The 71,365-nt window shown below is 29.3% G+C and overlaps 8 protein-coding genes and 1 pseudogene across 15 annotated transcripts in view; 5 read left to right on the forward strand and 4 right to left on the reverse strand.

Annotated features, from left to right (window-relative positions):
• LOC101514515 (vacuolar sorting protein 39-like) overlaps positions 1-3,394 on the forward strand; it is a 9,792-nt gene extending 6,398 nt beyond the window's left edge. For 2 of the 3 annotated variants that reach the window (XM_004509200.3, XM_073363990.1), the window contains 6 exons: positions 233-550; positions 1,106-1,327; positions 1,486-1,728; positions 1,890-2,333; positions 2,585-2,683; positions 2,851-3,394. In XM_004509200.3, coding sequence (XP_004509257.1) covers positions 233-550; positions 1,106-1,327; positions 1,486-1,728; positions 1,890-2,333; positions 2,585-2,683; positions 2,851-3,159 — 1,635 coding nt within the window. In that variant the 3' untranslated portion in view covers positions 3,160-3,394. The remainder of the gene's footprint in view (positions 1-232; positions 551-1,105; positions 1,328-1,485; positions 1,729-1,889; positions 2,334-2,584; positions 2,684-2,850) is intronic. The other variant, XM_004509201.4, reaches the window with a different exon arrangement.
• Positions 3,395-3,872: 478 nt separating this feature from the next.
• Positions 3,873-5,039, reverse strand: LOC101515054 (uncharacterized). The gene has a single exon (XM_004509202.4). The coding sequence runs from the start codon at positions 4,898-4,900 to the stop codon at positions 4,124-4,126; it is 777 nt and encodes a 258-aa protein (XP_004509259.1). The 5' UTR covers positions 4,901-5,039; the 3' UTR covers positions 3,873-4,123.
• A 2,670-nt stretch (positions 5,040-7,709) lies between these two features.
• LOC101515376 (AP-3 complex subunit sigma) lies at positions 7,710-12,442 on the forward strand. 3 transcript variants are annotated; one of them, XM_012718241.3, is made up of 8 exons: positions 7,710-7,883; positions 8,124-8,203; positions 8,307-8,349; positions 8,773-8,834; positions 9,347-9,443; positions 11,252-11,322; positions 11,589-11,680; positions 11,913-12,442. In XM_012718241.3, the coding sequence occupies exons 2-8, from the start codon at positions 8,135-8,137 to the stop codon at positions 11,977-11,979; spliced, it is 501 nt and encodes a 166-aa protein (XP_012573695.1). In that variant the 5' UTR covers positions 7,710-7,883; positions 8,124-8,134; the 3' UTR covers positions 11,980-12,442. The 3 variants fall into 3 exon arrangements, with proteins under 3 accessions (XP_012573695.1, XP_004509260.1, XP_073226813.1); XM_004509203.4 differs by lacking the exon at positions 7,710-7,883 and adding an exon at positions 7,890-8,046; XM_073370712.1 differs by lacking the exon at positions 7,710-7,883 and adding an exon at positions 7,894-8,037.
• A 1,579-nt stretch (positions 12,443-14,021) lies between these two features.
• On the reverse strand, positions 14,022-20,274 carry LOC101515711 (uncharacterized). The gene is made up of 15 exons (XM_004509204.4): positions 19,782-20,274; positions 19,033-19,212; positions 18,805-18,862; positions 17,981-18,031; positions 17,667-17,749; positions 17,003-17,090; positions 16,403-16,444; positions 16,241-16,315; positions 16,087-16,155; positions 15,526-15,641; positions 15,297-15,409; positions 14,930-15,009; positions 14,622-14,742; positions 14,463-14,529; positions 14,022-14,364 (listed from the first exon to the last, which is right to left on the reverse strand). Exons 1-15 carry the CDS (start codon positions 20,201-20,203, stop codon positions 14,235-14,237), a joined length of 1,695 nt encoding a protein of 564 aa, XP_004509261.1. The 5' UTR covers positions 20,204-20,274; the 3' UTR covers positions 14,022-14,234.
• Positions 20,275-23,739: 3,465 nt separating this feature from the next.
• Positions 23,740-27,112, forward strand: LOC101488471 (uncharacterized). 2 transcript variants are annotated; one of them, XR_001144385.3, is made up of 9 exons: positions 23,740-23,842; positions 23,979-24,050; positions 24,129-24,203; positions 25,100-25,183; positions 25,648-25,717; positions 25,808-25,899; positions 26,121-26,162; positions 26,277-26,415; positions 26,798-27,112. XR_001144385.3 is itself a non-coding variant. In XM_004509205.4 (9 exons), exons 1-9 carry the CDS (start codon positions 23,816-23,818, stop codon positions 26,870-26,872), a joined length of 618 nt encoding a protein of 205 aa, XP_004509262.1. In that variant the 5' UTR covers positions 23,740-23,815; the 3' UTR covers positions 26,873-27,112. The 2 variants fall into 2 exon arrangements, 1 of the variants encoding a protein (XP_004509262.1); XM_004509205.4 differs by having other exon boundaries at positions 26,335-26,415.
• A 356-nt stretch (positions 27,113-27,468) lies between these two features.
• LOC101488813 (ADP-ribosylation factor-like protein 2) lies at positions 27,469-32,326 on the reverse strand. Of its 3 annotated transcripts, none has more exons than XM_004509206.4 (6): positions 32,169-32,326; positions 29,622-29,688; positions 29,435-29,545; positions 28,829-28,991; positions 28,258-28,338; positions 27,469-27,879 (listed from the first exon to the last, which is right to left on the reverse strand). In XM_004509206.4, the coding sequence occupies exons 2-6, from the start codon at positions 29,684-29,686 to the stop codon at positions 27,742-27,744; spliced, it is 558 nt and encodes a 185-aa protein (XP_004509263.1). In that variant the 5' UTR covers positions 29,687-29,688; positions 32,169-32,326; the 3' UTR covers positions 27,469-27,741. The 3 variants fall into 3 exon arrangements, with proteins under 3 accessions (XP_004509263.1, XP_027192879.1, XP_027192878.1); XM_027337078.2 differs by lacking the exon at positions 32,169-32,326 and adding an exon at positions 31,948-32,135; XM_027337077.2 differs by lacking the exon at positions 32,169-32,326 and adding an exon at positions 31,485-31,507.
• A 12,727-nt stretch (positions 32,327-45,053) lies between these two features.
• Positions 45,054-46,293, forward strand: LOC101489351 (GATA transcription factor 18-like). The gene is made up of 2 exons (XM_004509208.4): positions 45,054-45,597; positions 45,723-46,293. Exons 1-2 carry the CDS (start codon positions 45,154-45,156, stop codon positions 45,978-45,980), a joined length of 702 nt encoding a protein of 233 aa, XP_004509265.1. The 5' UTR covers positions 45,054-45,153; the 3' UTR covers positions 45,981-46,293.
• Positions 46,294-63,143: 16,850 nt separating this feature from the next.
• Positions 63,144-67,234, forward strand: LOC101489678 (uncharacterized). The gene is made up of 4 exons (XM_004509209.4): positions 63,144-63,896; positions 66,032-66,121; positions 66,214-66,281; positions 66,795-67,234. The coding sequence occupies exons 1-4, from the start codon at positions 63,243-63,245 to the stop codon at positions 66,937-66,939; spliced, it is 957 nt and encodes a 318-aa protein (XP_004509266.1). The 5' UTR covers positions 63,144-63,242; the 3' UTR covers positions 66,940-67,234.
• Positions 67,235-69,123: 1,889 nt separating this feature from the next.
• The window catches only part of LOC101489999 (sugar transporter ERD6-like 6), a 4,084-nt pseudogene continuing 1,842 nt past the window's right edge, over positions 69,124-71,365 (reverse strand).

Genomic DNA, 71,365 nt, shown 5'->3' on the forward strand with positions numbered 1-71,365 from the left:
TTGGAGGTCAAAAAGGGAAGTATCATGCCTGCATAATAGTTTGCTGACTAAAATTTATATACATATTGAAGTACTGCAGACATCTTTAAAGAATGTCTGTAAGATTGATGCTGAAGCTGTGGGACATAAGATGCTCTTAATCCTTTTTGTAACGTTAAAGCTATGTAAAAGTAATTCTTATTTTTATCACAGTTGTTACTGAAGTTATTACTTGGAAAATTATTGGTTTCAGGGGCGTGGTAGTATACCTATTAGTTCGGGAGCTCGGGAAATGGCTTCAATATTGGATACTGCTCTACTCCAAGCATTGCTGCTAACTGGACAACCGTCTTTGGCTGAAAATATATTGAGAGGGCTTAACTACTGTGATATGAAAATATGTGAAGAGATACTTCAAGAAGGCAACTATCATGTTGCTTTGGTAGAACTTTACAAGTGCAACTCAATGCACCGGGAGGCCCTTGAACTTATTAACAAATTGGTGAAAGAGTCTAGCCAGTCTAAGATTGCACACAGATTCAAGCCTGAGGCCATCATCGAGTACCTCAAGGTAAATTTTCTATTTGGTCGATAGTTTTGCTCAAACATTTTGCTTCTATGTTTTACAAAAGCTGTAATGCCTATATATTTGTTTCCTAAATAAAATAACAGATTTAACATAGTGCTAAGGAAGCAACAGAGTCTCAATATATGACATTATATAATCTGTAATTAGATAGTAAGTGCACTGTTACTTATGGTGTATATATTATGGCTCAAACGAAGGAGTGGTTTTTTAGTTTTATTTAGTAGTGTTCATCAGATGTAATTTCGTTATCAAACATTTGTTCATCAGGAGTAATGTGGGGACAATGGACAACGGTGAGCTGTCTTAAGTTTATTGGATAATTTAGTCATTTTCCTCTTCTGACATATAGCTGGATGGGAAAATATTTGCAGTCACTTAGGGGATTAGTCAAAAATATATATTCAGTTTCCATAATGCCTGGATTGAGGTTTTCGCATGATTCCAAACTTCTTTAAAGATGTTATTTATTTCCATTATGCATTGATGATTATTGTTAATTGATGCTAATTTTCCTGATTTGGTGGGTTTCTGATGCAGCCACTTTGTGAAACAGAACCCATACTTGTACTAGACTACTCCATGCTTGTTCTTGAAAGCTGCCCAACCCAAACTATGGAGCTCTTTTTGTCTGGAAATATTCCAGCAGATATGGTCAACTTATATTTGAAGCAACATGCTCCAAACTTGCAAGCCATGTACTTGGAGCTCATGCTTGCAGCAAATGAGAATGCCATATCTGGGACTTTGCAAAATGAAATGGTGAGTTCCTCTGGCATCGGATTTAATACCTCGAACTCTAAGGACTAAAGCAGTTCTACTTTTTTTTTTTCAAATGCATGTAGCTTGGATATTTTCAGGATTGATGTGATTAATAATAGGAGAAAATCTCTTTTTACTTGTTGTACTCTGCAATGTAGGTACATATCTATCTTTCTGAAGTACTTGATTGGCATGCTGATTTAAGTTCTCAACGGAAATGGGATGAGAAAGTTTATTCCCCCAAAAGAAAAAAGTTATTGTCTGCCTTAGAGACTATGTCAGGATATAATCCAGAGACTCTGCTGAAACTTCTTCCATCGGATGCTTTATACGAAGAGCGGGCTATATTGTTGGGAAAAATGAACCAACATGAACTAGCATTAGCTTTGTATGTTCATAAGGTATATCAAGTAAACACCATCCTCCTGTCTTTATTGTGTAAACAACAGTTATAATGGTGTAATGTATTTTAAATTTAATTGTTTCGTGCACTTGTATTTTATATAAATCTTAGTTTTTTGTGAATATAATGGGAATAAGTGAACTCCCTTTTCATTTGTAGCTTCATGTTCAAGAACTGGCATTGACATATTGTGATCATCTGTATGAATCTACTCATCAGCATTCTGTAAAATCTCCCAGCAACATATACCTAATGCTTCTGCAAATCTATTTGAATCCACGGAGGACAACTGATAACTATGAAAAGAGAATTTCAAATCTATTATCCCCTCAGAATAAACCCATTAGAATGGTTAGTTCTAAATCATTATTAAGAACTAGAAGCCGAGGATCAAAGAAAATTGCTGCAATAGAGTTTGCAGAGGACACAAGAGCTGGTCTGAGTAGCGACAGTGGTAGGAGTGATGCTGACACTGATGAATTTACTGAGGAAGGAAGTACTTCTATCATGCTTGATGAGGCCCTCGATTTGTTGAGCCGCAGATGGGATAGAATCAATGGAGCCGAGGCCCTGAAACTCCTACCAAAAGAGACCAAACTGCAGGTATAATTGTGGAAAGGAAGGGATGCAATTGCCTTTATTTTATCAAAGAGAAATTTAATGCATAACTACCATACATTTGGCTTGTTGAAGGGCACATGGTTATTCTGCCCATTCTAGATAACAAGCAACATTTGTTTTTAGTGATCCAACTTATGCTCTTGGTGGAGTTTGTTCTGTTAGGAGAAGTTTCTTTAGACATTATTTTTTTCTTTATTTCATCAAGTTAGTAAACAATCGAATGTTATCTGCAGAACTTGCTTCCATTTCTTGGACCCCTTGTGAGGAAATATAGTGAAATGTATCGTAATTGCTCGGTTGTCAGGAACTTGAGACAGAGTGAGAACCTTCAGGTAAGCATGCATCAGCAATCCAGATTTTGTTTAACATTGTTAGGAGAAAATGGTAGGTTTGATCTTTAAGGCTATAATAAAATATTGTAATTGCACATTTAATTTCTTGCCTCTCAATAGATTTATTGATCACTATCCTTTAATGCTTTTCTTCTTCACTTTATAAGGTAATGCAATCTAGGAAACAGAGAGCCACATGCTCTTCATATTCAGATGCTTCTAGTTTGTTACCATGTGTACGTATCTACCACGATTCAATTTGTTGTGCACAGGTGAAAGATGAATTCTACAAAAAGAGAAAAACGGCTGTGAAGATTAGTGGTGATAACATGTGCTCCTTGTGCCATAAGAAAATAGGGACTAGTGTTTTTGCAGTCTATCCGAATGGGAAAACTCTAGTGCATTTTGTCTGTTTCAGAGATTCTCAAAGTATGAAAGCTGTTGCGAAAGGGACTCCATTGAAAAAGGCATTTTGAAATGGATATTAAAAAGTTATACAATTTGGGGGTTGTGAGCATTGCCTTATCAATGGTAGGTTGGTGAATTGTGGTGAAAGTGGCCGTGTAATATATTCTTTGTAGATCGGCTTGAAATAGTTTGTAGGCTATCACTGTGAAAGGCGTGATATGTTTCTTTCATTTTTTTTCTTGTAATAATGTAAATATTGGTTTGTTGTTTTGAGTAAATTTAAGCATTGAAAAGGTTTAGCTACTTTTCTCTCCTTTCACCCAGTTTGCTTCAGAAATGAGGTTAGTATATTCACAATTGAAATCACTCTAACCCACTATGTGGAACTTTTCCAATCCTAGCTAGTCAAGTGTGATCAACTATGAATATTTATCGATAAACTTAAAAAAATACTTCAAAAAAGAAATATCAAGAATTTTACAGTAATTATAAGTTTTTTCCAGCAATAACTTTTCATAAGTTTGAAACCAACTTCTCCATTTATTTATTTTTTTCATAAACGGACTCCTTTTAACATCACTGTGGAATGTGAACATCTAAAAACATTTTATGGGCAAGAAAAGAACCATTAATTTCCTTTAACTGAAAAGCTCAGATAAAATAGAAGCTAATCTAAACTAGACCTATATTGAGTTCATATAAGTGATCATTTAAACCCTAAAATTATAAGTTAAAAAATATCACATTCATCTTTCTCAATATCAAAATTAAGAGATTCAAATGAGTGCTAAATGTTTCAATAATATAATAGGGGAGCATGTCTGCATGGAATCTTAGAACAGATCAGATTTGACACGTAAAAACCCGACATATGAATCAAATGGCCCCTCATATTTTTTTATTGTCATTTTGTGTATAGTTTTTGGTTTAGACCCGAATTTAGCAAAGGTTGAACATGCTTAATTTGGAAAATAAACAAAACTCAATCGAGTAGACAATTAATAACTTGGGGATACAGTATTTTGAAACCTCCTAACCCTTCCCAACAAAACGGTAAACAACAACACCAACTCTAGAACCATTACAAGGAGTGTCAACATGCAAAACATCAACATCAAAATGCTTCTTAGCCTTCTTAAAAAACACAGACTCCTTTTTCCACCTCCTCATATGAGCCATCACAAACACAATCTTGTTCCCCACCAACATCAAACGCAGCGTTTCAAGCAACGGCTCATAAAGATGATCATGGTACACTACATCCGACGCTAAGATAACATCAAACTCACTACCCATCCTTTCCACGTCAGCAGCGTGGCCCCACCTCAACGGCGCACACGTAACAACCCCACCGCTGGACCCCACAACACCCGCGTTGGCCTCCGCGTTGAACTGGAGATTGGCAACCACGTGAGGGAGATCCGTGATGGTCACATTGCTTCCGAGAGTGGCGGCGGCAACGATTCCGACTATGCCGGTGCCGGAACCGAGTTCCAGGATCCTCGGAGGGTTGTTCGTTGTTGTGAGGACGGTGGAGAGAGGGCTGTTGGAAGGGTCGATACGGTGGCTGTCGAGGAGGGAGACGAGAGAGGTGGCGGCGGGCCAGAGTTGAAAGGAGAGACCCTCTGATGGGAGTTGGCGAATGATGACCGTTGATTGAATCGAACGGAGGAAATGGTTTTGAAGTAACTCTTGGTTTGGTGCTTCGTTTTGTATGGTAGTGAATGCATTTGGTTTGTCATCTTGGTTGATTAGGAGGGATGTGAAAGGGTTTATGTCTTCGTCGGAGTCATCCATTTTAACTCGCATTGACTTTGCGTTAGCGCCGTCAGAGACGACGAGGTTAGATCCTCCCGGGTTTTTATATACTATAATTTTGTACGGCTGATTTTACCTTTTTGTCCCTTCTCTTTGAATAAAAAGGTTAAGGACTTGGATCCACAACTATACGGTGCAGCTCGTTTGAGAACTATTAGATCTACATAAATAAAATTTATTTAACTAAATTTCACGAACTTTATGACTATTAAACTATGCAACTACCGTAGAAGATTAGTACATGAAAGGTGTAATGGTCATGTTAAGCAAGACACTGGTTATAATAGTCCCTTATCCACTTTTATTAACTTTTTATAACCCAACCAATTGATAGATTTTTTAAAAAACTGATTTTTTTTGGGTCTTTTTAAGATGTAAACTAATTTGGCTTACAAGACAATTAAAATCATAAAATCATAATTTAATTAAATTAAAAGCTGAAAGTAAAAGATTGAATAATTTTAATATTTTACTATATTCTATATTAAATAGAAGTGTTACATATGGTTGGACGTTGCACCACTAATAAGTCCAGATGTTATATTTTTTAGGTCAAAGAAAAAAGCATGCAAATGCATCATTATAAAAAATTGAGATCTTAATTGAGTCAATATTTTTATACCTAATTATTGTATGTAGCACACTTTTAAATTAAAAAAAACGAAAAAAATTATAATCATAGAGAGATCAAATCAAACCCATAAAAATTATTTGGACTGAAATTCACGTAAACCAAATTTATTGTAAAAGAAATATTCTCTAATAAAAGGTGATGAACCCTAAGGATAGGTTATTAATACCAAACAATGTGAGTTTGTTTGTACATTTATCACATTTTCGATAAACATGTGAATAAATGAATCTCATACATTTGATTAAAAAAAATGAAGTTATACCACTTGTTTCTTAGACACCAAGGAACCTAATCCAATGTGAACCAAGCAGGATGGCCAAATTGGTTTTTAGTAGGACAATATTTTGTCTCCTCGATAGAGGGTTGATATATGCAAACACTTTGATGTCCAAGTCAGTATATATCTAAATGAGAGTGGAGATTTTAGAATAGAAATTGTGTACCTTCAATTGTGTATGAACAATTATATTTATAATGTATAAATTAGATTCACAAGGAGTATAAAGTCTATGATCTCAGCATATTGCATCACAAATTCTATCTATTGTCGCTTTCTTGCTACTAGATCTAAGGTAGATGAGAAATGGCAAGATTTCAAAAGATGTTGGAGCATGAGATTTTGGGTCTCCGGATACTATTTTTGACGAGTTGGGTCTTGACCTAATCCCAAATATAATCAAACCAATATCCTCAAAGCCAAGATGGCAACTTAGAATATCACTATCGAACCAAAGATTGTGTCAACTACTCATTTAAGCATGAAAAGCAAAATTGATGGCAAATCCACCCAGAAAATTTAAGAATTTTTAGCCTATGAACAACATTATCAATATTGCACTTGGCCTAGCAAGGGGATAGGATAATCAAATTTACTTGCATAATGAATTAAACTTTCTTAATTTGGTGCAACTTATAAAGATTTTAATAGTATAAATTTAGAAGTATAAGAAGACAATGTCTCCTTGTTAAGATTGGTCGAAACAAAAACCTTATATATTATCATATTAATGGCCGTATGTATTTTTCCTAATTTAATTTTTTTTCCACAATCAAAACTCAAATATAACTCTTATGACAATAAATTGCTACAATATTACTATCTAAATAGTATAAATTCTATATGAATAATTGAGTGATTATCACAAAGTATATTTGTCTTTACATTGTTTTTCGATTAAATTAATTTTTTTAAATTTAAATTTGTCTGTAGACACAAACAAGGCCAATGTTTTTTGGCGTTTAAAGTGTTTCATGCAATCTACACTGGATCAAATATTCAAAATTTAAAGTGTCAAATGTTCATAGTATACTCGTACTCATAATTGAGATGATGGACCAATTGACCCTACTCCTAAAAAACAATTATTAATGCTCAAACCTTAACTAATATTTATTTGTTTTTGTTGAATCTACGATCATTGTCTCATTTTTAACAACGTAAAATACTCTAGACTTCTAGTATTTACAAATGATGATGTCGACCATCCCTATTTAAGTTTTAGAGCAATTTTAAAATATTATTCTATTATAATAAATCACATTTGATACTTCTTCGTATTGACATATGCGAATCAAATAAGATGATATAAGGAGTTATGTTTGGATAAAAATGATATGTTTAGAAGTAGAATTTTAGAAAATTAAACATATATTTTAATATATATTTAAGATTTAAAAAAATTAAAAGAACAACATAGTCTGTCATTTCAATTACACTTATTTATAATTTGTTAAATTTCTAAATAAGAATTTTAACAACAACAAAAATCTAGAAAAGCCAATATCTCAACCCTACAAAATTCCTTTGAAAACAAATCCTAGTCTACGACGAATTTGACTCATCTAAGATGAAAAATTGATAACGTGAATAAATTAATGATCGATATCATAAGATTTGAATCATTTGAGATTATAATTAAACACGAGAAAATCATCTTCGAACCATTAAAATGCATTAAAATACACAATTTTTAAAAAATATAAGTGTGACTAAATGTATTTTAATGTTAATATGATGAACATGACTAATTTCAATATATTGAAGAATCTAAATTTAATATTTTAATTATTTACGATTGATGATGTATATAATATCATCTATTAACTTAATCGTCAATATATTCCTTATTTTATTAACTTAATCGAGTTATTATTTGAAGATGCCAAATACGTCTATAACGCCTGCGTGAACTTACCAATACTATTTTCCAATTCGATGAAACGGTGCGTTTCGTAATTTCAATTATCGATTCCATCTTCACGTGCCTCTGAAAACAGAGCCTATTGGCCATCGATTCAATCGGAGACTCCACGCCGGCGCCGTTAACGGCAGCTGAACTGGTACTTCCCGTTGCTACTCCTTTGAAGTTCATATTTTCTCCCATCTCTCTTTATCAATCCCTTAATCCTTCTCGACACACTGCTCTTTCTATGATCGTTCCTATTCATCTCACGAATCGCTTCATTTTCATAATTCACGTCTTTTTCCCAATCAGTAATGCAGGTTTACGAGCTATGAAGTTGATCTTACTTACGATTACGAAACGAAGTCCTTAATTAATTGATTTGCTTGTGTTGCAGAAAGTAACAAAATGATAAGAGCTGTGTTGGTGATGAACACGCAAGGGAAACCTCGTCTCGCTAAATTCTATGAATTTCGGGTCCCTCTCTCTTTAAACCTTTCCAATTGATATTTCAATTTTTTTTTTTTTGCTATCTAAATGCAATTTTTATTCACGTTGTTTTTGTGTTGTGGTAGATCAGCCCGTGGAAAAACAGCAGGAAATTATTCGCAATGTGTTTGCAGGTTTGTCTCTCTGATCATTGACCTCGATTTTTTTGTTTGTGTGTGTGTGATGTGTATGTTTATCTTTGGTTCCACGATGATGAAAACTACTTTTGATTGAATTGATTTTGTGAATGTGTTTCTATTTAAAAGTGAATTGAATGTAAAATAATTTATGTTTGGACACATTCATGTAAAAATGCGTTGTTGATAGTTTGAGGCTACTAATTGTCAATTTTCGATGCAAAAGCTTCAAATTCTAGCTTTTTATGTTAGAATTATTCTGGAGGCAAAATCAATTTCATTTGAACACATGCGAACATGTTAAAATCAATCCACATTTGTAGAATCAATTGTACCTCACCCAAATGTGAAGCCAAACATACACTATGTTTGATATTCTTTTTAAAGTGTTTTCTTATGTGAATTTTGTTGCTTTTGCAGTCTTATGCAGTAGACCTGAACATGTTAGCAATTTTGTGGATGCTGAGTCCTTCTTTGGTCCGGTATTATGTTCTTCCATTTTCAACTTGATGTTGTTTTGATTAGCTTCATAATTTTTCTATCCTAATCAACATCAATGAGACGTTGAATTTTTTAAAAAATAATTCTTGAGATTAGGGCTTTTTTGTCGTTGTTTGTTGATACTTTTGTGTACCATCCGTAAAAAGATTTTATGTTATTGTCTTATCATGACATGTGTACATGTGGTTGAAAGAGGCAGTCAGGCAGAGCTAGTATTTAGTTACCCTGAACTTGTTTACAAACTAATGAAATTAGAACTTATATGGATTAATCTGGGGTGTGGGCTTTGTTGATATTTAATGACCTGCTTTTAATTCTACCATTGATCTCATATCTTGAATATACTAGTTTTCTTAATTCAGCAGGCAACTGGTGTTGTTATTTAATTTAATTTTCTTTTTATCAATGGTTGCTTCTTCATAGCAATAATATTAATTCGACATTGTATCTGAAGAATAGAAGTTATGAATTCATTTGTTGTATTCTTCTTCAGGATGCTCGCCTAGTCTACAAGCATTTTGCAACTCTATACTTTGTGTTCATATTTGATGGTTCTGAAAACGAGCTCGCTATGCTTGATTTGATACAAGGTAGATTCCCTAACCACTTTTGTTTTAGAAATTGTTATTACATCAACTTTTTTTTATTTTTTATTTTGCACTGCAATAAACGTCAAAATCCAAATATATGTCTTTTTACAATGATGAAAACTATTAAATATTTATTTGAATAATTTTAGATAGTAATGGGCTAATTGCAAGTTGCAACCCCTTCATGGTCTTGGGCTTCAGTCTGCTTCTGTCTTGAGAAGTTTCTCACAGAAATTAAAAACTTTTGGCTGATAACTGAAAGCCAATGTGATGCATATTTGAACTACATATGAGAGTTTTCTAATTGACTATGAATACTATGTTGTGGCGGCTAAAGATCTATTATAATAGAAGTGAATTTAAACTTGATTATATATGATATAGCTCAATGATGCAACACTAATTTTACCATTACTTACATCGATGTAATGTAGCTGAGTTTATGTAATACACAGTATCAATATCAAGTACCTCTCAAAGTACATAATATATTAGGATTGGATATACTGACATTTACCTATCCTCACAGCTACATCTTCTTTGTAAGCTGACTAGCTTAAGAAAATGTGTCATACTTACATTGAATTATAATTACAAATGACTTGAGTTAGTTTTTATGTATGTTTCAATATTCGAAGCTGCTTTATATTGGTAATAGGTTGAGGACTCAAGGTGATTGGAGTTAAAATAAAGATTGTGGTTCTAATTTGTAGAACCTTGTAGGCCTGAAGTTATAACCTATTCACACTTGGAAACTTAATAGAAGATATCATAATAAAACATGGCTGACAGGAGAGAAACTGTTCTTGGATTTCAAAACATACAATGACTATCCCAAAGTTACCGGAAATGATTAAATAAACTCCTAAAACTATTCCCTGCAAAAATTACACAAAATTAGAATTATATAATTATGATTGACACTCCCTAAAGGGGAGCCTTGGCACAATAGTTGGAGTTGTTTCATGAGACCTTTAAGTCACAGGATTGAGTTGTTGAATCAACCTTCTGCAAATGTAAGATAAGACTGCCTACTATAGACCTACACAGCGAGTCTGATCCTTTCCTAGAAACACTCATAGTAGGAGCCTTATAGTACCAGGCTTCACTTTTCATGATTAACATTGCATATCTTGAATCAAATATCCACTGTATTCAATGCAGAATATAATGAGAAAAGTAGAAAAATTTGAAAATCTGCTACATATCATCTATAACCTGTAAGTGTGGGAGGTTTGGAAGTGTCATAGCTTTGTTTAACTGACAATATTAGCATTGATCAAAATGACAAACAGTATGCTCGGGTTTACCCATGTATGTACTATGTAGTAGACCAAATGTCATGGGTTATGGCTTTATTGTTTTCTTTCACCATAAGCATGTGGAAGAACATCCCTCTGCAATCGTAATTTACATTCTAGATTTTTTTATGGAGAAGAAGTTTGTGGGTAGGTAAGTTGTTGGTTCTCATAGATACATATCTTGGAAAATGCTGTTAATTATAATGCCAAATTAGCACAATACCCCCCTTTCAGAAGAACGTGGTTTGAATTATTATTTGTGCTAAATGTTTTTATGGTCACTTTGCAATTTTCACTTTCTGGTGGATGTTAACAGCGCTAATAATCTATTTAACTTTTAATTCTGTCATTTTATTTAGTCATTTCAACTCTATTGCATATTGTTTTAAGTATCATAGTGGAATAATTATTTTCATTATACAATACCCATCATATTTTGTTACCGCCTCTTACTTGACTGTTGGTTTTATGGGATGATTTGCTTACCTTGTCCTTTTCTGCTTTCAGTCTTTGTTGAAACATTGGACAAATGCTTCAGAAATGTATGTGAGCTTGATGTTGTGTTCAACTATAGCAAGGTTATTTCCTTTGTGCCCTTGATTGTAAATTCTCAAAACAAATACTTGTCTCGAGTCTCCCGCTGCCCTTCTTTACTCAAAATTGACAATACTTTATGATTTATTTTTCACTAAATTTGGGTTGTTTCGGAAGTACCCTTCTGTTTTGGGAAATAAATTCATTTTTCGCTTAATAGCTCATTACTCAATTGTCTCAATACTTAGATCCAAACAATCTGCATCTTAAATTTCCATTATGTGATCCTTAAAACTGAGTTTGTCTGCAGATGCATACTATACTAGATGAGATTATTTTTGGAGGCCAGGTGTTAGAGACAAGTTCAACTGAGGTTATCAAGGCTGTTGAAGAAATATCAAAGTGCTCTCTCTTTCCCCTGGTTTTAACATAGCTATTCTTTTTCACATTACAGTAATAAGTGCTACCTTATTCTAGTTAAACTAGAAACTAAAGAATTTTCACTTTCAGCATAAAATTTTCTTAAATTCTGTTTACACAAATAGAAACATATAATAATTAAAATTAATTATTTTACATTTATTTTTGTTTTAATTTTGTGGGAAACGTGTGCTAATTATCATATGTGAAGCAGGCTTGAAGCAGCATCCAGTTCAATCAATCTTGTTTCCAAATCTGTTTCTAGTTGGAGGTCGCGGTAGTATAATTTCATTCACTTAAGCTTAAGGAAGGAACTGCATTCACCCATGCAAAGGGTTTCGAAGACGAAGTATCTCTGATCAGGGAAGTCAGGGTGGGTGTAATTTGTTCTTCTAATTGAAGCAAAAAGTGACACCCTTGATCAGTTGAGTTGACCAAGGTTGCTACTGATGTTTTAATGACGATTTAGTTAAAAAGCCATTGGCAAATTTTTATTTTCCATCCTTTATTGGTACAAGGAACCGTGTACAACTTTACTGGTCACTCAATGTTCCCAACAGAACCCAATTTTGGTTTATCTATTTGGCTGCATTGACTTGAAATGTTGGCCCTGTATAAATATGTTCCCATATATATTATTGTAATTTATGAAGAATATTGGATTTACTGTATCAAACAGCAACTACTGGAATCAATGCATGGGACGATTGCCTGCTTGTCTTAAAGGATTAGAGGTTTATTTAATTGCAGTTTTGATTATCTTATTTTCACTGATTTGCAAAATTAGTTTTCCTATTTTAAAATTTGATAGTTTTGATCATCTTTTAGATTTTTTAACTAAAAAATTGTGATTTTATATATTTTAAATGACATGATATACGATTTAATAATGTAGAATCATCTAAATGTATTTATTATTTGTGTACCAAATTTTTTTTTAACTCTAACTTGGCTTTGCTAAGTAAGTGGAAGCTGATGTTTTTATTTGATATAGAAGTACGGTAAAAATTATTGGAGTTTAAATATGGCTCTGTATGCTATGGTCACAAGACCAAATTACTATGTGAGTGTGCGAGATTCTTTGTTATGGTGGTGTGATCTATAATGTTTTGGAGGTTTCTTTTTTATCCCAAAACAACTTACTACAAAGAATTGAAATTAGTAATCCGATTATGTTATGGCGTGATCATTGGTGTGGTCCGACCTCTTTGGAAGGTTTGTTTTTGCGCATATTTCAGTTAGCGGAAGACAAGTACTACAGCGTCGTAAATATGGGTCGGTGGGTTGAAGATAGATGGGAATGGTTTGGAGTTGCGTCTATAAATGTTTGGATGTAGGTGTTCAAAAAAACCAAAAACTGAATCAAACTGTAGAACTGAACTGAACTGTTTTTTAACTGAACTAATTTATAAAAATTGAGAACCGAACTGTTTTCGAACTGATTTTTTAAAACTAGAACCGAACCGATTTTTCAGTTTGAAAAACTAAATCGAATCGGTTTTTAATTCGAAAAAACTGAACCGTTAGCCTATAAATATACAAAATAAATTAAACTGGTTCGGATCGGTTCAAAGTAATAAACTGATTCACCAGTTTATAAAATAATTCGGTTCGGTTTTTTGAACTGAAAACTGGTTCAGTTCAATTTTTTTAAATTGAAAACCAGTTTTGTTCAATTTTCAAACGGTTCTAATTCAAAACTGAACTTTGTCTACCCCTATTTGGATGGGAATGGTTTAGAGGTGTACGGTTCCGTCCAAAGTTCAGATTTTAGCTTGGCGGCTTCTTTGAATTAGATTACCAACTATGGCAGCACTAATCGAGGTATTATTGAGGATTCTGATGCATGGGTGTGTGTTATGGAGCTCTAATTTTGAAGATTAGGACCACTTGTTCTTTCGATGTTAATTTGCCTACACTACGTGGATTTTGATTGGTGGGTGGTTAGGCTTCCCGGGACCATTTTGTAACTTTTGAGCCTAGGATTTGGTCGGTGTTTTGAAATCTTTCACAGAAAGTAGATAAAATTTCTCTACTATGATGTTGGGTGTGTGGATTGTTTTGATATTGTAAGAATTATAGTATCTATTGTACTTTCTTTAATAATATTTTTGTTAATCTAAAATTAAATTACAAAAATAAGTAATTTTAAAAGTTAAAATTAAAGTTTAAAAAAAATTATTACAACTATTAATCCTTCAACATCATCATATCGTATGTCAAGTTGTTTCAAATATGTCACACCACTATTTTTAAGTTAAAAACTCTTGAGTGGAGACAAACTTCCAGATTTTTAAAATAGAGAAATAATTTCATGAATCAATGAAAACAAGATAACTAAAAATATAATTATTCTAAAAGTTGTTAAATAATAAAATTATATGGTAGATCAATTTTTGCGATCCTTCTATCCAATACATCACAAAAAGATATCTCCTGCATATAAATTTCACAGGAAGACATATCTTTCCAAGCCTATTTGCAGGCATCAACAACTTGGTGAGAGCTACAAATACAATTATCATATTATCATCACTCATGTTTTTCTGATATCCCGAAGAACTAAATGGGCGGCATTGCGTCCGGGTGCTCCCATAACTCCACCCCCGGGATGTGCCCCACTTCCGCATAAGTATAAACCTTTAAGTGGAGTCTTATAGTTTGACCTAAAGTCCCAAATCAATAAAAACAACCAAGTAATTATCAGCAGTATTTCAAAAAACTGAAACCAGATTCTATCACAAGCATTTTCAATTTATTTTACCATCCTTTTACAGGTCGCATGAGGAAAAGAGAATCCAAACCCATAGCACCATGAAATATATTCCCTCCTGCAAACAAAATCGACCAAATGTTAGTAGTGACGATGTACTAGTGCTTTCTAGTAGAACATCAACTCATACTGAGGGAATGGCTTTGTTACCTGTCAAACCGATTTCCCTTTCAAGATCTGGTGGAGTCAGCATGTCATAACCAATGACTGATGTGCTGAAACCAGGTGCATATTCATCAATCAATGTGAAGCATCTTCGTGCAAATGATTCCTGAATATGAGGGTAAATAAGATATAATGAAGTGCCTTTTAATATCAAACATTCAAGAGTCGTTTTAGCATAAAGCACCACGAGCAAACAGAGTGCACAATCAAGGAAGAAAAAAACAAATTTGGACATTGAAATGCATAACAGAAGAAAAAAAGGAATGAAACTAGTACATCCAAAACAAACTTACTCTGTAGTCATGATCTTGCCAGTCCCCATCCAATGGTTTGTAGGGTGTGTACTGCACAAACAGGTTTATCACATGCTTACCTATGAAGAAATTAGATTTCATTAACTAGATGCTATAAACATATGTCTAAGATTAATAGATTATGAAGGGACATTTACAAATAGATTAACCAGATGGGTGATAAAAAAGAAGCCATGTTGTTGGTTAATGAAATTGAACGGAACTTTGAAGATAAAAGAGTTATTTCAACAATGCCAAAAGATAAATCAGAACAAATGTTGCAAATGCATTGAAAGCAAAGTAACTAAACTTCCTCTCATAAACAGAGCATATCAGGGGACATTCTTATGTCCAAAGTTTCAAGTACCTGGCGGAGATATAGTTTTGTCCAATACGGAAGGAATTGTCATCTCAATGATAGGTCTTCTTGATGGTATTCCATTCACCGCGTCTTGAGATGCAGAGTGAATCTCCTCCATGCTAAATATAAATTGTCAAGGGCAAAGAAAAACTGACATGTTCTGAAAATAAAAAGCTGCAACTGCTCGTATAGAACAATTAAACAGCATTAATCCACAATAGGTGAGCATACATACCTCTCTGAACCTATATGAATAGTGCCAACATGCTCTGGGCCAGCATGAGAATGATTTGACTTGCAACACTGAAACTGGGGCAATTTATCGACTGCTACATTTATTTTTGTGGTGGCCTGTTTCAGAAGATATTACCAATTAATGGAAAAAAATTATGAGAAACTTTCCTCAGTGCGAGGGGGGGAGGCGGACAGAAAAGAATTGTCAATGGCAAGCATCAAACTTAATCATATTTTATGAATAAGTAGTTGAACAAAAGATAAAAATATTCAAAGGTTCATGTTGTATGTAGGTTATAATTATCCCAGCTTAGGCTTCTTGTTTTTGCCATCATTATCCTTGGTTTGCCATCTGTTTGATATTTTAAATTTATCTTGGAGATGTTATTTTCCCGTGGATGAATTCCAGACATTCTTCCTCATTAGCAGACAATCAAATATAAGCACACTGTTTATATATATTCTAATTTTACCTATATTTTTTATTCAGTAACGCGAAGTAGAGATTGAGGGTATTAAAAAAGAAGCATAAACTGAGAAAAGAATTAGTAAATTAACTTACAGAACTGTAGTCAGAGTGCTTAATTGCCCCAAAATAATCATCAGGGAGGACATTGTTGGGCACTAATTCCTGGTTCGTAACAGCAGATACTATAAATTAGAACCAAGTATAGGTGTCAGAGAAATGTGCATTTGCAGCTAGTTTGAGAATATACCATGAAAGTTTTATAAGGTGTTGCATTAGACAGAACAACAGAAGCATGCACTTCAGTACCATCGGCCAGAATCACCTATATGTAAGCCATGTCTATAAAATTAATTGTTGCGATTTACCTTTAAATATCCCACTTGATTGACTAAAATTAGACAAAACTTACCCCACAGACAGTGCTAGAGTTTTTAATCAACAATTGAGACACCTATAAGAATATAGAATATCACAGGTGATTAGAGCCTCAGCAGAAAATAAAACAAAAACGGTGGGGAGGAGGAATTTAGAGAAGAGAAGAAACATTTATTGCCTTATGCCTCTTTTTTCTCTCTCTATGAACTGAAATGATTACTATTTATAAGGTATGCAAGTTGTTTTTATTATTTGGTTAGGAAGAAATTTAATTAGGAAATAGTCTTTTCAATAATCAACTAGTAGTAGTAGATACAATAGCAACTATCAAAAGCCTTTGGCCAGTAGGTGGGCTCGGCTGCAGGGATTTGATGATGTTATATCCTGTTATGAATCATGTTTAAATGATAATAGACCATTTATAGCCAAGTTTCGCAATGACCATTCATGGTGCCTACAATCATAATATATCATTGTAAAATTTTACCCTTGACAAATCTTTTACTATTTTCTGGTTGAGTTTAAGATCCAAACCACTAAAATATCAGAGTCTGCTCAAAATGTGACAGTTGATGCCAACTATGGAGGTCTACGGCGTAAATTTGAACACTAATAGAGATTCTTGATGACATACCTCAGCATTCGTTACGATATGTGCTCCAGCTGTGGTAGCAGCACTAGCAATAGCCTTGGATATTGAGCCCATTCCACCTTCAACATATCTACAAAGATAATGCCAAGCTATTAACTCACTTTGAATTAATAGTATAATACAAAGCTATAGTTAAAGATAGCTAATTTAATTGTTAAATGCCTAGAGTAAAAATAATTGGTCAGAAATTATTTGAGAACATATTCTCTTTAGATAGAAATGCCAGTGACATTTTTTTCAACACAAATGAATGTATCTGTCTATTTGCGTTTATATATGCATGTAATGTATGCTTTTCTCGTACAGTACATGTACAAAAGAACAGGACAGAATCGTAGCTGAAAGAAAATTCCATTCAACATTAAAGAAGTTAAAAAAAAGCAAAAATTCCATCTTTGGGTAACATGCATCAAGAAGTACTTATAAATTTTGAATCAATATTGATGTAGCATGCACCAAAAAGTATTTAAAAATTTTATTTCAAGTTACTCTAGCATAGGAAAATATTTGTGTAACATGCACCAAGAAGTACTTCTAAATTTTATTTCAAATTACTCTAGCATAGGAAAAATATTTTTGGCAAATAACAATATTCCCTTCTCATTAGACACATTCTAAATATCAACCTAGCAGTAGAGATACATACGACCAAATTCCACGATCTCCATCAGTTTCTCCCATTACATGATGTAGCAGAACATAACCACTTCCTGGGGTGTGGACACTGGCCTGCATTACAGATTTGAAATTCAATATTTGTCATGAAAGATAAAACATTGTCCATTCAACTTTTTATTGGAGAAACCGAGTAGGATGACCGTACTATAAATATCGGACACACAGATAATTTTTTGAGAAGGATGAAGAGATTCTATGATGCATTTTTACTATGTCTATTCAACTTTCCTGATCTTGTTTTTTACTATGATGCATTTTTATGCTAAAGATAGCTGCTCTTACCGTAGATCCTATCACAGCATCTGTTGCAAGTGTTGCCTTCAGAACATCTGTCTGCAGAAATGGTGTCAAACAAAACTAGACATTACCCCACTAAGCAAACGTAAATATAGTAATAGAAACTTATATGAATGATCAAACCATGTATTAGTTTTTTGAACGAAATGGTCTAACTCAACTTCAAAAGCTAAGTCAAGTCATTATAAAGGGTATTTTGCCCATGTATCTATTATCGAGTCAATGTGCCTCTCAACAGGCCTTCTGAACCCAAGATTGAATATCTAGAGTACGAAGTTTGCAGACTTGACATCTATGAGTATCCCAATAGTAGGACTCGTATAGGCTTCAAATCAACATTAGAATTGAGAGCAAACTAGGCTTAACTCAACCTAAAAAATCAGCTTAATTGTGGACGATTTCTCAACACATTACATAGGCTACTTTAACCATATATTGGGACCACGTTGGATCTTTAAAAAATGTAATGAAGGAATAGATGTCAATAGATTGAAGAATTGCCACAGGACGGTGTTATGAATGGAAACAAGATATCAAGATAATGTGTAATTTAATTCATTAAATAGAAATGAAGCCAGTGTCTAGTTGAAATAGTCTTTTAAAAAAAATTATATCAAAAAGGAAATTTAAAGGAAGTTCAACAAACTTCAGAGACACAAGATGTGAACAGTGTAAAACTTAAGAGAATTGAGAAGATATACATTCTATTTTAAAAGGCATGGTCAGAGATTTTAAAAATGAAGGGCAAAGTGAAAAGGAGAATCAGTCTTTAACTTTAGATTAGAATGTTTGAAAGACCATAAGATTACCTCAAACCAGTTATTCAAAGCTTTAGAAGCTGGGGACAACAAAAGGTCCATAAAGTCCCTGCCAAATAAATAAATAAAACACAGATATAATGTAGATTGTCGCTTCGATTCATAATTTTAAATTACTAGTTAGTGCTTCGGTATAAGTATTCCCAACAATACCAATTTATTGCTAATAAAAACAAAATTGAAATTCCTAATCCTAATAATAGAAAAACAAACACTTACACCATATCCTTTTGCCCCATGCAGGCTGCCTGCTGCAAACAACTGGCCCAAAATACTGAATTCTGTAATTTACTCTTCAATTGTTCGTTAAGAGATGATTTATGTTGCAAAGATTCAGGTGGAGCCGAATCCAGCACAAGATCCATGAACTTACAGAAGTTCTCAAGCTTACTCTCATATCTGAATGATGAAGAAAAAAAAAGAATTAAGAATCATGAAAGGAACACAAGGGTGAAAATACAGGCAAATCTTGTTAAATCACGGCATTCAATCAATGCAGCTTGAATATAAGTAGATCAAGTGGTTGAGCAGGAACACCCAAACAATTTTGAGAAGGAGATCCAAGGTTGAAACTCTAGCCACTAACATAACATACCAACAACTAACATTTTCCTATTTCAAAATGAAATCACGGCATTCAACAAATTGAATCAATAAAACTAACACCAACATAATTCCGATCAAACTACATGAAGTACATAAATTTTTTACAACAGATAAAACAAACAATACTTAAATTTGGTGATTATATACCATTCTAATCAAAGCTATTATATCATTATTATATTATATTCTATTGTATTGTTTGAGTAAACCTTCAATTCAATTTAGTCCTTCAAAGATTAGTATGTTGTCACATTAATCATTTAAGTATGCCACTAAAATGCTAACCTTGTAAATAAATTCACAAACAAATAGAAAGAAAAATATCAAAATTAAGTGATAAAAATAGAGAAAAGAAAAGATACATTGGATAAGCATCTGCATCAGCTTGTGAGAATTTCGAAATCTGAGAATGATTGACATCCTTATCAGGTCCCAAGATAAGGTAGCGTCCATCAAGACAAGGAGTAAACGACGCCGGATTTCTCTTCAGAAGCTTCAATCCGTGCTTCGCCAACTCCAGTTCATTGATCACCGCCGGTCGGAGAAGGCTCTGGAGGTAACTACATCGCGAAAACTTAAAACCGGGAATAAGCTCCTCTGTTACGGCGGCGCCGCCGATTATGTAGCGGCGTTCGAGTACAGCAACTGAAAGGCCTCCACGAGCGAGGTATGCTGCGGCTGTGAGACCGTTATGGCCGCCTCCGATAATGAGTGCGTCCCATTTCTTGTCTTTAAGTGAAGAGGCGCTGCCAGAGACGGTGGTGGTAAACTTCCTTCGCCACATTTGTATTGTTAGCTTTTAGTTTGACTCTCAATACTGTTCGATTTCTGAACTAACTGTCTCTCTCGTTATAACGATTATTATTATAAACACCTTAAATAAGATATTTTATATCCATTATTAATACTACTACTAAATATGTCCATTTAATATCTTATCTATAAATTATTAGGTGTTGCCAGAAAAAAAAAATAGTAGTATTGATTTATTTAAAAAAATAGAAATTCAAATTAAGTACATTTATGTATAATAAAATATATTTTAATTACATACACATTGTATCTAAAAAAGATTTATATTTGATTTTCAATTATCAACAACATTATTTTATTGTCATATTTTAAATTTAACTGAGTGGTGCCGTGAGATTTTATAGAAAATATTTATATTTGAGTTATTATTGATATTAATTGTGAAACTATAGATATAAATAATAATAATGATATTTTCGTTTTTGCAAACAATACTATTAGTATATCAAAAAAATAATTTTGAAAATAAAATCATATAAATGATGGTAATTAATTTTAAATTTATATTGAACTATAAGTTTCCTTAGTGATGATACCAAACTTTGCTAACGGAATTAATAACCGCAAATATTTTATTTTAACTATCAACGAAAACTCTAACTCAAAGATATTTTTATTGTCTAATGTTTCGATAAACATTTCCATCAAATTAGAAAATGTAAATACTTTCTCCACTTATGATATTAATAATTATACAGATGAATCTGTAAAAATAACATTTTTTTTAGATAAATTTATTATTAGAATAATTTTTCATAACATAAGTAAATATGCGTAAACTTTGTTGGAGGGTAAAAAAATGGAGGAAGTATTATTTTTTTTTCTAAGAAAATGCAATAGTTTCACCATAGTTTAATAAATAATAAACAGTTAATTTAGTCTCTAAATTAATACTCTCTCACTAATTTAGTCTCTAAATTACTAAAACTAACTAAAAAGTTTTTAAACTATTTTACATCTATCACCCTACTTCCGCAAAAGGGTGACCCATAGAACGATGGATTAGCGGGGTACTTCATTTAAACAGTGACATTGCTCATGGATTTGAACAGCAATCCTAGATCACACCTATATGAAGCCTTGCTGCATCTCTAAGTGAAGGTTAGAAATCTTTAAATTATGAAGAAAAAAACTTCAAAAAATAGTTCTCAAACTATCATAAAAAAACAACTTAGTCCCCCAAGATGTTCAATTTTTTATTTTGTTAAACACCTCTCATCTCATCTATAATTCCTAACACATCTTCTTAGAGACAAAACACTATTTATATCGACTTTTTACACTTATTCTAAATTATCATATTGAATATAAGATATTTACTTAATGACTTTAATGTTTATGTTATACTTAAGTTTGTAACTTTTTATCCATTAATGCTTGTAATTTTTTGTTTACAATGATTAAATATTGAAAAAGAATTTTATATTTTGGTCCCAAACAAAGTAACAATAACTAAAAAAAGTTAATATAAAAAATTAGAAAAAACCAATAACTGGAAAACAATTAATATAAAAAATTAGAAAAAACCAATAAACCAGAAGAAGAAAAAAGAGTAAATATAAGTTTCCTTTTAATAATTACAGACAATAGTTATGCACTTCGTCTTAGACTTTTCGACGAAGATACATATACTAAAGATAACTTTCTAAGTGATACATTGTGAGTTAATAAAGACACATTTCTTTAAATTAAAAATATAATTTTATGATTTGATTTACTATCTTTTTCTTCTAATTTATTGGTTTTTTTTCTAATTTTTAATCATATATTCAATATGACAATTTAGAATAAGTGAAAAAAAAATCAATACAAATGTTTTGTCTCTAAGATGAGTTAGAGAGTAAAGAAGAAAAGAAATGTGGTGTTTAACAAAAAAAATTAAACATTAAGGGACTATTTTTTTTTTATATAGTTTAAGAACTATTTTGAAGTATTGTGTATTCTCTGTCTGATCTTAATATTATATTGGACCAATTTTTTAGACCCGGACCTAATAAAATGATGAGTACTTATACAATAAAAATAAGATAATACAAAGACAAGATCGAATGGTACCAAGTGACTCATAATATAAATACTAGACAATAACAAGTCACGAAAAAATTGAAATCAACAATTCATCGAACAATAGCATTAGCATTGTGTTACAAATTAATCAACAATTCATAGAACAATAATATTGTCTTACAAGTTAATCAGCAATTCATAGAACAATAACATCATCTTACAAATTATTCATCAATTCATCAAATTGTTCTAAACCTTAGAATAGAAAGTGAAGTGTAAAATATTATTTTATTTTTAGAGATAATGATTGTGGGTATGTGAATGAATATATAAAATTAATGAAGATGAATATGCAATCAAATTGGTTTCAGTTACAAAGATTTGAATTGATCATAACACGCTTTATAATTGTCAAGATGGTCTTATCGACATTAAACGAGGTTCCACTGATGTGACAATATCTAACAATTGGTTTATGGAGCAAGATAAGGTTATGCTTCTTGGACACGATCATGGATTCGTGAGAGATAAGAACATAAAAGTAATTGTTGTATACAACTATTTTGTGTCTAATTGCCAACAATGCATGCCTAGATTAATTAATCATTGGAATATTAGTAGTTAAAAAATGAGCTCAACAAAGATGCACTTTCAATGAAAACTCATCATATTATTACATATGCTTAATTTGGAGCTATATTTTAAAAGTTACAGCAGAATACCACATTTTTATTAAACGTCGGTATAAACTAACAATGCATCTTTCAATTTCTCATAAAAAAATTAGTAAAGTTATTGATATTCTTGATTATTAATTAAAAATGTTATAGAACTCGTCGTGGATATGCACATGTTGCAAACAATCTGTATACGGGATAGGTGCAATATGCAATAGGTGGAAGCATGGAACCAAGTCTTAAAAGTCAATCAAACCTATTCATTGTACCAATAGAGAATAAGGACGTAATTATTTCATGCGATACACTAAACTCTTATGTCCGTGTAATTTTTAAAAAGGTTAAATATATATATTTTAGTAAATATATAATTTTAAAATTTTATTTTTACATCCTATAATTTTTTTTTTTTTTACTTTTAATCCTCGCAATATTTTCAATCAATAATTTTAATTATTGCTTTAAATCAATTCAAGTGTATTATTTAAATTTTCAAATGAATTTTTCATACATGCATAGAATGTTATAAAAATCTCCTCCACAAAAAATTAATTTTTTTTAACAATTGATGAATTAAATATGAATTCTTAAGTTCAATAAACAAAAAATAATTTAAATAATTCTTTTCTTGAAAAATTGAATTTTTTTTTTAAAATTTTAGTTTAAAACAAAATAATTCAAACTTTTTTTCAAAAATGTTTTATATTTATTATTTTATATTTTACAGAAACATTTATTGGGATATTGTGAGGAGGTCTAAAACTAATTAAAAAAATAATTTTTTAGACTATATATATATATATATACTTTGATTGTAGCCTTCTCCTCATCTTTGGGAAGCATCTCAGTCACAAGTGTGCAATTGCAAGAAAGAGCTTAAAAAACACGCACTCGCCGATATGGCTTCCAAAAATCCTTCCTTCAAGGTTCTTCTCCTTCCTTTTTCTCTTTTCATTGCATAAAATCATTTATCAAAATACATCTTTTAAAGATTATCTTTATACTAATAATGGATGGATGCATATTACATTCTTTATTTATGACTTTGTTATCTTGCAACAGATAATTCTAGGCTCTTCTTCAAAGGCTCGCAAACAGATTCTTGCTGAAATGGGTTACGAATTCACAATAATGGTATTGTACATATTATTATATTGTCTTAAATTGTTACTCAAATTTATTAGTGTCATAAAAGATTGAATATATATTTAGACTGCAGACATTGATGAGAAAAGTATTAGGAGGGAAAAGCCACAAGATTTGGTAGTCACTTTAGCTGAAGCAAAGGTATGGCTTCTCTCTTTCCTCTATTATTTTCATTTTTATTTGAATTCTGTCAATTGTGAATCCTTCTTAATGTTGCATTGAAATTTCAAAATGACAAATAAATATGAACAAATTTTTCTTACAAAAGCGATAATTAGAAAGGAATAGAGGGGTTACGAGTGAACACTTAGGGTCTGTTTGCGAGTTAATATTTTAAAGAAATTAAAAGAACAACATTATATTATATACTCATTTATCATGTTGTTCTTTCAAATTTTTTTAAAATATCAAATATATATTAAAATATAGATTTAACCCTCCAATACATTTTCCTCCGAAATCCAACTTGCAAACAAACTCTTAGGAGTTTTTTGTTGGAGAAAAAATAAGAACATGAAAATAATGTGAGAAGTGAAAATGGAGTGAGTTAAATGATTTTGATTTTTGCTTGTTGTTGTATGTAAGAAGGTGGAAAATCTCTATAAGTTCATTTAATGCTCTGCAGGAGTGATTAATGTTTTTGGGGTTAACCATCTTAAATTTTTCCCTTATCTAGTTTGAAGTAATATTCATCTTGAACTTTTTTACTTTCTCTCAAATCTGCACACTGTTGAGCATGAAAGGCTGAGATCCAATGGAAACACAAGTTCTTGTTCTTGTTTGATTTCTCATATAGGAGTGTTTATTTTGGAAGAAACTATGTAATATCTTTGCATCTGGTTGTTGTAACTGAATACACAAGAAATTGGAGGTACCAGACCAGAAACTTCTTCTGAAAACCTAAATAAGTTAAATGATAGAAAAAATATAACATAAAATCGAGAGGTTGTACAGAATTTGAAATGCTTCTAACGTATTGATTTTTCCAAAAGTTATATTTAGTGATCTAAGTATCTAACCTTGATATACTTCTTTAGGCTGATGCTATTGTGCAAAGGCTCCTTACTGATGGTCCATTGGAGACAGATGCTTCTTCAACACTGTTAATCACCGCAGACACTGTATGTATTCTTCATTCCATTTTTCACTATTTGTCGTGCGTCGTTGATAAGAAATGACAGCTAATTTATTTACATGTACATGAAGAAGAAAGGCATGACGTTGGTTCTGCCAACTTATTTAACTGAGAATGTTTTCCACCCTAGATCACATTTTAATGATATTTACAATCTTATAAATTAATTTAATTTTGACAAAATAAGAATATGTTGGTAAAAAGAAAGGAGAGAATGACCAATTTGGTGATGGAACTTGAGAGAGCTGTTAACGTGACGTTCCTCCAAAAAAGAACCCGAGTTCTATTTCTTGAATCACCCAGTTAGGAGTCAATCCAACCCCATGTGAAAAGTCGGAAGCCGCCTGCCAACTCAGAGTTATATGACCTTTTACTAACTTCCTTTTGGCTGAAGTCTAAACTTTTGTGAGCATGTTAATGTTTATGTGGCTACAAATAAATGTTCTGTAGGTTGTGGTATATCGAGGAACAATTAGGGAAAAACCAACTAGTGAAAAAGAAGCAAGGGAATTCATCAAAGGTTTGTATGAATTTTAGTCCCCTCCTTTTATTGTTGATAATTATAGGCCAAATATAACAGCCACATTCATAAATGTGAATGATATTGCAGGATATTCGGGTAGTCATGCAGCTGTGGTAGGATCTGTTGTGGTGACTAACCTTGCGACTGGAAAACGTTATGGAGGATGGGAGAGTGCAGAGGTACATGTTGCTGCTACTTAAACTCATTTATAATCTAGATTCCTAGAATTTAGGAAGTATCCTGCAACATATTCATTAGATGCTACAAATGTTATTTTGAGGTTGCTGATTTGTTTCCTGTACTCAATATAAGAAAAATGCACATTGATACACATTATATTCTCTTCAGTCTTCACAAATAACTTGACTGACATTTGTAAAATTGTCCCTATATATGACAGGTTTATTTCCTTGAAATACCGGATGAGGTCATCGATAATCTGGTAAATGATTTTTAGAAGTACACTTTTCACCCTTGCACTGAGTTAAGTATGAAGGTGAAAAGAGTACTTTAACAAGCTTCTCAAAACATTTGATCTTTTGAAATTTTCTTTCAGGAAATTCTTGTCAACCAAAATACTATATGAGTTTTCTTATTTGATGGGAGCTTCTCAGATTGACGAGGGAGTTACGTTCAATGTTGCTGGGGGTTTGATGCTGGAACATCCATTGACGCTACCCTTTGTGGACGCGGTGGTAAGTCATCTTGCTTTCTCAAGAACACAAACACTCTCAAAATCATATGCATGCACATAACAGCAAGATCATTAGCAAATATGCATTATTTGCCCAATATAGACTTGCCATCAAAATTGAAAACAATTCATGATGTGAATTACTATAATACCTATTTTCTTATGCTGCGATTTTTTATTTTCTAATATCTGTTTCCCCTTTTTTCGGGGATTTCTTTTATAACTGCAAGAAGCAAACTGTATAGCTCTAGCCTTCCCTCATTTCTCAGACATATATGCCAATTGAGTTATTTTCTAGGGAGTGTTTCAGGGTGATGTAAATGTGAATTCAACCTTGTTACCTCTGTTTTCTTAACAAATGAGTTGTGTGATCCTTGTGGTAGATTGGATCAACTGATACAGTGATGGGACTTTCCAAAGCTCTTACAGAGAAACTCATAATGGAAGCTCTTATATAGCTGCTGCAGTTCTACAGTTATATTCTGATTAACACCATGTGCTGGCTGACTGCAATATTACCTCAATGATACTCTAATGTTTTTATTTGCACAAATTGTAATACAAACGAGAGTTCTTGAGGGCTTTAAGAGCTTGATTTTGTAACCTCAAAGAACACAGTTCAAATTCTGTATGAAACAATTGTACAATGAACATTAGTATCGTTATTATAGAATCCTTGCTAAATTTTGTTTTTTCAAGACCTAACAAAATTTCTAAACGTGAAATGGAAATTGATTGATATTCATCCTTAAAGGGCTCCTTCGTATAAGATGTTGAAGAGCTCCATCTTCTTTGATTCAAATAACCTTCTTTACTACATTTTAAAATTTTAATTAGGAGATTCGATTGCAAATTTGCAATTTCTGAAAAGATACAAATTATTAGACTTGCAATGGCAGGTGAAATCTTTCTGCCTCGCCATGCAACATCTTGTGGGTGCTTTTTCAACCAGCAACCTTGTTTCATAGTGAGCGTGCTCACTTTTTTGAATACGGTTTACTATGCTCAACTATTTACCAACAAATAAAATAGGAAAATATGAACAAAAAATAAATAAATAAAAAGCTGTATGCTATGCTCAACTGTTTTAGATGTTATCCTCCACTGATGGGAACGTGAAATGTTATTTATACTGCCCAACTTCATATTTACATAAAAAGCTCAGTACACTGACTGGATTAAATGCTTGAATAGAAAAGAAGGGAAAATTCCATGTGGAACAACATTTTAGAGATGCTGGGGCAATGTCTTCCAATGATAGCACATTAGGGTTAACTCTTCTAAGTTTGAACTTTGAACCTTTGCATGGATCAATGCATTACAATAATTAGTCCAGCATGTAGATTCTAGAGGCTATGTCCTGGACCAACCAATCAAATCCCTCAAGCAAACCTTCACCAGTGTATGCACTACAGCCAACTATCATCCAATGCCGAGATTTATCCATAGCTTCCAAGTTCAACACCTGCAGAGTTATAGCAAATTAGTAAATACACTTAATGAAAATATATATTAAACCAGGGGCAAATAGCTTGACTCCTTGTTGTTTAGGAATAATTTATGATTCTTATGATTTGACTTAGTTACTTAATTTTTCTAACACTTAATACCCCTTGTTTCATGAAAACAACAAAAATTCAACTTTTGCAATATATAGTGTTTTAGTACACTCCAAATAAATTGAAAGTTGTTGAAACTTCTGAAATCAGCACAGCGCTGTTGAAACATTCCTCCAATGATATGCTTGTGAGCTTTTCTTGGAGTTATTCAGGGTTTCCATATAATGTCATAGGAATGAACTATTTTACTTAGGGAAGAAGCCTCCGGATAAAATCAAGCTTACCTTAGCTATTTCTGTGGGCGAAAGGGCGCCTTTAATATCTTGTTTATTTGCTAGAATTAGTAAGGATGATCCAGATAGTCTCTGTCATACGAAAAATAAAACAATTAACATTTGAAAATATTAGTAGCTCACATCCACCCAGAGAAGAACAGAGTGATCATTTTGCCATCCCAAGTTATTAACAGAGTACTTATATCTGGTTTTGGTGAAACAAAAAGTGCTAAAGAATCAAGATAACAAGTAGTTAGATTGCTTTGGTAAACCCATTAAAAACTATTTCTCCAATAAGGTAAATGAGCAAGTTGTCATAACGAAAGGAAAGCAATTGCCAATGGAATAAACAGGCTTAGCTGAATCCACCAATGCCCAAAGGCATTGATTCATGAGCAAATTTCCTAAAGCATTCACTTTAGGAACCTACTATGCTTAGATACATTAGCACAGAGGATACACAAGTCTTTTCCAGTCAATTGATCAAATAAAAAGTGTATGAATTGATATTCTTCAGTTAAGTACAACATGTAAGGAATTTGTTGCGTTGACAAGTAATAACCATTTGTATGGAACAAACCTCTTCCTTTAGAAGGTTATCTAGCTCCATTTTGCAATCGTCTAATCTTCTCAGATCCGAACTGTCAACTACCCAAACTAAACCATCTGTTTGCTCAAAGTAGTTTCTCCAGTAAGATCGAATTGTTTTTTGGCCCCCAACATCCCATATATTTAGAGTGTACCTGCCATTATCAATTTTTGGATAAATGCCTCAACATTCTAGAATATACTGAATCACCACGAGAAACTTAACAAAACAAAGGCTAACAACATAAACAATGACCTGGCATGTTGTAACTGTAAAAGGAAATCACAAGCAAATACTTTCAAAGAATTGACAGAAACAAAACTATCATGTTCTTAGAATACACCACAGCCAACTTAAGAAGCAATACCACATGTTTATATGACCATCAAACAAAAGAATAATACTATTGTCACAGCAAAATCCATAAATCATGTTCAATTGAAACTTGGAAGAGCAAGAGTTCATTCTTATTCACATTTCCCCAAAAACTGGTGACTAACATTATTAGCAATCAAGAAAAATAAAAATGGACATCAGTAGAGATATGCATATAAAATTAGAAAAATTTGTGAAGTGGAAAATGAAGCAAAGTTTTACTTCTGGTAGGCGAGGGTTTTGATGTTGAAGCCAAGGGTAGGACTGATGACACTAGTGTCCTCCCCATTTATCTTCAAAACAATTGTAGTTTTTCCAGAATTGTCCAACCCACTGCATAAAAATTTCAACTATTAATTAATGTAGTAAAATCTAGAGCGACGGAAAAGGAATTGGAAGAGAAGCTTACACCATAAGAATTCGCATTTCCTTCTCCTTCCTTTTGATTTTCCGGATGATTTTGAGAAGACCCATTCCTAGAGAGAAGGCAAAAACTTCAGAAATTAATTTGCTTTTTTAGATCACACCCATGTACAAAAGAAAAGTTGGTGGGAAAGGAAAAAAACTGTGGTAGTGAGATTCATCATAATAATGTAGTTTTCACTTTCAGCAACAAAAAGTCATATAACAATACCAAAATGACACGATTCAATACGCTTATGTTATTAAACTCCGACCGGTCATTGATTACTCCGTCAGGGCACTAAGTCACTAGTCGAACCTAGAGATGAAAAAAAAAGGCTATATGGCCCGCTTTGGGCCGGCCCAAATTGGGCAACAGGTTAAGTTGGACAAAAAACCAAAAAGTCAAACATTCTTGCACTGAATTCTTGTATGAGTCTCTTTTTAAACTGATAATAATTAAAAAGACAATTGTATGCATCTAATTTTGAGTTTCCCAAAAACATAGCACACCTGTAGTCTTCTTAAAACCCATTATGAATCTTACATTTAAGGACCCAATTATACACATGACTCCCCCCAGTCATGAATTTCTTTCCATGCACATAACCTGAACCAATATTCTCCAAGTGGCAAAACTACTCTTGTCAAGCCATTGGGTTTAGGCTCCCCTTCATATCAAAGGTTATAAACGAAATTAAAAAAATAATAATCTGATAGGTTGTTAAACATTCTACCCTTCTTTCCATATAAAATATAGCTAATGATTTTCTTCAAGATTGTCCTATTTAAAATCCCTGATGACTTAATAGAGAACAAATATTAACTCATCATCAGAGTAGATCAGCAACATTTGATGGCAGCTCCTCTATACTCATATTGTTGAATTTCTGAACATCAGCCAGCAACATTTCCATATCACCCACTACTACTACAGACACTTGATGTTTTACTATAAATTTTACCTGTTCTATTTTTCGAAACATGTATTAACTTAAGAGACCAGAAGGTATGGTAATCTAAAACTCACAGCTTAAATTTAATGATATTGAAAATATAAGAGACGTGAACAAGGCCAAACAGAGAAGATGAAAACGTGAAGAACGGGGCCAAACTAGGACTGTTTGTGGTTTGGTTTAGTCAGAAAACTGAACTGAACCACGACAGCGGTTCATAAAAACCTAACCAGATTGTTTCCCCCAAACCGAACCGAACCCAACTAATGGTAGTGAACTGGTTTTTAATTCCAAACTGTAACCGTATCATTTTCTCCCAAACTGGACAGTTTCTGTTACATCATTTTTCTGAACCAAACTGTTTTTTTTCTTCTGTTTTTTTGAACCAAACTGCTTTTATCCTTTTTTTCTGAACCATTTATGTTAACAAGGTTGTGCTCAAAATAATCACATCAAGGTAAGTGAATTAAACAGAATTACAAAACAAATTGATCAAAGAATCAGTGATAGAAACAGTCTCAAACTTGGGGAGCTAAATAATCTCAAAGTTAAACAAAAATGTAGCAGTCAAACCAAAAAATTAGCACAATACAAAAGCAAAGTTGCTTTTTAGTTGAAATTGTCCATCTAAAAGAATTCAAAGTTTGCCATTTAGTGAAAACACAATCTAGTTTGGTTACATAAGCATGCTCTTCTCCATTTTCCACAATGCATTTGAGCAAGTTATTTATTTCCAATTCATGAATGGCAGATCTTAATATCTCAGTTCACAATGATATTGTAAAGTGCAAGTAGTATACACTTCAACTCTTGAAATGCACGATTTAGCAAGATAATATAATCAACTTAGTAATAATCAGATAGAGAAATTGCCAATAAAAACTCCACAAGGGTTCTCTTTCTCACTCACTCACTTTTTCAAAAAAGAAATTGCTGAAAAATAAGGTACTGAAGATTATCAAAACCTGTCAAGCATAACAAGGACAAACTTAGCCTAATTACTGCAAGTTAAAGTAATGTATTCATAATTCACTAGTTAACAACTCCAAAGGCATTAATAAACTTTTTCTTCTTCATTTTTTGGCTTCATGGCCTTAGCACGTGTTACTATAAAATCTGAATTAGATACTAAATCAGCAACCCTTTTAAAAGTAAGCAAAAAAAGACAGTCATATCATAATGCTCTTGAAAATGATCCATTCCATAAATTAATCTAGAGATAAAACAAAACAAATAAAATCGAAAAACTATGTCGTTACTGAAATACTCAAAGAAAAATTACTGAACATAAGAAAAAACCAAACATATACTCCAAATAAAAGAAAAAAGAAAAAGGGTATCAGTCAAATCGTAAAAAGATAACAATAAATAACTAACAAATGATTCAGTAGAAGTATAGTGGTGGTACAGTGGAAGACATCGCCGGAGAGAAGGTGGGGCGGCGGCGGCGCCGGAAACGAGTGAGGGAGAGGAAATCGTGATTCGTGAGTGAGAACAAATTGGGGGAAAGAGAAGTATAGAGTTTGCGGAAACAATTCTTGTTTGAAAACGGGAATGAAAATAAAAAATCGAAATCAGACATAAAAATAGAAACAAACCTGAAAGAGATGATCGATGAAGATGAAGAAGAAGAAGGTTAAGAACCAGGTGGAAAATGGTGTTACGCAGCTAGACTAACGTGAACCAACAGAAAAATAAAACCAGTGTTATTATTATTATTACCAAAATGCCACCGCAACCACCGTGAAATTGTAATAGACAGTATCGAGTTTTCTTTTGTCTGACTTTAAATAATTTTATAAAGTAATTTTATATTTTATAAATTTGATTATATTTTACAATTTTAAGATTCAAAAGTAACAGTTTATTTAATCATTTTTTTTCTTCAGTTTTCGGAAATGAAAATACATTAAATGACGTTTTTTCTTGAAGAAATGACCTATTTTTTAAAACCTTTAAATGAAAATGTTCCTAAAAACGATCTATACGAGAATTACATTCACCTCTATGATATTAGTTGCTACTATGGTCAGGGGCGGCGGCAACGATCTAAGCTTACAGGGAAACATTTAAGTACCACTTTAAATTCATAATTAAACCTTTTACAATTATCCTTCATTCCTAAGGGTGAATTTGGTTCAACTAAGGGAAGATGTGAGATTTTAACGGAGAGGAGAGAAATAAATATGTATTTGGTTCGAAGGAAGGGGGTGAAATTTTAATAGTTTTATATTCGATTCAAAAGAAAAAAAAATGTATTTTAAATAGTTTATTGAATATGCTACTTGTACATCATAAATCCTATCATCATGTTAATACATATGAATTATGCAAATCATTAGCCATGTTTCTTCCTCTTGGTTGCTTGTTGATATCTAGTTGTGCTTCGATGTCGTCTAAATGTTCCTACTTAATTAAAATATTGTCCACCATTATTAATCTTTCTTAATTAATCTATGTCACAATTCTTTCTTGATGTTTTTCCTAATTTATCCTTAATTAATTAGCTTTTATAAATAATTCGGTAACCTCCAATATTACGAATATTAATAAATTAGTAAACTATAATTAATTAACTACTTGCTATTACTTATTATTAATTAATTCATTTATTATTACTTCGCCCTCATTATTTACTAATAATAATCATTACTAACCTTCATTAAGCTTTTAGTTAGTATCCTATCGATTGTTAATTTTCTCAATCAATTATTACTAAGTTTAACTACTTTTTAAATTCTAATTAATTCCTAATCGATTTGTTAAATAATCTAATTGACTAAAATCTAACTTATCCAATTTATTAACTGTTGCATATCTCTAATCCATTGGCTGTACACTAATTGAATAATTATTTGCCTAGACCATTAATTCACTAATCAGATTCATTATTAGTTATTATAATCTATCTGTAATTTTTCTAATTTATTAGTCATTATATTAAATATAACTTTTAACTTGTTAATTCTAATTGATTCTAACTCATTAATCATCAACTGTGACCTTTTAAACATAATTAGTTTGTCATTAAATCATTAAACTTTAACTCATTAACTATAATTCTAACTCGTTAATCATCAACTATGACCTTTTAATAATAATTAGTTTGTCATTAAATTATTATTCTTTCAATCCTTAATCGAACCCATTAACTCGGTGATTTTAACAATTACGAATAACTTAATCAATTGATTGTCAATGCAAATCAATCAATTAAATTGAAATGAATTATCATCGTATCATGCTAATTACATACCATCATCATTTGTCTTTTTTTTCTTCTTATTTAAATTCTATGAAAAAAAAAAATCTATCAAAAGATTAATATTATTTCACTATTAAATCGATATATAGTTACATTTAGTCTCTCACTATAGAAGATTTTTCATTAAATCAACTTATTTACATAGTAGATTATACAACTATCAATCTACTTATATATATTATAATATTCTCATTAATTACAACTTAGTGTGATCAAGTTTACAAGAAATCAGTCGCTCAAATATAAATTTCAAATAAGAGTTTTAAATAAAAAATAATAAACTCTCAATATGAAAGAATAAAAATGTTTTTAACTCAAATACAATGAAGAAAAATTTTAATTGAAAAAGTAAAGGATGCTAAGCACATTCATAACCTTTCACAAAAATTTATATTTTTCTGGCTTGTTTACACTTCTATGGATTCAACATTGTTGTAACGAAAGATCTTGTTGTTGCTTCAGAGTTGATGAAGCTTAATATAGTCCAAGAAAAATGAATTCCTTGTCTCTTATGACAATAGGTTTGCAAGAAATCTTAGTTTGTTGTCCGGATTGAAAGTGGCATTTTTAGACTAACATATACAAAATTGAAGATTTCAATATTGATCCATTAAGAAATAATTTTGGTTTTAAACTATGATATATGGTGTATGATGTATTATTTGCACACTAGAGCAAACATCGGAAGATAATATGCATAAAACCGATAAACTTACTTTGTATTGAGATTGCATATATTAAATGTGATCTATTATCTTTTTTAACATAAATAATTTCATCAAATTTTGCTTATAATTCATTTCACAGGGAGTACATAGTAAATGTAATCGTGTAAATTATTTTCTTTATTTTATTTTATACATTTTTGTTAATTTGTATGAAATGACCAAATAAATCATTGTTAGATATAATAACTAATAGTATAAAAGAAATTTACCCTAAAAATATCTTAATTACTCATTTTGTTTCATAAGAACTAGATGTTTTCAAAGAAAAGTGTCACTTTTAATATTCAATGTAATTAATTTAAATCATTTTATTAATTTCACGATATAATTAATGTTATCAGTATCACTTGTAAATTATTATTCTTCTCTTGCATTTATGAAAACGAGAATGCACTAATAGTAGTCAATATTAGGGATTGTTTTCTAGAATATCCTTTTTTTTTTTAATACTAAAATGTCTCACTCTCAGTTTTATATACCAGATTACCCTACTTTCGGGTCCAATAGGAAGTCGCTGGCCTAGAGTGCGACCAACTGAAGGCAGAGAAATGTATTGTGCACCCCATATTTTACCTCCCACTCCTCCATTTTTTACTAATGACCATTGTACCCTTTTTCATGTTATATAAAATTATGAAAAAAATTTACCACTCTCTTTTTTCACCCACACTTTCGAAAGTTATCAAAAAAATTTCAATATTCGAAAGTTTCAAACTTTCGAAATAATTAAAAGTGAGTTTTTTTTTATTCATTCGGAACTTTTGTTAAATTGGAAACATTTCGAAATGTAATTATACAAAAATAATAAATAAAAAATTAAAAACTTTCGATGAATCTGAAAGTTTCGAAGTTAACATTTTCAGCAAGTTTCGAAAGTTTGTAAGAATATGAAACTTCTGATAGACAAATCATTCGGAACTTCCGATGAATAAGAAAGTTCTGAAACGGAAATTTCCAGAAACTTTCGAAAGTTTGGATGAATGTGAAAGTTCTGAAACACATATCCTTCGAAATTTTCGAACATTCGAAGTAAGTCAGTTTCAAAAGTTTCAAAACATTCGAAGCTTTCAAAATTTTCAATTTTTATTTTAAATTTATTACTATTTTTGAAATTAGGTATGAGTAGAGTTGAGGTCCCTACTTCAAGAAAGAGTATAGATTCTACAGAAAAATTCATCACTGATCAGGTATTATTATTACTGATAATCTATCACTGATAAATTTTTTATTATAACAATATATTTGATGTTTTATTTGAAACATATTTTGTAGGTATTTCCTTAACGAGAAGCTGTATTTGAATGGGCAAAAACCATTGAAAGGCAAAATGGAATTTTAATTGTTATCATTCGATCAGATAAAGCAACCAGAAAGAAGGGAAGAAAAGACAAATTAATTTTGGGATGCGAAAGAGGTGGAAGATATAAATCAAAATCAACAGTAACTTGTTCTCATAAGAAAAATTGTTCGTTTACTCTCAAATGTATACCGTTAAGTGTCAGTGAATGACGGAAAATTAGTGTTTGTTGTGGAACACAAAATCATGGTCTACTTAATACTGTAACCGGTCATTCTTATTTGGGGCGTTTAAATGAAGAAGAGAGGAAATTTGTCAATGACATGATAAAGTATAAGCTTGCACCCAGATTCATTTTAAATGCTTTCAAAGAGAGAAATAAAGCTAATCTCACAATTTCAAGTCAAATATATAAAGCAATGAGTACTTATCGATCATCATTGAGAGGTTCGTACACAAAAATGCAGCATTTGTTGAAGTTAATACAAAAAAAAATTATGTATGTTGGACAAGAAGACGGGAGAATTCAGATGTTTTGAGAGATATATTTTGGACGCATACTGATTGTATAAAGTTGTTAAACACGTTTCATTTTGTTTTGATATGTGATAGCACATACAAAACAAATAGATATCGGTTACCACTACTTGAAATTATCGGTGTCACATCTACTAGTTTGACATTTTCGGTTGAATTTGCTTATTTGGAACAAGAGCGACAAGATAACTTCATCTGGACATTTGAAAAGGTACGAAAGTTGTTCAAATATGAGATTTTAATTTCTAAAGTTATTGTGACTGATAGAGATCTTGCCATGATGAATGCGATTAATATTGTGTTTCCTACTTCAATACATTTGCTATGTCCTTTTCATATTGAAAAAAATGTTGGGGCAAAATGCAAACAATATGTGAAAAAGGATAGACACGAAGAAGTAATGGACTTATGGAAAAAATTGTATATTCGAGCTAGTGTAGAGGAGTATGATCATCACTTGCAACATTTTGAGGAGTATGATATTATTCTCGAATCCAATGCTCTACACGATCTGACACAGGAACTTCAGTAAACTTCTCGAGTTTCAATCCGTGAGTAATAACTTTTAATGATCCACGATTCTGCGAGTAATTACAGAATAATTAATTAAATAAATTTAAATAAACACTTAATATAAATATAAACACTTAATTTAAATAAACACTTAATATAAACACTTAATTTAAATTAAATAAACTTAAACATAAATATAATTAAACATAAATATAAATATACAATTAATTAAATAAACTTAAACATAAATAAACAAATAATTAAATATAATTAAAAATTAATTAACATATACCTCTTCTTTCCATAGCCTCTGAGCCACGTGATGCTCATATTGTGTCAACACACGTGTCACCCTCGGTCCTCCGGGAAATCCAGTTTGGTAATCCTGCTCATCAACATCATTAGCATGTGCAGAAGCATCATGAATATCATCAGCATCATCAGTATCAGCAGCATGTGCAGCATATTGTTCCTCAATCTCCTGCTCCATCTGTGGAAGCTCAAAGACATCCTCCTCCATCTGTGCATGCTCAGTAGGATCAACGTCATCATCCTGGACCTCTTGTCTTCGACGACGCTGCCTAATTGGACTATTTGCTTCGTAGCGTCGTCTGTTGGATGTTGTTGGTGGAATTCTCTCAGCACCATCACCTTTATCACCTATCAATTTGCGAATAATTTGGCCAAGCGCACCTCTCATTCTAGGCACTGCAATATATCAATATTAAAAAAATGGAAAAATACTTAAAAAAACAAAACAAAAGCATTTCGGAACTTTCAACGTTGTCAAACTTTTGAAACATGTTTCGGAAGTTTCATTGAATACGAAACTTTCGAAACACATTTGAAACATTCCATGCATGCCAAACTTTCATTTTGTTCGAAAGTTTTGCATTTCGAAATGTTCTAAACTTTTAAAAGTTTTGTATTTCGAAACTTTCATGGTGAACGAAAGTTTCATTATTTCTGGAAAAAATTTACTTTGAAAGTTTCATCAACATAGAAATCTTCGAAAATATGGTAAAAATATGTTTTGAATGTTTAAAATATTTGAATTTTGTCTTGCTTTTTAATTTCGGAAGTTTCGAAGTTTTGGTAGGGTCAGGTTCGAATATTTCAAAGTTTCGAGGTAAATGGGTGAAAAAAGGAAAGTGACTTTTTTTGAGGTTTTTATAGATGAAACTAGAAGCAATATGGTCTTTTCTTAAAATTGAGGGGGTGGGAGGTACAATAGTGGGGTGCACAGTAAATTTCTCCTAAAGGCAACATTCAAATGGACCTAGTTAGAGGTTGCTGGCTCAAGAGGCGACCTCTTACTAGACTTGAATTTTTGTTGTTGTTGTCGTTTTATGTATTATTATATAAATTTAATATATTAATAAATAATTAAATTAATAAATAATTATAATAAATAATTATAATAAATAATAATAATAATAAATAATAATAATAATAATAAATATTATTATTATTATTAAAAATGATTATAATTAAAATTAAAAATAGTAAATTATTTTATAAATTTCAAAGAAAACACATTAAAAATACTAATTAGACAATTGTTTATTTAATAAATTAAAACTAATTATAATATTTAAAAAAAACAAAATACTAATAAATAATAATAACATAATAATAATTTGCTACTTACAAAATTGTACAATTTGTGATTAATCAATTTTCTAAAATTAATTTGATACTTACCAAATCAGACAATTTACGATTAATCAATTTGTTACCAAATTGTACAATTGATTAATTCTTTTATTTATTTTCTCATTTAATGATAAAATTAATGATTAATTACAAATTGCTAAAATTAATTTTCTAATTAAATATGATTTGGTAATTTTATTAATTTTCTCATTAATTTACAAATTGATTTAATATCAAAAAAATTGATTTGTGTGATTGGTAAATTGAATCTGCATTACCTTGTTTATTTTGTCACATTTATTCAATCGCATTAATTTTGATATATATATTTTGCCACGTTACCAACCACTCGAATCAATTTTTTTAATATATTGAGATAAAATAAGATAATATATTGTATACTAATGTACCTTTACTCAAAAGATAAAATCAAATTAAATATATTCATTTTCCAAAGATATTTTAAAAATATCTATATATAAAATGATTAAATTATGTTCATTTTTTACTTTTATTACTTTTTCCAATCACACGAATATTTTTTTATATTAAATTAATTTGTAAATTAATATGAAAATTAATCAATTTACTAAATCACATTTAATGAGAAAATTAATTTTAGCAATTTGTGATTAATCATTAATTTTACCATGAAATGAGAAAATTAATATATTGTACAATTTGATAATTAATAAATTAATTAATCGCAAATTGTTCAATTTGATAAGTAGCAAACTAATTTTAACAAATTGTATAATTTGATAAGTAATAAATTATTATTATTTTTTATTATTATTATTATTTATTAATGTATTATTTATTATAATTATTTATTAATTTATTAATATATTAAGTTCATATAGTAATACATAAAACGACCGCACACAAAAATTTAATCCTAATAAGAGGCGTTAACAACACATTTTTTAACACTATATTTAATTTATTTAAAATATACATATATCCCACAAAAATATACGATAAAGTTTGAAGAAGTTTCTATATAATTTAATTGGTTAAAGAAAATGTGTGTTACCAACATATTTATTTTTTATAATAATTGCATCGAGAAGAGGAATACTAAGAAATGCACAGTTGTTTAAGAACATCTTTGACCAGAAAGGGTCAATAGAGGAGACAATTAGAGGTTACATACATTGTGCAGTACGATTAGATGTTATAATGCTGACAAAGAACTAATAACTTTTTAAAAAATTGGATGTACGTACGTCTTATTAATGGTTTATCCTATATAATACAAATATATAATTCCCTTTAGTAATACTATGTTGGTCTCCCTCGTTTTAGTACTACAACTTTATTTTTCTTCGATCCCCTTTCTTTTCTTCCATCACATTCCTTTTCCAATATCTTCAATATGGTAGTAACTTAATTTGAAACCTTAGGGGTCACTACCAAATTAAGAATTAGATCCCGTCAACAACAAAATCACTAGACCAATCCCAATCGACCTAGCCATAAAGCTTTCTCTTTAGTCTCATTGAATCTTTGAACCCACAAAGAGAAATGTCCCTAGCCCCAAGTGAGAATGTGAGATAAAGACAGACATTCCAGTTGTATCTTGTTGCTTTTGAGGAATGTAAATTTATGTGTTCCCGAAGTTTATTATAACAATTATTGCTTTAGTTTTTTAGGAGTATACAATATTGCTACCTGGTTTCTCCAAAATATTTGCGTGCTCTAGATCTTTTTTATTCTAGAAATCGATTAAAAAATAAATACATTTGCATGCATGCAAGCAAGCTAATCCCTCCACGATACCAACGTGGTACATTGGTGGACGGTATGATTTATAATAATACCAATTATTAGTAAATCAATTTTAGGATTTTCTTCAGATTATACGTTGGTCCACTAGTTACGATTTGGGCAATCATTATAATGTCATGTGTTATATATTTGAATATTATCTCATATTATTTCTCATTTTAAAATGAATTTTTTTCAATGTTATCTAATTTTATTTATTAACATAATGGTAAATGTAGAATAAAATATTAGTTTAAATTTTTTGATCAAATATTATTTTGTATTCAAAATTCATATATATATTTGCTTTTAAAGTATTTCATGTAAAGTGAATTAGACGTAATAATAAATACAAATTATATATATTAAAAAAATCGTTGTCATATTTAGTTTATATAACTCCAATAAATAAGTTAGTTTATTTCAGAAATTTTTCTTCATAATTAATAAATTGAATTATTTAATTAAAAAATTATAATTTTTAGTTATACTTAATTCGAAAAATTATTTATTAATTTTTCATATACTACTAAGTCATTTGTTTAGCATGACATCGGGAAAGCCAAAAACTGTGGTAGAAAGGTCCCACAAAATCCAACGAGCCACGTAACAACATGATTAGCAAGAGCATTACATCTAAGACCGTGCAAAACTACACTCATCTTGAAGTATGTTCTTTTGATTAATTAATTAATCAAATTGAAGAAATATTTTACAGGTGAATACTAACAGTGTTGTTATAACATTTTTTAATAAACTAAATGTATTGCTAACAAGTGTTCAGCTATTTTAAAGACATTTGTCAAAAAATAAAATAAAAATTATATTGAAAGAAATAAAATTTAAATTTTAAAAAATTGAATCTAAATGTGTTTTTAATATTTTATTTCTATATTAGATCACCAAAATAAGGAAATACTGAGTTAATAATGTATTAAAAATTATGTTTTTAATTTTGTTTACAGTTATTTTTTTGATTTCTTGAATATTTAAAATTTATTATTTTTCATATAAAATTTATAATTTTAGATTTTTTAACACATATTTTTAAAATACTTGTTAGCATATCCACATTTTTAAATGTAGTATTTAATGACGAGTGTCTTGAGTTGAGTATGCAGTGTTTAAGAATTTACATAAAAGAATTATTATAATTTTGTTAATTAAATATTTAATTTGTAATGTATTAAATAATAAATATACAGTTTTTTATAAAACTTATTGTTTTAGTTTTTAAACAATGTGATTCAGGACACCCATTGGTAATTTTTTAAGAGGCAAAATGAAAGGTTTATTGAAAATATTATTCTTGTTTACGGTTCTCAATCTGGTCGTGAAGGTTAAAATTTTCAATTAAATCGAAAATATATATAGTAGTATAACACTAATAAAATATGATTTAGGATATTACACATATACTCTATTCATTCCAAAATGAATAAAATAAAACGATGATTTTATTAAATTACTTATATTAATTATTAATTTATTTTTATTGTTATAAATATAAAGTAAAAAATAATAATTTAAAAATGACAATTATTTGTGAATAAATATTTTTTATAATTGTGACAATTATTTTGAGATGGAAGAACATGTTGGATTAAATTACCATCTAAAAAAATATTATTAATTAAAAACATCATTTAAATTTTTAAAGTAGTTATTTTATTTAAGTTCATAAATAAATTTGACAAATATCTTTGAATGTAAAAATTTTAATTTAGTTATTTTTTTGTAATTATTAAGTGTATAGTGAGTAATTTAGTAAAAAAGAAAAAGAAGTGTATAGTGAGTAATAATTTGAGGAATATGTATGAATTTGAAAATGAATTTGAGTGTAGCAGTAGCAGAAAATGATCCACGTTACCTAAGGTTGCGTGAGGATATAGAAAATGTGTAAAATGTAAATGACAGAAAAACGCTTATAGCTTGCTTGTTTCTTGGGCTAATCGTAGTTCACAAAGCGAATATTGGGAGCATCTTTTGGAAAGCGGTGTTTAATTCCCGTTTGTCGAACCATTGTTCATCAATCTCTAGACGATCTGATTCTCTCTCTCTCTCTCTGAATGAATGTTTTTTTGAATCTTTTTGTCGAATAAGGTCCATATTCCATTGGAGATTGTTTGGACTTTGCTATGATGAATGTGGGGTCCCTTTGCACATTTTTAAATTACTATTGTTGTTTTGGTTGGCTTTATAATTTAATTATTTGAACTTACTAGCCTTTTTCTTTTTGGTATAGTTTGTATCTTTGACCCATTGAAATGTGTTGTTGTCTAGTGGACTAGACGCATAACAAGCCAAGTAAGAAACCAAGAGAGTGTTGCTTTGATGATTGCAGGGTACCCCCTTTATCTTTTTTAGCTTTTTTCATATATTTGTCATCCATATTTCTTCTTCTATTACTACTACGGCTTATACTGTTGCCCCCGTCATCAACTATAGTCCTAAAAAGCATTCAGATTGTGATGGTGTTTAGATTTGGAGCATGAGGATACTATCATGACGATTCACTCATTTTTTTGTTTGTTTTAGAATATCACGTGATTCCCTCGGTACGGTATGATGGGAAGCTCTTAGACATCCAAACACTGGATTTCCTTTGATCTACAACTATCTACTAGATTTTAAATTTCATGTCTTCATTATCAATTTAGTGTTTTATTTACAATATCATCAAATTTTTATGCAACTTAATATAGATAATTAATACTATTATTCTATAATATTAACAAACATTAGAAAAATAATAAAATATTTTAAGAGAATTCGATATCATAAAGAGAAATATTTGTTGAGTACAATTTTATACATTAACACAATATTTATATACGGTTTTTTATTTTGATATTACTTTTTCTCTTTTCTCAAGACTCACTTTCACATTCATTAATATATGATATCAAGATATAGGGTTGATTTTGATATGTTCAAATAACACACAACTCTATCATAATAATAATTTGAAGAGTTAAACTCACATCTCAAAGTATATTTCATCACGAAATTGAGAAGCTACCAATTGGAATGGTAGTCGAAACGTGAGTTTTTGTCGTGGAAATCCATGTATATAAGCATATGATAATTCAAAAATTTCATGTTTAACATAAATTCAAAATTTTAATATGTATATAAGTAAATTATATTTTAAAACTTTCACATTTAATAAAAATTTCAAACTTTATTCATATTTTAGAAAATTTACATTTTAAAATTTTCACATTCAACAATAATTTCAAATATTTTTTTAAAAAATTGAAAATTTATATTTTAAAACTTTCGTATTTAATGAAATTAACGAAAGTTTTGAAGATGGAGATAAATAACTTACTTACATTTCAAAAATCATCCAAATGATTAAAAATAGAAAAAAATGTATTTTCATATTCTCTAGGTATAGAAGGTATGGTATGGTGGAGGTGGATGGTAGATTCCTCAAGCAAAATAATGATACAATATATATGTAAATAGAAAAACTACCCAAATTGAAAAATTACATTTATTTCAAAAATTTAAATTAATATTCATATTTTGGGATAATAATTTATTAGAATAATATAAAAAATGACAAAACCAATGTTGTCTTAAAATCTTATATATTATTTAAAATTAATTATTAATATTTTTAAATTTAATATCAAATTTTATTTTTAATTAATATTTATATTTTAATCTCGTATATTTTCAATTATTTTATAAAAATAATTGAGTACCTTACTATTATTATTTTGTTATGCTGGTTCATAACTCATAGCATATTATATATATATATATATATATATATATATATAAATTTAAGAGATGTGATATAATAGTATTTAAGAATAAATTAGTATATTTTATTAGTTCGTCAAATAATTAACGAAGACATGATGATATGATAACTATATCATATATTGTCTAGGTTATTTTGTCATTTAAAGATGTCATCAAGTGATTCCTAAATTAAAATTGATCAAATTAGACACATTATTGTTGATCACATTTAATTTATGCAATTTAAATACAAATTTATATTAGTTGTTTAAATTACATTGCATAACGAATAAATTGAGTCAATAAAATTTAAAAACTAAAAAAATAAATTAAATAAGAGAAATTTTTTTGACAAAAAATATTTTAGAGATATTATTTAGTCCAAAATTGATATTTATTTTATACAATAATTAATTAAATTTAAAAATAATGTAATTTAAAAATCTTATCTTAAAACTTGTAATTTAAACGATATTTTTTCAATAATTTATTTTTTTACTTTTGAAATTTCTGAACATATATTAAAAGAAAACATATTAAAGTGAGCTTGTATTTATTTAAGGCTAAAGAGGAAAGGATGGATTGGGAATATGAAGGGTTTGTCAATTAATGAAAAAATTAGATTACCAAGAGCGCAGTGAGTAGAGTGTGGGTAATTAGGAAGGGAAGAGAAATGGAAAAAAGAATGAGTGGTGTATTTAATTTGACAAATGAATAATTAGAATTTGGGTGATTTATGATTTTGCAAATGAGTCAGCGTGATGTTAGTAAATGAATACTACTAGCTTGGTAGTGGCAGAGAGATATGAATGAAAATGGATAAATAAAAAAATAAAAAGCCTCGTGATCGCAGAAGGCAGATCCTGGAAGACTGTTCCTTCCTTCCCCCCTGTCACGTGCTCATCACTTTTGACTGCCCAATCAATCCCTTCACGAATCCTTTCCTCTCCTCCCTCTTCCTATAAATTCAAACCAAAATATTATCCCAACTCACAAAACACTATACTATACTCTCTCTTTTCTATACTCAACTCAACTCACCCAATCCATATCATATCATGCAAGGTTGTTGCACTTGCTCCCAAACTCACATCATTGGAACATGCACATGCGCTATGTTTAATTCCAATTACTCTATGCTTTTCTCCAACAAACCTTATAATAACCAACACGATTACGAATATTTTGACGACTACTCTTCCTATACCTCTTCCTCTTCTTCTTCTTCCTCCTCTGTTGATTGCACTCTCTCTCTCGGTACTCCTTCCACGCGTTTAACTGAAGACCAAGAGAAACGAACCCGTCGTTCTTCCCTCTCCAATTTCTGCTGGAATAATAATAATTCTTCCTCCCACTCCAAACATAATTCCCAATCTCAAACCAAGTCTAACAGAGGAAACAATATTGCTAACTCCAACAATGATTCTCTTCTTGCTCGTCGTTGTGCAAACTGTGATACCACTTCTACACCTCTTTGGAGGAATGGTCCTCGTGGCCCAAAGGTAAAAACTTCTTAACAACTTTACCTCAACATTATTCTACACTCAAACATCTTTTCTAATGTGCTTCAAATACATGTATGATTTTGTTATTATTTATTCTTATTGTATGTGAATTGAAATTGCAGTCGCTATGCAATGCATGTGGGATAAGATATAAGAAGGAAGAGAGAAGAGCAAACGCCGCCGTTGCCACGTCAGCAGCGACTAACGGAAGCATAATGGAGTCAGGACACGTGTACAGCAACCAGAACAATTCATGGTACGCACACCCTCAGAGCCAAATGTTTGGTATTGTGGACGATTCCGATGGAGATTCAGAGAATGGCATTCCTTTCCTTTCTTGGAGACTCAACACTAGTCTCGTTCACGATTACACCAGATGAATAATCATTTTCATGTTTTTAACGATCATGACAAACATAATACGTACGTTCATTAATTAATGTAACAGAAAAACTAAAAACAATTGGCAAAGGATGATGTAGATTTAGGTGTACGTCAATGTTGATGATGTAGATGTTTTTGATTGTGATGGTTATGGTCTCGTCAACGGGATTTTTTTTTTTTTTTTTACCTTTTTCTTTTTTATCTCATCGTTTTCTCTGTCTTTGCTTTAAGATGGAGGACTAGGATCTTAACTTATTAGTTGTTTTTTCATTATTTGTTTTATTTTATTTATTTATGTTATTTTTTCTATGTGTTCTCTCTTTAATTAACTTTTTCTTTTCAGTTACTTCGTAATCTCAACCCTTTTCCTATCTGTTGCTTCACTTTCCCTCTTGGCGATGACCATAATGATAACTTGTCGACCCACTCATACATTTAGTGGATTAGTTAATTTGTCAAAGTCGAGTTTGTAGCTTCATGATTTCATTTTATACCATATCAATCAATTTTTGAAGATCGTCTTATAAGAAGAGTACTTATTAATGCTAAGAATCACTTCATGTTGCTATACTTTGTTTTTTACTTATTGGACATAATCAATGGTTTGGAAAATCGAATTGGTTAATGAACGGGTAAAACCATCGCTACGGTTCAATGATTCAAATGCGGTTGAATCTTGATGAATCGTAATTAAATTTTGCAATTTAATATTTTTAAATGTTATATATTTTATTCAAAATAATTTTAAACAAAAAATATCAGATTAATTAAAACATCACATAAAAATTTCACAATGATTTTAGGTTAAAGTATGCCAAGTATAATATTGAGTTTAAATTTGGCGATGATATTTTTTTGTCCATGGTATTTGATTGCACATTTATTTAATTTAATTTGTTTAATTAGAAATGCAACCGTCACTTTTTATATTGAAGTTTTCAGTAAAAGAATAGTTATCTTCCCGATGTATTGAAATCAAGCTAAAGTGAATTAAACCATCGATTTTTTTCGGTTTTGCCGGTTATAGACTTTTTCTTCCGGTTCCATATTGGTTTTTTCGTGACGGATCAATATGTTAGGATCAGAGCACAGAACGGTTCTTACTTCAATTAGTGAAATTAGTTGGTCCGATCCAAACTTTAGAACCTTAAAAATAACACATAACAAAGATCCATATAGTGTTTCATACAATAAACTCAAATCACACAATGTATGAAGTTATATATAAATGTAGATTTCATATAAAAGGAACACTAACTAAATAATTGCATGGACTCCAATGCTTAAAGAACATTAGTTAAAGATACTTCATCCCATTATAAATACAAGTAGAAATCAAGATATATTTTACTTAAAATTTGAATCAAATATATTTTGACTTTTTATTATATTTTATTAAGAATCATAAAAGTAGTTCCCTCATTTTGTTTCTCTCCAGTTTTGGTCTCCCAAACAAAATGTTGGTCCAAAACTTGATGAAGTTTCATTTTTTTTAAGCAGCACCACACCATTTATGATCATAGATTTCAAGTACAATTGTTGCACCACGAGATCTTGAGGCATGATATGACTTAAATAAACGTAAAAAAATGAAATTTTATCAAATTTTGGACAAAAATTATATTTAAGGGACAAAATTTGCGGGAAAATAAAATTGAGAAACTATTTTTGCGATTCAGCTAAAATAAGATAACCAAAACTTCAATTAAGTCTTTTATAAAAGAGAGACAATGTAATTGAGTGAAGTGTATTGACCTAGGATTTTTTATGTGGACACTAAGTTGTTCATAAAAGTAAAATTGAGCTAGAGGGAATAATTGATTTATTTACTCATTTCACACAAATTACGTATATGCATGTAAATAGTCTATAATACATTAATTTTACAATTTTTTTCTCTTTTCTTCTATCAGTGTCATGTTTTCTAAACATGGTATTAGAATTGTCGTATTAACCTTGATGAATATTTTGTTGCATTGCAATTTTTCTAATATTTTTTTTTTCTCTTGAGAAAATTTTATTTCAATGTTTGTTGTGCATTTGTTCTCTTTATGCTCCATCTTATTTATTGTTTGATATTTTTTGGTAATTTTTTTTGTAACTCTATGAACCCAAGGCGCAGTTGGAGAAATCAAATTATCTTTCAATTTTATCTTCATCTACGATAGAAGGGCCAATTTTGTTTATTTTCGAGTTGTCAACCTAATTTTAATTTCTTTGCTCCTTAAAGACTTATTGCGATCAATAATAAAGATTGTTTGGTTCGATTTGGTCTCCCTCTTGCAATTGAATAAGTTTTATTTCATTCCGATATACGTTTCAATATATTTCTAGTTCTATGGATAAGTTCGTTTTATGTCATGTTTCTTTTTGAAATTCTAATTTAAGTTATCCTTTTTTGTTTTTAAAGTTCTAATTTATGTTTCTATTTGAAAGATGTTAACTCACGTTTCAAATAGCTATTGGCCTCAGTTGGTTTACTTGTATTAGGGATGGCAATTAGACCCATACCCAATGGGTACCTGCAAAAAAAATCCACAATGGGTAGGGTAAAAACCCGCATAATGGGTATGGGCATGGGGACGGGTAATTACCCGCAAAATTAAGCGGATATGGGTGCGGGTACGGGTACTATAGTACCCACCCCGCCCCGCACCCGCACTTATATAAATATATTATTTATTTATTTAGTTATTTATTTATTATATTAGTATTTAGTTTAATTAATTGTTTTCTTTTATATTTTAACATCTATTAATATCATTGGACCATTACAATATTTATAATTGAAACATAAACGTTTGCAAAATTTTTAAGAATCTGATTATGATAAATAGGTAAATAATTGTGATTTTATAACTAATAATTATATCTTATTAATCGTGACTTTATAATTATACTTGCAACTTTGTATCAATTATCTCAGATAATATTATCATATGACTTGCAACTTCACAAAATATTATTATAGATATTTAAATATGTATTGTAACGAGTGTTCATTTGAAATGTTGAATCAGAAAATATTTTGATTTATAATATTTTATGATTGGATTTAAGATATTTGAATAATTTTTAAATTTAATCACAATAATATCATTTATTTATCGATTTTTTTATAGTTAAAGTATGAGTAACGGGTATGGGTACGGGCACTTAAGTACCCAGAGGGTAAGGGTATGAGTATTAAAGTTGATACCCAAGAGGGTACGGGCACGGGTATGAGTATTTTTTAAAATCGCGGGTATGGGGACGGGTACTTTAGTACCCTACCCAAACCCTACCCATTGCCATCCCTAACTTGTATCAGTTTCTCTTCTTTAGGAATGACACTAAGGAATGTTTGATTAATATCTTTGATTGTGGTAAGGTCTCCAAAACAATTTTAAACCTATTTAAAGGTAGATTAGTTAATCACACTCCATTCAATTTTGAAAAATATGGGATAAAATTTATCAGGTTCAGGTGACTTGAACTTTCTCATACTCGCAAAGAGCTTCTTTTAGAGCATCTCCAACGGTAGCCAAAATGAGTTCGTCAGCCATGTGTAATTACGTAACCTTCAGTTTTTGGTGAGTTCACTGTTGGAGATATGTCAAACTGTAATCACCGTTCTCTCAGGAAGGAACGATTATTAATTTATGAAGAATAATAAATAAATAATTTGTTAGTGGTGGACCCCATCTAATAAACATGTGAGTTCACTTTGAAATAAAAAAATGAATGGATTATTTTAAGATGATGTGTCACGGTAGACCCCATTTAATAAACTCATATTGAGTTTACCATTGGAGATGTTTTTAATTTCCTCTAAAGATACAGCTCAGCATAATATGTCCAGATCACTAACTTCAATAGTAAGAAAGGTTGATAAAGTAGCATAAGACGAGAAAGAGTGCTCGGTTTAACAATACAGATTCTAGTAAAATTGAATGACTTGGTTTTTAACATAATTATCTTCAAAGACCTATGAATGAATCATCATTGTTTTGGAGAGTTGTTATTCTTTTGAATCTATATGTACCCTTTGTTATCACGTAAATGATAGCAACACTCGTAATTTAACATTATATCTTAATGATAATGAGAATTGTATCTTGTTTAGGTATTCTTAAAATACATGATTATATTGTTACTTATCAAGAAATTTATATTATAATTTAAATTTTTAGTAGAGTCTAATTTTAGGATGGCAAAGTGAGTTTGCTCGTTTTATTTAGCCCGTCTCGTGATTAATCCATTAATTAAATAACAGAGCAGAATAGTGGATACCAACTTTAGATGGTCAGCCGAAATTATCATGTTGTTCTGCTTCGTGGCGGGTTGGTTTGCCTGCCTGCCAATTTTTTTTTATTCGAACATTTTATAAAAGTAAGAAATATAATCATAATCAATCAACAAAATTAAATGTCAAAATAAAATTGTCACTAGCATAAAAAAGTCTCCAAATAAATTTGTAGATATTAAATAATTCCAAAAAATTTATTACAATATACTAATAAATGCAAAATTATCAATTTAAAAAATGTATTATAATTTTCCATTGAATTTAACTCTACATTCTAAACATGATTATATGTTCTCACATTCATAATGTATTAACACACTAATTAAGGTTGATTCAATTTTTTTATCCTTGTATATAAAACTCATATTTTTATCAACTTTATTTTGGACTGGGGTTTTTAATTGCATTGGGTAAATCAATAAGCCCCTTTTAATCTTTGAGTTTGTTTGAGTTAGTAAAAAGAAAATATATAAAAACAAAAAAACTAAAGTTATAAACAATAAAAAATAACAATTTTTATCGAATGCATCTTTTACAGTATTTTTTCAAAAAAACGTTGTAATAGGTGCATTAATAATGCATGCACCTTTTAAGCGCTTTTTCAAAAAAATGTTGTAATAGGTGCATTAATAATGCATCTATTGAATGCACCTTTTACAACGTTTTTTCAAAAAAGCGTTGTAATAGGTGCATTATTAATGCATCTATTGAATGCACCTTTTATAGCATTTTTTTTAAAAAAAAAACATTGTAATTGGTGCATTAATAATGCATCAATTCAATGTACCTTTTACAGCTTTTTTTCAAAAAAGCGCTGTAATAGGTGCATTATTAATTCTCTCATTCTAATTCTGAAATGAGAATTGTTACTTGTAACTGAATACGAATGAGAAGACTTTTTTTCCCAAAACACACAAGGAACAAAGGAAGAAGAAACAAAACAAATGAAGAAGAACAAACAACGGAAGAACAAAGGACGAACACGAGTGGAACAGATGAAAAGGATGAAAAAGAATAAGAACTTGGATGAAAAGAGAAGATGAACAACAGCGAAGAAGAAGAAGAAGATGATGAAATTGAATGATGATGATGAAGAAAAGGGAAGTGGTCGATTTTGATGAAAAGGGTTTACGAACTTCACGAACTGATTTAGAGTTCACGCTGGTGGTTCAAGCTCTTTTCACGATTTCATTTGGTTTTGATTTTGCTTCTGTTTAGGTTCATGATTTTAGGTGTTTTTTTTTTAACTTTAATTTTGACAATTATTTTAAAATTTGGTATAATATAATAATAGTTTTAAAAAATATAAATTGTATTTTTTAATTTGAAATAATATAATAACGACTTTAATCCACATAGGCATCTGACACATCATCCTTTTTATTGACACGTCATTAAAAATATGACAACTCATCATTATTTGGACTCAAATTCTGTTTGAGAACCAAAACTAGGCACAAACAAAATACGATGACTACTTTCGCGATTCACCTATAATAGGGGGACCAAAAGTGCAATTAAGTCTTAAATAAATAATAACTTGACATATGAAATTAAAGCAAATATGCATTAAGGAATATTTTGAGATAATTCTATGTAAATAATATTTTTAATGTTAATAAAAAAATTGATTTATTTAATTTAAAATTTGTACTATATACATCAATTTTTTTTTAATTAATTTTTGTTTATATCGAGAGAAAATACATCTATATAATTTTCTCTTAATTATTACCTTTAAAATAATCTAGTGGTTTTGGTAAACAAAAATGCTAATTTGTCGGAACAATATTTCGTCACAATCCGACAAATGACTTGACACGTCTTCTAACCGTTCATCTATCTACTTTTAATTCTGATTATCGCCTTAATTCATGCCAGTAAAGCCAAAAAATAATAATTCTTTGTTTTAGGAAAAGTATATTATTTTCTTCTTGTATTATATTTTTAATATATTTTATTTAAGTTAAATATATTTGTAGTCTTTATATAATATTTTAAGTTAAATATATTTTTAAATTTTATAAAATAATTAAATTTATTTTTTATTATAACTATTTTTAACCTTTATAAAATGAAAAACAAAAACTAATGAACCAAAATGTATAATCTTATAAATTAAAAAATCAAAATAAAACGACAAAATTTAAAGAATTAAAATGTTAGATATTTGTAACTTAAAGGGTTAAAATAGAGTTTTACAAATCTTATAAAACAAAAATAAATGTTAACATAACTTAAAAAACCAAATGAATTGAGTAAATATAGTCCCAAAGAAAACACCATATGAACCTATGACCTCGAAAAATATATTTAGCCCTTTTATTTATTTTAGTCTTTAACTTCAATTTTAAGAAAACAATAAGCAACATGGGAATTGGAAAACCCAGAAGGTGAAGCAAATTGGGCCAACCGAGCTCGTGCGATTCGTAGAAATGGCATGTCGTCTCATATAACACGTTGATATTTGAATTTGTGTGATTGTATTAATCTATTTCTCCATACTATTAATATTTCAATTCCAAAATCATCTATTGAATTACAAAATATTAATTAATTTTGTTCCTCTATCAAGATTTGTTATCAAATACATCTTTAATATTCTTCGTTTATTTTTAAGTTGATTTTCGATGTTATCAACCAAATGTTTTCTAATAGTAGCATTTTAGCTGAATTTTTAGGGACTATTAATCAGGTGTTCTAACTTTATTGTTTTGAGTGATATTATATGTATGAAACTTTGCACGGAAAAAATCTCCATATGGTTTATACCATATATAATGGTTGTGCTCATCATGTAAATAAACAGTGATAATGATATTTTTAAATTATAATTAATAGATAAATATTGATATTGTTAAGTTATACATTTTATCTCGAATTTAAATTTAAAATCTTACAATTATTTAAATTAATTATGGTGGAATTTATTATATTAAGATCTATAAAAAATAACGATAACAATATAATATAATATATCTCAATATTAAACAAGAGACAATACATAATTTTTTTTATGGTGTAAGCAATAATATACATTGCTTAACAAATTGTTATTACAAAATGAAGGTTAATATAAATTCAGATATCTTTAATTTTGTCTACAATAAACATTAAACAATAAATATTCTAATAATAATAGTAAAAATTGATGTAGTTTTTCGAGTATAACAGATATTGATTGAGTTACTAGAAACAAAAATAGATATTGAGTTTATCCAAATCAATACAAACAAAATATGAGATTTGACAGGTAAAGTTGACAAATGTAACACTTTAATATGCCTCAAAAGTAATTACAATATTTTATCTAAAAAAAGGGGATGAGGTGGAACACGTAGACATTTTAGGAGTTTGTTAATCTTACTACTACTCTCTTTAAAGCACATTTAATTGTAAGTTGAGATTAGGTGTATTAGGGGTATAATTGCATCTCAGAAGTTACTTACAATAAATATAGAAACAAAGACAATATATATAATTGTTTATACTTTCTTGTATATATTTTGGGACGTGTCTCGAATGTTTCCTCTCATAAATAATAATTAAATAAAATTATGCTCTCTTATTTCGGTTTGAATATTTAAAAATATATTTAATCAAAAGTTTTGATATATGTATTTTGATCTAGATATATAAATTATTTATATTATTAATTAAATTATAAAAATAAATAATTTCAGAAATTGAAATTAAATTTTATAAATAATTTTATTATAATTTTATATATATTAATTATTTTACATCAATATATTATGTAATTTAAAATATTTTATATTAATATTTTTAATTAAAATTTATAAAAAATAAATTAAAATTATTGAATTTTTAAATAAAAAGATCAATTTTACGAATCATGAATCATTGAAGATAAAAAATTTAAGTCTCAAAAATTTTAAGTCTCAGAAAATAATAGAAGAGGTTGAAAAGTATAGAGTGAGCTATTGACCACGTGCTTCTCATAACCATTAATTATTTAGAGGCTAATTAAAATTCTAAATTGATTTATCATTTCATAAATAGTCAGGAAGAAAGGTGTTGATTGTCCCATTCGAAATTTTTATTTTAATATTCTAGTTTTATTTTCTTTTTCATTAAAACGCCACATCTTAAAATAATATTATAAGATTATTCTATTTTTAAATCCTAATCGTATTTTAGAGATGCGACAAGGTGAAGAATTTTTTTTTCCATCTTAACAAAATGTAAGATTATATTAATAAAATAAAAATACATTAAATTAAAGTGAAAAAAAATACCACAAATTGAAAAGAAAAAAAACCATATAACATATTTTGATGAATCATTTAGTAATTCTAAAGACGATGATGTGGACGAAGATATTGAAGATGATGATCAACATATCCTACATGTATTCGATCTACAATTCCACACGAAGAATAACCAGGTGAAAGTATGATTCATGTGGTATTTTTATTTTATTTTTAATTTGTGGTATTTTTTTCTTTAATTTAATGTATTTTATTTTATTAACATAATTTTCTTACTATTATTATTAAATAATAGTATTTTATTATTATTATTATTATTATTATTATTATTTTCTTTTTATTAATAGTATTTTTAATTTGTAAATATTTTAATTATTTATAATTTATTAAATAATAATTAACAGTATTAATAAAAAAATAAAAAAAATATACTAGTACATGGTCTCATCCACATGATGCAATCATCAATTGAATTTAAAAAGTACGACATTTCTGTAATATTATTTTGAGGCGTGACATTTTAATGAAAATAAAGTAAAACTAAAATATTAAAATAAAAATTTTGTTCCATTCATCCATCAACTTTGCATAAATAATAATTTATAGACTAAATTACATCAGAAGTCGTTTAACTTAATTTCAGTTAACGTTTTAGTCCTTTATCTTTTTTTTTTCTTCCGATTCGGTCTTTTATTTTAATTTTAAGTAGCGATTTGATATTTTATATTTTAAAATGTCAACAATGTTATCATTTCTTTTATAAAAATTCAAAAAATCATTAAAATTTTCAAATAAAATCTATAAAATTAATAATAATCTTAAATATAATACAAATTTCATCAAATACATAACTCAAATATTCAAATAAATTCATATTTTCATCTCTAACAACATCAAATAAAGAATAAAAATATGAGTTTATTTAAAGATTTAAGTTATAAATTTGATTAAATTTGTATTTCAAAGATGATAATGAATTTTATGGGTTTTATTTAAAAAATTTGTAAAAGAAAAAGGACAACATTATTAACATTTTAAAACATAAAATATCAAGTTATCACTTTAAATCAAAATAAACGAGCAAGCACTACAAATATAATTTAGTTTAATTTATAATAATAGAGCAACACTAAAATATGTAATCTTCAAAGATTCTGAACTAAAAAGAATGTCGAAGTACATCGGGATGGGGCAGAACAGAACAGTACCCTGAAGATACTACAAAGAAGTCATCAAATGGAAGATGATTAATAATTCTAAATCTAATTTCTACATTGAGATATTAAACCTTGAAAGATTTATGAAAATTGAAGAGGGAGGGGAACTTCGTGCTGTTCCTTTAACACAATTTCCTTACTATGGTCTGGTTCACGACTTTCATTATATCATATATTATATTTTTGAGATTAAATCTTAAAATGATACTTTATTATTAGTACAATATCATTGTGACTCCTTTATAATTTGTGTTTATTAAAACTTCTTTCATATAGATAGGATCAGTTATCCGTAACTTTAATTTGTGTTCATCCACACCAAAAAAACAAAGAGCAAAGTTCAGGTTGCCACAGTTGTTCCCGCTGTAATACCCACCCTCTGAAATTGAAAATTGATCATAGTTTTGAGCGAAACGTAGCTGGTTTTTTATTTAATTATAAAATTGTTTTTGCCTAAAATTTAAAATATCAAAAATAGATTTTATAATTTTTATTTTTATTTTAAAATTAACATGTCAACGGTAATAAACATAAATATTACTCTAACAATCATCGACCACCACTACTTCCGACTAGTGCCACCATCCCCGACTACTCGCCACGATCATTAACCATCTACCTCCATTCACTATCTCCCACTACCGTTCAACACTTTAGTCTCCATCAATTACTCACCTCTAGAATTGTCAATTTCACAAGACCACTAATCATTGGGTTCAAGTTACATGTAGAAAGATCCAAATGTTTCATAGTTTAAAAGGTCTAAAAAGAAAAGTCTCAAAAACCAAAAAATTTCGAAAATTGTAAGGGTTCAATGGGCCTATAAGCTCACTTTTTTTTTAAAAAAAAATCGATATTTGTTTGAAAAAAAATTGATTTTTTTCTAAAAAATAAAATTTTTAATTTTTTTCTTCTTAATTTTTCGATAAAAAAATTTCAATTTTTTCCAATAAAAAAAGTTTACAACTTTCTTCTTATTTTTTCTTGAAATTTTTTATTTGAGAAAAAAAATTGATTTTTTCAAGAAATATTATTTTTTGATTTTGTTTACAAAATTTTTTGAGAAAAATATTTTAAATTTTTGTGAGTAAAATAAATTTCAAAAAGAATATCTCAATTAACAAAACAATGAGCGTGCCTTAAACCCACAAAAAATTAATAAAATAATAGATTATGGCTTTAAAAAAATTATTTCAATAGATGGCTTAATATTATGGGGTTAACTTCTGAGACGAGGCTTAAGACTTTAAAACTTTATTGACAACTCTACTCACCACCACCACCACACCACTATCAACCACTTCGGATCACCATTATTGGTCATGCCTTGACATCACCTCCGACTATCAATAGCCGTTTTTGATCGATACAAGAGTTTTCCACAACTAACCATCACTACGATAGTCATCTTTTATAATTATTACTTTCAAATACAATAAAATTATTATAATATTATAATTATTTTAAAATAGTTAAAAGTTAATGTTATTTTTAATTTTAATTAATTTTACATGTCAATATTTAGTGAATTTCCAATAAAATAGAGTAAAGAGAGAAATTCAATTAAAAATTAAAATTCAGAACTGACACTAAAAATTAAAAACTAAAATGAATTTTAATTTTTAAAAATTTCAAAAGATAAAACTAAAAACCACTCCAAACAGGACATAACATAAGAGAGAATTCAAAATAAAAATCACAAGCTCCCGTTGTGGGGGAATACCTCAGGTGACTAATCTTTTTTGCTTAATGCAAGCAAAATCCCCTACTGCTAGGTAGCTTATTCCTCCAGCATTAATCAACTCTAAAAAAAGAGAAACAACACATAAGCAATTTTACAACAGAAATAATTGAAATCGAGTGATTGATAGAATATGGGGCAAAGATGTAGCATTATCATGTGACAGTATCATACTTTTGAATATTGCATGTTTTATGTTGATAGCATTGAAGTCTAGGATTGATACATAAGATATACTCTTGCTATCTATGTGGAATTAACAAAGCTACACATTTCAAAAATAAAATATCAAGTTAGCACAAGATAATAATAAATTGAATACTATTTTAAAACATATGCTCTATAGCCTATGGTTGTTGTGGAATTAGAAATTAATGTATTGTTATACATATCTGAAAAAGGAGTTAAGGTTACACAAATAGAGAAATTCAAAGCCTACTTTTGTCCACAACACTAATCACATATTATAAAAAGGAAGAAATGACATACCTAAATAATCAATTGGGTTATTATAGCTGCATAGGTCCAAGAAATGCACAAAATATTGAGCAAAATTAATATAAAAGCATCCAACATAAATGCTTAAAGTGGAATAATAACGAAGTATCCAATTAGCATCATTGTTCATCCTTCAATTTCTTTTTGAAGTGTTTGTGCATATAAAGTATTCAATATTAAGATATTGTGACGCAACTTAGAAAACTAAGGTCTATTTAAAGCTCAGATAAAATAGTCCTTTCATTCCAAATTCAGTGAGAGCTCAACAATACTAGAGCATCTAATAAGAGAAATGAATGAGACATATAACTTTTAAGTCATTTCAAGAGCACTTGTGTCTTAAAGCAAACCAAAATCCAATCTTAGAAGTCCTTTAAACTCAAAACAGCACAACGGGAACTACTTTGCTTCAATTACATTTTATGATACATATTTCTTCCCCAAAATGTCATCATAATTGTTAGGTTCTACTTAACTATAAAATGAACAAAATTAACTTAAATGTCATGTGGCCAACGAAAAAGCTTAGTAATATAAGGAAAATAAAATTATGAAAACCAAGGGACTTTAATGGGAGAATAGTAGGTGTCTCGAATATTATGTGAAAACTATGGAAATACTATAATATTAATGAAGTGTGAAAACTATGGGATTTCTTCTCGAATATTATGTGTCATTCTTGATTTGATATCCCGGAACTTTCCACATTCATAAGGTGTATTCAAAGAGTTTCTATAATCCTTCTAACTTGTTTTATTTGACTTGTTAAAGTTTTCATTTTTTTTTTATCTTTCCTACTCTCCTAACGAATTTGTTGTATCTTTTAACAAAGAGACTCATTTCTTCGTCATTGAAGTCTTTCTTTTCCAATTATTTTTCATCCTTCTTTGACCTTGAGGATGAGCCAACCAAAGTTATACTTTTAATTTCCTTGTTTAGCTATTTTTTTTTCGGTCATAAGCAATTAAATGAACTCTTATTTATGTTTTGTCAACTTGTCAAACAAGATAGTTGTCATGATCATTATTGTCAAGTTCCTTGACTCAACAACCACTATATATTTGCAAAGACATCTTAAAATCTTATTTGTTAAATCTTCGTTTGAAAAATTTATTTTCTAGTGCATCCAAATGGTTCACAACTGGATTATATTCCTCTGCCTCTAATACATAAGCGTGACAAAAATTCTTATGCCTCTAACACTAATAAGCGTAACAAGAATTCTTATGTCTCTAACACTAATAAGTGTAACAAGAATTCTTTTGTCTCTGATAATCTCATCAAGTGTATGATTGTGAAATATTATGTATCCTCTAGAAAAGTCAATGCTATGAAATAGTCATTGTTTGGAGTAAAGTCAACATTGAAAAATCCAATGCATTTGATAAAAGTCAACGTCATGACAAAGTCAATGCTTATGATAACAGTCAACGCTCTAACAAGAGGAAAATATCATATGCATACAAAGAATGCACTGCCTCTGATTATCAACACTACCTCTGATTATCAGCACTGCTTTTGGTAAATCTGACTCAAATAATATGTTGGGTCGGATTGTCTACTGCCTCTAATAAATTTGTTGGCTTTGATAATCATGTCTCTTATTGTTTTGTGCCTCTGGCCTAGTACTTCTACTTTATCTAAACTTAATTCAAATACTTGAAGAAATTATCGATTTCAATTTGAGCTCGACTGTCATATTTATTTTCAAATGGATCAATTACTAAAAACAATGAAACTCTATGTTTAAGGACACATGACCATACCATGAAAGACACAATACTATTCCATGAAGGATACTCAGCCTTACCTTGAAAGACAAAGGCAATGTTATAATTGCTTCTGTAAATGCCACTCGATTTCAATTTCAAAAGATAGAAGAAGACACATTAGAAACACAACAACTTACAACATTTCTTTCAAAGAAAAACACTCACAAATTAGCAAACCAACACTGAGTTATAAATTGTTCAAATTTATCTTAAGTGTTGAGAAAGAAAATTCTGATAGCTTATCTTATAAACATTCTCTAGTTAGAAAGAAAATCATGCAAAACCACTAACAATTATTTTGTTGTAATCAAATCTAATAGTGACTGATTGTATTAAGATGACTTGTTAGAACTTGTAAACTGAGTTCAATAGTGGCTGCCATTTCCTCAACAACTTGATGTTACAAAGTTGAAGATGTGAAAATTGACATAATCATTGTAACTAATCAAATGTTCAAGTGTAAATTATAATTATAGTGGATTAAATCTTTTTTTCCATACATACATTAAAAAAATAAAACATTGTATTAACGCAAGTATGCACGTATACTTTCTAGTACTTAAAAAAAATTTATACCTCTAAAAATATATATACAAGTACTAAAAGTTGATAAATATATATACAAGTACTAAAAGTTGATAAATATATATACAAGTACTAAAAGTTGATATCAATTCTAATATATATTATATAAAAATAAAAAGTTAGTACCCTCTCAATTATGTTCGTATAATAAATATAGATATTGAGGTAATGTTATCTTTTTTCCCAGTTGTATATGTCAACTTAGTAGATGAATGTATTTGCATTTAATAGATATAACTTCACATATGCAATCAACCGTTCAACTGTCCTAATAATTATATTCAACAGTACATATGACATTCTAGTATCCAACGTATCTTTCTAATAATTATATTCAACAGTACAGTATGACATTCTAGTGTCCAACTTGTTTTCTATGACATTAACTAAATTTTTAAATTCCAAAAACAATTTCTCGCCGCTCCTGTAACAACTATATTAGTGGGTCCGCACAAAAATATATCTTTTAAGCAGGTAATATAGTTGATCAAAACTAAACAACTTTATAAATTTGATAATAAAATTTACTCTTTAATCAAACGTACCAACAAAAAAACCACTCTTTTGCTTATTAACAAGTATTTCAGTATTCGTCAATTAATAACTATTTACACATTAATTAATTATTTAAATTTGATTTTTTAACAAATAAAAATAATTATGTTTTCTAATATTTTTAAATAATAATATTATCAAAGTAAATTTAGTTAAAATTTATTTATATTTTGAATCTCAATTAATTACAATAGTTATATTATTATAATTATTTTTAAAATTATGTATAAATTGTTGTAATGTACTGATAATATATAAACTTTGCGTAACAAAAGAGTTTTAAAAATAAGTTTAAGCTCTACAAAATTTTTATTAAAAATAATAGATTTTATAAATAAAATAATAAATATATTTAGTTTTTTATTCGAACTCTGATAAGAGTTCAATTTAATAATCTCAAACGTTTATAAATTAAATTAAAATTAAAAAAATAGATTTAGTATTATAAAATAAAATGTTCCTTTATTAATATGGCGGACAAATACAAATTGGTGTAAAGGTTGGTAGGTTGTTTTTATCGCGCTGTATTTAATATCTGAGTTATAATGATTAATTGAAATATTTATAAAAAATTAATTAATTTTTTTTATTCGAACTCTGATAAGAGTTCAATTTAATAATCTCAAACGTTTATAAATTAAATTAAAATTAAAAAAATAGATTTAGTATTATAAAATAAAATGTTCCTTTATTAATATGGCGGACAAATACAAATTGGTGTAAAGGTTGGTAGGTTGTTTTTATCGCGCTGTATTTAATATCTGAGTTATAATGATTAATTGAAATATTTATAAAAAATTAATTAATTGGAGTTATCATAAAAATATGAATCATAAATAAATAAAAAATCATATCATAAATTGAGTTTAGACTGATGATTGTGTTAGTGTTTTCAGCAATTCAAACTTTCCATTATATTATCTCCCTCTACTCTACTTTGGTTGCGTGTATATGTTTGGTTACTAAACACAACCACTGTACAAGCATACAATACAATCCTGATTGAGTGCAAAAAAACACCTGTATAATCCTTTAATAAGCTAATTCAGGCTGGTTTATGGCTTTAATATACGTGGTTCTTTCTTATTCAGGGCCTAACTAATAATATTCCAAAAATATAAAATGCAAGTGATAGCTACTCCCTCCATTTCTTATTATTTTTTGTTTTGAATAAGTTTTTTTCTTCTCTAAAACATAAGCAATAATATATCAAATTTTAGGATATAAATATAAGCAATAAAAAATTGAAGAGTGAAAATTTATTTTAATCTTTGCAAATAAATTAATATCCCAAATTGTTTTTTAAAAAAGTTAAACGCCAATTCTAATTTTTGAGAAAAATAAACATGGAAAACTTAAATAATACATGAACCATCTTTTTGAAGGGGACAATTAAATCTCTAATAATAATTATATATATATAGGTTTTAGTGACTTTGAATTGTAGTCTTTTTAATAGATATAATTCTTATTAGTATGAACGAATAAATTTAAGTTTTTAATAAAAACCAATGATTAAAAAGAGATAATTTGACCTTTGACCAACAATAAAAAAGACAGTTTAGTCCTTGATGAAAAAAAAAGACAATATGACCATTCAAAATAAAAGTCCCCTAAATGATTTTATCATCAATAAATTGTTCATTTTTTTTTTATTCTGTGGCATTTAAGTATCTTGTATTTTGTTTTTGGTACATTGTTGGTTCCATTTTTTTATATGTTATAAATCTTTCTAAAATTGCCAAATAGTATTGATGTTTAATTAAATAATCCTTTATTTAAATGCTAAAAAAAATTAAAAGTGAGAGATTTAGTGAGAATAACTATTTAGAGAATTTTTTTTTGTTGTCCAATAAATTATATCTTCTTAATCATTGTCAAAAACATATTTGTTTTTTACTTTTTTTTTTGCCGTAGGTCAAGTAGGACAATTGTCACGACTTTAATTTTTTTAAAAGCTAAAATAAAACTTCACCGAAAAATTAATTAGTATTCTTATTTAGTGTGAATTACTTTTCTCTTTATATTTATAATTGAAGGAAGTAATATTTTTAAATTTTGTTGCTGTTTATTTATCATTTTTCAAAAATTTAAGTTTGTATCGACTCAAAAAAAAAAAAACTTATTGACTCTTCAAAACAAAAACAAAAAACTTAATGAGAAAATTCTTAAATTAGCAATATCGGCTTTGTGTATGAAATCAAATTTGTGAATCGTCATAAATGTGTTTGGTCTTTGGGACAAGCAATTACAACAACCTAGCACCAAACCCCACTAACCAACTATACTAGTATATATATATAAATAAAACTCTTCTATGGTCATGAACTTCATTGGTAAAAACCATCATCAACCACATAGAAATTGACCATGGTGAATCTCGTGGCAGCACAAAAACCATTGATGCATGTGCTAATGAAAATGGCAGGAATAAGGCCCTACACGGTGGAAATAGAATCAGGAACAGTAATGACATTCTGGGTACCTTCAGAAACAATAACAAAGCCTAAGAAAAAACAAGAAAAGCCCAAAATAATAGCGAAGCCCAATAAGCCCGTAGTGGTTCTAATACACGGTTTCGCAGCGGAAGGAATAGTGACGTGGCAGTTTCAAGTAGGCGCGTTGACAAAAAAGTACGCTGTTTATGTTCCGGATCTACTATTCTTCGGAGGGTCCGTAACGGATAAAGCGGAAAGGTCACCGAGTTTTCAAGCAGAGTGTTTGGCGACAGGTTTAAGGAAACTTGGTGTTGAAAAGTGTATTGTTGTTGGTTTTAGTTATGGTGGAATGGTGGCTTTTAAAATGGCTGAGATGTACCCTGAATTGGTTGAAGCTATGGTTATATCTGGATCTATATTTGCTATGACTGATTCAATTAGTGTTAGTACAATGAAAGAACTTGGTTTTTCTTCTTCTTCTGAACTTTTGTTGCCTAATTCTGTTAAGGGTCTTAAGGCCCTTTTGTCTGTTGCTGCTTATAAAAAGTTTTGGTTCCCTGATCGTTTACATAAAGACTTTCTTCGGGTATGTCCCTACTTTTGTCCTTCCTTTTTCATTTTATACTATAACAATATTTTAACTGATTTTTTAGTTTATTGAACCATATTTTTTAATGAAACTCACTATACACAACTCAAACTTAGACTTAAAGATGCAGTGTTTTTTACTAATTACAAGTATTATTTTCTTTTAGTTTTCCTTATAGATTATCTTTTTTAAAAGAAATTGTTAGGAATTTTTGGAGAATCTTTTATATATAAAAAAAATTACAACTTTTAAAATATATTATTCCTTCCTGTTCTGTATATAATAGTATTTTTTTAGAGCATCTTTTATATATAAAAAAAATTACAACTTTTAAAATATATTATTCCCCCCGCTTCTATATATAATGGAATTTTTTTAGAGAATCTTTTATATATAAAAAAAATTACAACTTTTAAAATATATTTATTATTAAAATATTTGTATATTATCATTTAATATGTTTGTTTATTTAATATTATGAATAGATATTTAATATTTTACAGTTTTCAATAAAAATATATATGCAAAAATAATTAAAAAATTAAAATAATTAATGAGTACATTGATTTTAATGTTTTTTGTAATTTTATCTTATAAATAGGATCAGATGTAGTAATTTATAAGAAAAATTATAAAAATAATTCCACGATAATTATAAAATAAATTAAAATTTTGAACCTTAACTCTCTAAATTCCAATCTTGTAGATTGTGATTTTTAATTAAAAATATAATAAAAATCAAACCAACTAATTCAATAAGTCCAAAAATTTATTCAAAATTTATTAAATCGATTTGATATTTTACATGAGTTCGAGTCTAAAATGAATCAAATTAAATAAATTTAACTTCTATTAAATTGAATATAGTTTTATGTAATTTAAAATAAATCTGTAAATATTTTAATTAAATCATTATTTTTTATCTATAGTATATTAATATTATTTTAAAGACATATTATATCAGTATTGTTATGTTAAAAAAGTGTTATGTTAAAATATTTTAATAATTATAAATTATTTTTTTATTATAATTAATAAACTTATTTTAATAGTATAAATAATTTCATATTTAAAAAAAATTCAATTTTTATTTTTTAAAAATTAATTTTTAATTATTAAAATTGTCAATTCAAAATTAGATCCACTACTTCTCTTTGATAGTGTTAGAGGTTTACTTGTCAATATATTTTTCAAATTCCATCTATTTAAATTTTAAAAATCTTGCTACCCTATTCTTTTCTGTTTAAGCTTTGTCACTAACCCAAATACAAAATAAAAAAGATTTTAGAGTTTAATACTAGATTTTGATTAATCAATTAAAACTTAAAAAAGAAATAGCTATTGTGTTTCTTTAATAATTTTAAAATTATAGAAGTATCTTATAAATGAATTTTTAAAATTGTAGAAGTATATAGTATGCAAGTTTTTTAAGATTAAACAAATAAAGCCAAAATGTTATATTGAACTTGTGATTAATTATACGTTTGACATGAGTCAAAAGAAAAATGTTTGACATGTGTTGTTGTAGAGATTGACTTTCCGACTATTTATTTAATTCCTGGACATTCGGATTAATTGGGTTGGTGTTGCATCAATCGTACTTTATTATTTTTGTCGATATGTTTTTTTTGACAGAACTTGTCCATATTTTTTCTTTTACATATTCACTTTCTTATTTTTTTCATAAACAAATATTTGTATATTAGTTAAATTATTTTTTCATCTTTTTCTTTTTCTTTTTCATGGTTCAAACTCTAATTATTTTACTTTTTCACTCATAATTCAACTCTCAATTCAAATCAATTGAGTTGTCCAATAGCATTGTTTTGATAAAACAAGTAAACAACACAATTGGACCATAAATAGTATTATAAATATAAAATTAGGCTTAGTTCAACTAACTTTCCCTATTAAGTAATAATATTAGATAGTAATTGAACAAAAACGTGTCGTCCGTTGTGAAGATTTAAGAGTTAAGTATATCATATTTCTTATAAACACAAATTGATTATCCTAAAGTCACGAAAAGCCTCATTTGATGGGCAAGTCTCTCATAGAAATTATAATGCATTATTATCTATTCAAATGTTGCTATTATTTAAAAAATAGATTACTCTATTCAAATGTTGCAGGTGATGTTCACAAATAGGAAGGAGAGAGGTGAGTTATTAGATGGCTTAGTTATTAGCAATAGAGATATAGACATCCCAAGTTTCACACAGGTAATAATAATCTACACCACTCTACATGTTATTTCTATAACCTTATTGCTTTCATCATCGAGTATGAGTAAATGATAATTATCAATTTGCAGAGGATACATCTTCTATGGGGCGAGAATGATCAAATTTTCAAATCGGAGCTTGCTCAAAATATGAAAGAGTAAGGCTCTAGACCTTTCTCTCTCTCTCTCTATATATATTTTTATAATTAAATATTAATAATTAAATATGAATAATTTAGTGGTTATGTTAATTTATAGATTTTGAATTTAAAATCTCTAATAATTAAAAACTCTTTTGATATCACCAACAAAAATGTAGAAAATAAGTTTCTACAATTTTAATATCTTGTATTTAAACCGTTAGTACATTGGTGATTGCTAAAATAAAATTAACAATTTATGAAATATGAAGATATTTTTTTGTTTTTCTCAAAATTTAAAATTTAGATTATTTAATTTCGATTTAACAACCATTGATATAAAGATAGATAGTACATAAATAAACGGTGAAATTTTTTGAAGAATTATTGAGATGTTATTAGTATATATTTAATTTACATGTCAATTATGGTGACCTCTGTTTATTTTCTGTACATATTGGAGTGTTAATCGGTATGAATAGTTGTAGTACATAGTAATATGTGTAAATGATGTGATGTATCTAATGACAGGCAACTAGGAGATGGCACAACATTTGAAGGCATAAAGAAAGCTGGTCACCTTGTTCATTTGGAGCGACCATGTGTCTACAATAGATGCCTCAAGCATTTTATTGCTTCCTTCTTGGCGTCAAATGAAGCCAAACAAATAACTTGACATTCAATTATATATTTTCAACTAGAGGAAGGAGGAAGACAAATATAAATTTATTTATAAATATTGAATATTAATGTCTTTTCTACTTTAAATTGGAATACTGTCCCTTCAATTCAAATTTTATACATCGGAAGAAGAAAAAGATTATATATCTTTTGGTCTGGATATTGGTCTAATTAGTTTGAAATGGAGTTCATTAATTGTCTCTATCATTCATTGTATTCTACTCTTTCATATGCAATAATTATAAGATAATTTTATTTACATGATATATTGATATATAGTAGTGCTCTTTTCTACCTATTAAATTAAATTAAATTTGAATTTTCCATCACTGTTGTATAATATAGAAAGCTAAAGAATCATTTGTTTAAAGATATAATTCTTTCTCTTTTTAGATTTAACTCTTCTAAACGGGGTTGCACCTTACTGTTGGAAATTATGGTTGTTAGGAATATATGAGAAATGTCTTTACTAATTTTATACAATGTTATCAATAAGATTATCTAATTCTTTCCTAAGTGATGAATTAATATCAAATCCAATTTGTTTAATATTAATTCCTATTTTAACAGTAAAAAATTCAAACAGTTTATTCACAGCGGAAGTTTACGATCACATGCAAGATTAATATGAAAAGTAAAGAGAGAGGGAGCGAGAGAAAATCATGGATTTATACTTCCGTTTGATAGCCTACCAGTGCTGAAATCTAAACCAGATTTCAGCCTTTCCAATAGAATCGACTTGAGTACGTTTTACAGATTGTCCAGCTCACACATGGCCTATCTATCCAACTCACTCGCTTCTATTACAATGCCACCTTATCCCTAGAGTTACTCGCCAAACCCTCACGAGATCAAGATGAGACTTCTTCTTGATGAACACATGCACCAACAAAGATAGTCATCAGTTTACACTATTGGATTTCCAGAACTTTCTTTACAGATTGTTTTTACAGAAAAGATAAAAAAGGACAAATGATGATGACTCAATCACAATATGAATTACACACAAACAGGATTTGCCAAATGAGTATTTTGTGTGTGGTTACAATTATTTCTTTCAAAGTGTTTTTTCTGGTTTCTGTATTGTGAAAAACGTGTAATGAATAATTGTTTCAAGTGTAGTGTATATGGTTATTTTAAAATGTGATTGAATCAACTTATATATATTGAGAAAAACATCAGGTCAATCGATTTTATAAAAGTTTAAAACCATCTTAATCGATTGCTCAATCGATTATCACGTTTCTTGTTTTTCTTGAATCTTGAAAAATATAAGCATTAATCGATTTGTCAATCGATTCTTTTAATGCATAAATCAGAAACTGATACTAAGATTATATCAGAATCGATTGGGTAATCGATTATAGGTGTTTTGTTCAAACAACGCGATCAAAACAATCGATTGCTCAGTTGACGCATAATCATAGTCATAATCGATTTGACAATGAACTGAATTCTTCCTGTAACTCAAACGTTTAGTTCAATCGATTTGCAAATTGATTTGGCTGATCACAGTGACCCAGACATTTTAATGCAATCGATTTGCCAATCGACTTGGCTGGTCACAGAACTCATTCCTGATGAAAAACTTTTTCACAATCGATTTGACAATCGATTGATTTAGTAAGTGGTTGGTTCTGTGAATCACAAAATCGATTACTCAATTGATGTATTGTCCAATTGATTGGATTAAACGCAGAACTCAGGTTTCACTAAAAGACTTTTAAGTAATCGATTTACTTAGTAAAAACGTTTGTTCTGAGTCAGACAATCGATTGTCCAATTGATTCATCAATTGACTTATCAGTTGATTGATTTACTTTCTTATTTTATGATTTCATTTTTACTTTGGCAAATACTTTTAAGTATGAAACCATAGTGATGAGTTTACTAAATAACTACTATAACTACTAATCACACTATACATATTTCCATCTTTGTCAAGCACATCCTCCAATTTTGGTTGATTCCTTGAGTTCCAAGCTTTTGTTCCAAGTGTATAATGTTTGCTTGTTTTTCCTAAAATGTTACTCAGTTCAACCTGTTAGATTTATCAAATGATACATGTACATTGTATGTTTGTTAATTATGTCAAAATCATGATCAAGAGGACTTATGTCTAACACTTACAATAAAGTAGATGATATTACACATATAAAATTATGACAATGTCTTAATTGAAAATTATTCTTGTTCAAATTTCAAATGGCTAAAATGTATCAAGATCCTTTTATATATTTATCTAACTAAATTTGGAAAGAATTAACATACTGATAAATGGTAGTAAAGCTAGCTGTACCAAAATCAAAGGAAACAAAAATGGATATTGTATGTACCTAAATCCTACTTAAAAATTAGAATAAATACAATATCAATTAATCATCTAAACTATCTTATAAAGGATGCCTGAATTTCTTCCAATGTTCTGTCCTTGGTCTCAGGAACCCAAAGTAGAGCAAAAGCAACATTGATGACAGCAAAAATTGCATAAATTGTGAATGTTCCTGCATTGCTCCAATTTAGAAGCAAATTTGCAGTCAGAGTGACAATAGAAGCTGTGAACCAATCAGAAACGTTGCTGCACTTCCAGCAAGGCTCTTAATATTTGGTGGAAGTATCTGAAAAAGCAAAACAAAAAGTCTCACATGCTAATTTGGTCCAAATCAATGTAGTGTATGAGTTTTGAAATAGGTCTTTGTGCATACCTCAGACATTATAAGCCAAGGGATGGGTCCAACACCAATAGAAAAACCAATTACCAAAGTCTAAAAACAAATAATTAGTTAGTTTGACAAATACTTAAACCCCTCACACAAAAGAAACATGCCAAATCAATAAAATTTTCATACCAAAAGCCCCACAACAGAGAGCATCCCCAACATTTTATGAAGCTCAGAGCCATTTGTTACAACTCCCTGAGTTCAATTAAATAACACCATTTAGTATATAATAAATTGAATTGAAATTCAAGATTTAGTGATTGATTACCAACCCCTAGATAAAATGATGTAGCAACTAAGAGCAGGCTAACAGTCATCACAGAGGAAGATACCTGCAATGATAATTAAAGCTTTCATATACTTTCTATTCATATATATATATATATATATATTAATGGAATCTATAAGAAGCTAAATTCAATTAATACTTACTATAAGAAGCACTCTTCTCCCACTTCTGTCTACCAACCAAGTAGAGATCCCAGTCACTACAACCTGAATAATTAAAAAAGTTAGGCAATGATTATATTTTTATATTCCTATGAATGCAATATTGTTTGTACTAGAACATGTATATAAAGCTTTTAACCTGAATAGATCCAAGTCCAAATGTAGCAACATTACTAGATGAAATTCCTATCAATAACATAAATTAAGGAGGCTAATTAGAACATATATAACATGACATAAAAGTAGACAATTAATTAATGGAGAAAAAAATATCATCAATTACCTGCACTTGAAAAAATCTTACTAGAATAGAAAAATACTCCATTGATACCAGAAAGTTGCTGCAGCACAAGCAATCCTATACCTACCTGCATAATAAAAGCATAAAATTGTGGGAAGAAAGTGGAAAAAATTGACTAGAGGAAAAATAAAATTGAATTCATACCATCAAGGGATACCAATATCTTCTCCTCTTGAGATCTGCTAAATGTACAGTATCTGTTCTGTTGTTTGATACCAATGATCCCTTAACATGATGAACATCAACGTTTCTCATTAAAAATGTACTGAAATTTCATGAACATGTATGTAGTATAGTAGTATATAAGGTTAAGTACCTGTATTTCTTGTGCTTCCATAGTAATATCAACATGGGGTCCACGTAAAGATTGTAATGAAGCTTCAAACCTTTCTATCATTCCCATTTCGGCCTAGACATTTGAAAAGAAAATAAAAATAAAGAAAAAGGTGATATTTAAATCCTTCAGCTATCCTCTGAAAAAAGTGAATAGGTAGAGAAATTGAATTAATATATATGATGCATACCAACCATCTAGGTGATTCTGGAATGAAGTATAGGCCAGGTATTAATACAGCACATGGCAAAATTCCTGAAAAACAAAACAGAGAAATGCTTCATTATATTGATAAAATCCCAATGTAGTAATTTTGCAATGATAAATATAAAGCTAAAAATTCACCTAACAATGCTAGTGTTCTCCAGTTGAAAAATATGCCTAAGAAATAAGCCAGCATTATCCCAATGGTAATTGAGAGCTACATGAGAAGGACATCATAAATATTCACATCAATTATTAAATAAATAAATATGTAATCCTTCTTTTTGAAAGCATCATACACCCAACCTGGTTCACAGATCCTAGGCTACCCCTCATGGTTCTTGGCGATATCTCAGCTATATAAATGGGTACCTAAACCAAAAATAATTAATTTAATTATAATTAATTTAGA

The sequence above is a fragment of the Cicer arietinum genome, chromosome 7 (genome assembly GCF_000331145.2).
Source record: "Cicer arietinum cultivar CDC Frontier isolate Library 1 chromosome 7, Cicar.CDCFrontier_v2.0, whole genome shotgun sequence".
Lineage (NCBI taxonomy): Eukaryota > Viridiplantae > Streptophyta > Magnoliopsida > Fabales > Fabaceae > Cicer > Cicer arietinum.

Excerpts from the sequence above, each read along its gene's own strand:
- LOC101515054 (XM_004509202.4), bottom strand. The coding sequence starts at position 4,900 with ATGCGAGTTAAAATGGATGACTCCGACGAAGACATAAACCCTTTCACA.
- LOC101515376 (XM_004509203.4), top strand. The coding sequence starts at position 7,974 with ATGATCGTTCCTATTCATCTCACGAATCGCTTCATTTTCATAATTCAC. Across the intron at positions 8,047-8,123 it reads TTTCCCAATCAGTAATGCAG|AAAGTAACAAAATGATAAGA; the intron begins GTTTACGAGCTA and ends CTTGTGTTGCAG. Across the intron at positions 8,350-8,772 it reads TATTCGCAATGTGTTTGCAG|TCTTATGCAGTAGACCTGAA; the intron begins GTTTGTCTCTCT and ends TTGCTTTTGCAG.
- LOC101515711 (XM_004509204.4), bottom strand. The coding sequence starts at position 20,203 with ATGTGGCGAAGGAAGTTTACCACCACCGTCTCTGGCAGCGCCTCTTCA. Across the intron at positions 16,316-16,402 it reads ACTCTAGCACTGTCTGTGGG|GTGATTCTGGCCGATGGTAC; the intron begins GTAAGTTTTGTC and ends GCTTACATATAG. Across the intron at positions 15,642-16,086 it reads AGCACTCTGACTACAGTTCT|GCCACCACAAAAATAAATGT; the intron begins GTAAGTTAATTT and ends CTTCTGAAACAG.
- LOC101488471 (XM_004509205.4), top strand. The coding sequence starts at position 23,816 with ATGGCTTCCAAAAATCCTTCCTTCAAG. Across the intron at positions 25,184-25,647 it reads TGTTAATCACCGCAGACACT|GTTGTGGTATATCGAGGAAC; the intron begins GTATGTATTCTT and ends AATGTTCTGTAG. Across the intron at positions 26,163-26,334 it reads ATGAGGTCATCGATAATCTG|ATTGACGAGGGAGTTACGTT; the intron begins GTAAATGATTTT and ends GGAGCTTCTCAG.
- LOC101488813 (XM_004509206.4), bottom strand. The coding sequence starts at position 29,686 with ATGGGTCTTCTCAAAATCATCCGGAAAATCAAAAGGAAGGAGAAGGAA. Across the intron at positions 29,546-29,621 it reads GAAATGCGAATTCTTATGGT|TGGGTTGGACAATTCTGGAA; the intron begins GTAAGCTTCTCT and ends ATTTTTATGCAG. Across the intron at positions 28,339-28,828 it reads ATAACCTTCTAAAGGAAGAG|AGACTATCTGGATCATCCTT; the intron begins GTTTGTTCCATA and ends TTCGTATGACAG.
- LOC101489351 (XM_004509208.4), top strand. The coding sequence starts at position 45,154 with ATGCAAGGTTGTTGCACTTGCTCCCAAACTCACATCATTGGAACATGC. Across the intron at positions 45,598-45,722 it reads ATGGTCCTCGTGGCCCAAAG|TCGCTATGCAATGCATGTGG; the intron begins GTAAAAACTTCT and ends TTGAAATTGCAG.
- LOC101489678 (XM_004509209.4), top strand. The coding sequence starts at position 63,243 with ATGGTGAATCTCGTGGCAGCACAAAAACCATTGATGCATGTGCTAATG. Across the intron at positions 63,897-66,031 it reads TACATAAAGACTTTCTTCGG|GTGATGTTCACAAATAGGAA; the intron begins GTATGTCCCTAC and ends CAAATGTTGCAG. Across the intron at positions 66,122-66,213 it reads ACATCCCAAGTTTCACACAG|AGGATACATCTTCTATGGGG; the intron begins GTAATAATAATC and ends ATCAATTTGCAG.